At 46.6% G+C, this 69683-nt stretch overlaps 4 protein-coding genes across 13 annotated transcripts in view; all 4 read left to right on the top strand.

The window, feature by feature from the left end:
• Positions 1-5729, top strand: part of LOC110340570 (protein TCL1B2-like) — a 6176-nt gene extending 447 nt beyond the window's left edge. Inside the window, exons 2-4 of the mRNA XM_040743350.1 lie at positions 2791-2961; positions 4617-4662; positions 5160-5729. Coding sequence (XP_040599284.1) covers positions 2791-2961; positions 4617-4662; positions 5160-5203 — 261 coding nt within the window. The 3' untranslated portion in view covers positions 5204-5729. The remainder of the gene's footprint in view (positions 1-2790; positions 2962-4616; positions 4663-5159) is intronic.
• Positions 5730-10071: 4342 nt separating this feature from the next.
• On the top strand, positions 10072-16839 carry LOC121139450 (protein TCL1B2-like). 2 transcript variants are annotated; one of them, XM_040743348.1, is made up of 4 exons: positions 10072-10432; positions 13956-14126; positions 15693-15793; positions 16267-16839. In XM_040743348.1, the coding sequence occupies exons 1-4, from the start codon at positions 10298-10300 to the stop codon at positions 16268-16270; spliced, it is 411 nt and encodes a 136-aa protein (XP_040599282.1). In that variant the 5' UTR covers positions 10072-10297; the 3' UTR covers positions 16271-16839. The 2 variants fall into 2 exon arrangements, with proteins under 2 accessions (XP_040599282.1, XP_040599283.1); XM_040743349.1 differs by having other exon boundaries at positions 10101-10432; positions 15748-15793.
• Positions 16840-20400: 3561 nt separating this feature from the next.
• LOC121139254 (protein TCL1B2-like) lies at positions 20401-26998 on the top strand. Of its 8 annotated transcripts, none has more exons than XR_005876157.1 (5): positions 20401-20728; positions 24405-24437; positions 24510-24575; positions 26143-26243; positions 26718-26823. XR_005876157.1 is itself a non-coding variant. In XM_040742551.1 (5 exons), the coding sequence occupies exons 1-5, from the start codon at positions 20594-20596 to the stop codon at positions 26741-26743; spliced, it is 306 nt and encodes a 101-aa protein (XP_040598485.1). In that variant the 5' UTR covers positions 20466-20593; the 3' UTR covers positions 26744-26823. The 8 variants fall into 8 exon arrangements, 4 of the variants coding, with proteins under 4 accessions (XP_040598485.1, XP_040598483.1, XP_040598484.1 ...); XM_040742551.1 differs by having other exon boundaries at positions 20466-20728; positions 26198-26243; XR_005876156.1 differs by having other exon boundaries at positions 20407-20728; positions 24405-24575; positions 26169-26243.
• Positions 26999-40114: 13116 nt separating this feature from the next.
• LOC110339656 (protein TCL1B2-like) lies at positions 40115-51914 on the top strand. Of its 2 annotated transcripts, XM_040742548.1 has the most exons (4): positions 40117-40349; positions 49004-49174; positions 50814-50859; positions 51427-51914. In XM_040742548.1, exons 1-4 carry the CDS (start codon positions 40218-40220, stop codon positions 51462-51464), a joined length of 387 nt encoding a protein of 128 aa, XP_040598482.1. In that variant the 5' UTR covers positions 40117-40217; the 3' UTR covers positions 51465-51914. The 2 variants fall into 2 exon arrangements, with proteins under 2 accessions (XP_040598481.1, XP_040598482.1); XM_040742547.1 differs by lacking the exon at positions 50814-50859 and having other exon boundaries at positions 40115-40349.
• The last annotated feature ends 17769 nt before the right edge of the window (positions 51915-69683 follow it).

Below are 69683 nucleotides of genomic sequence, written 5' to 3'. Positions count from 1 at the left end.
CAAGTACCAGGGATGTCAGTTGAGGGCAAAGTCCTGATGTAGGTGTGACAGATACTTTGTGTCCTCTGCCTGAAGGGTGTTTGGTCTTACACCTGGGACAAATGACTGAGGTGACAGTTAACATATCAACATGGCCTCTGGTCACCATGTTCTCCCAGCATGCCTAATTGCCTACCTGTTTCGGGGAATGGCAGACTTGCTTGCCCTCTATCCTGAACTGTGCAGCCCAAGGCCTGAGCCCCAACAACCAACTTTCCCATCGCAGCCCACCTACTCTGGTCCTTTCCTATATAGCTCAGCCATTTTGTCAATGCCATTACATGACCCAGGCCACCCCACTTGGTCCTCATCCCATCTCCCCCTCTCCTGTCCTCACTTGGCCAGGCTCACAGTCATCTTCACTCCAAAGTCACCCAGATGTCTCCATCTCTGCCTGTGCTCTCCCTTTTATCTACAATAAACCTTCTCCTCCTCCATACCTAGGAGCAGTCATGTCCTTCCTTTTTCATCCTTTTTCCCCCTCCATCTGGGGCCAACTGTGATATGTTATTGAACCTCAGTTTGTCCCAGTTTGGAAACTAACAAGGGGATAATTCATCTGTAGTACCTCCAAAAAAAGTCTTCACATATATATCTATTTTTCCATAAACCTACACCAAATACATTATGGAAATTTTTAAACCAAACATTTTCAGTTAAAACAATAAAACCCAGAAAAGTATTCTGTTAGTGAAGATGTAAATGAGAAAGTTTGTGCAGTCAATAAATTCATTAGAGTCACACTGTCTCCCATCATCCTGCTTCTGGGCAGCCTTGAGTTAAAGTAGCTGTTAGATCCACGTGTGCCTAGAGTGGCAGATGAGGCATCTGGACAATTGAGTTAAAAAGGGGTGAGGAGAATCTGGTGGGTCCTGTAAAAGAATCAACCTGAGGTCCCAGGCAAAGCTGTTGCTAAGGGACACATCCTCTAGAGTGCCCCATGGAGTAGCACTTAACTCACTTGTAGTCCAGGAGGGAGTGAGGCTTGTGCTCCTCCTGCCACAGCCTCTTGAGTCCTTTGGGATTCCAGGTTGTAGTGACAGGCCCAGCAGTGTTCTCTCTCTCTTTTCTCCTCATTTCCTTCTGCCTTTATCCTCTTTTTTCTAATTCCCTCTCTCTCTTCATTAGTATACCAAGAAATAGTCTGCATTGTTACATTTACACACACACTCACACACACACAAACACACACACACACACCTACAGGACAGGAGCTGAACTCTAATTTCAAGACCACATTGGCACAAATAGCCAATTCTAGGCTCACCAGGTCTACACAGAGATTCCTTATCAAACAAGTTACAAATACAAAAGCAAATAAATCTTAAAAACAAATAAAAACCCGTGAGCCAGAGTTATGATCCTGGCAGCCACATGGCTCTGATACCCATAACTTCAGTGCTGTTGGAGACAGAACCTTCTCAGTGAGATCTCAAAAAGGATCAGGAGGTTTTTTTCAATCAGTGGCCTCAGCGGTAAGCTGTTCATTTTTCAGGCTCTGAGGACTTGGGAACACTCCCTGGGCCACCTTGGTGCAAAGCATCCAGAGACAATGGAGTTTCAAGTAGAAAGTCATTTACTACAAATGCAGGTGACACGACAATGTGGGTCCCTGTCCCTTCTTTGCTATCCTCCTTCCTTCCAAGCCTAAAGTCAAAATACCCACAAGGGATAGACTCTCAAAAATTGTAAGGATAACAACCAGGACAGTGACCTTCCACAGTGTGACAGGTCAAGAGAAATGCAGGAATTCACAGGAAGACAGGAGGACACAGTAGGGAGTCTGTGACATGCTCTCTGCTCTGTGGTCTAACTGGCATTTGGTTATAGTTTATACTGGCTGATTCCTTTGTTGTTTTTTTTTTTCCCTTGGTTTTTCAAGACAGGGTTTCTCTGTGTTACAGTCCTGGCTGTCCTGGAACTCACTATGTAGACAAGTGTGATCTCAAACTCAGATCAGCCTGCCTCTGTCTCCTGAGTGACAGGATTAAAGGCAGGCAACATCATGACTGGTTATGGCCACCTTTTCACTTTGTGACTTTCTGTGCTGGCTAAGGTTTCTGTTTGCAGTTATTGAACGCACTTGAAGCTCACTGTCAATACTTCATTGCATTTATTTGGTAAAGCCATCACCCAGGGCCCTGGTGTATGTGTGCCAGCATGTGTTGTGTTGATGAATGTTCAGGTGACTAGCTCTGTCATTCTCTACATTATGTCCTGAGACAGCATCTTCCACCAAATGTAGAGCTAGTCTGCCAGTCAGGAAACCCCAGTGGTCCTCCCATCTCAGCTTTCTGCAGCCCTGGCACATGTATGACCGTGACTTTTACATGGGAGTTGGAGATTCACACTTAGGTCCTCATGTCTGTGCAGCTAGTACACATAACCTATGGGGCCATCTCTGCAGATGTCTCAGCTTTCAAAGGAGAATTTTTACACCTTTGGAAATTGTTGAGACAGAGTCTCATGTCCAAATCGAGCATCTGTGAAAGGCGCTGTGTGTCTGGAGACTGTGGCTACTGTGTGGGAGAAGCTGGGGATGAGCAGGGATGGGCAGAGGGAGGACAGGGTCAGACCAGGCAGAAGAGCAGCAGACACCCCAGGTCCTGGGAAGACAGAGGTGTTGGAGACAGGGCTGTGACAAGGATCTTTGGAACCTTTACAACAACAACACCAAAAAAACTTGCCCAGCAGCCAGGCATGATTACTGGTATGTGTCCCTAATGTTCCTCTCCCCTCTACTCCATTCAGCCTGATGACCGTTTAAGTGTCAGGTTGTTGCAGGTGGGCGAATGCTGCCTGGGGCACCCTCCTCCTATGTTCTCATGTTTGGACTGTCTCCCCATGACATGGAAGAATCTTTCTCTGGAATTATACAGCGGGTCAGACGCAAGGTTGTGGATAATAGTGGAACATGACTGGGTAAGTGTGTGCTGCCTCCCAGTGAAAGCTGCAGCAGGTGGGTGTCAGATGCAAATGCTTTTCATCCTCTCTGACCTCCAGGAAGGTTTTTTCCTCCCCTTCATCCATACTTTGTGTCTTTCACATCACGCATCTCCTTCCCCCTCATTTTCCTGTCCCTTGCAATGTATCTCCTGTCATTCAAACCCCTTCCTCTAAATAAAATAAAATTTAGGATAAAAAAGAAGAGGCAGGATAAGGAAGTATTGGCCTCATTGGGAAACTGTAGAGTGACACAGGGAGTCATACAGTAACACTTTTATCCATATATGTTTACTTGCAAGTGTTCATTGCAGAGACTCATTGTCTGGTTTGAGGCATTTGCTTTCTGCTACACTCTCCATGCTGGGCTCTCACTGGAATTCCTCTTGGTTATCCAGCCGGTGCCCTGTGTAGTGGAAATCCTGCAGCTTTGTGTCTGCAGTTTCTCTACCTTCAAGTGCTCTCGCAGATCACAGATGTGGTAGATGTTGGGGAGGACCAACAGGAAACCCTTGTTCTGGGCCTGAGTAGGGGCAGGGTTGCTCAGCATGCCAGGTCTCCCTTGTCCTCTCCCATAGGCTGAGCTCTCCAGCATTGCCCTGGCTAGGTCACCCCTTGCAGAGATGAGCAAGAGACGGAGCATATTGCACTGGTTTTCTTTCCTCAGGGTCAGATCTCCCAAGCCTGCACTCAGGGCCGTTCTTCTGTGCTGCCCAGGTGTGGCAGAGGGGACACTCTCCTGAGAGCTGCAGCTGATGAGGGGCAGGAACAGCTCTCCCAGGGAGATCCCTACCCCTCCATCTACAAATCTTCCTTCAAGGGATCTAACAGGGTCATATTTAGTGGACGATTTGGGGAGTGTTGTTGTGTGACAAAACCTTTCCTTGGGAGACGAAACATAAACATATTCTAACCCCAGGTAGGGAACCAAAAATAGACCAAAATACAGATATTACTAAGTTCATCTATGTGAAGCAATGAGTTTCATTTGAGTCACTTACAGGAATATAGGTGAGGGTGAGGGATCACTTACAGGAATATGGGTGAGGGTGAGGCATCACTTACAGGAACAGAAATGACTCAAAGACAGCTGCATCACCAAAGGACACCCAGCACTGATGACAGAAGGCTCACAAACCTGGGACCCTGGAGCACACTGCACAGCCTGCTGGCAGCTCAGCAGGTTGGAGAGTGTCCTTTCCAGGTGCCTCAGATGGGCTAAACCCCTTCCAGGAAGCTGTCTGGTTTCTGATTGGCTGGATCGCTCCTTTTGTGTGAGAAATTTGCTGCTTGGTTCTGCTTCCTGTGGCAGGGAGGGGCCTAGTGAATCTGGTCAGTTTCAGGGAGTTCTTGAAGATATTTTTGTTGTTGACCTCTCTATTTCAGGAGGCTACTAATACAACAGAGTGGAGACAGCATGGTGAGGGAGGGGGGTCTCCGTGCACACCTGTGGGTATCTGTGCACAGTGGGGCAGCTGTGGAAGTAATGCTCACCCCTCGCTATAGAATTCACATCCCCTGATCCCCTTGTGCCCCCTTCCCCTCTGTGCTGCCTCAAGTGTGAATGGTCATTGTCTTAGAGTTGGGTAGATGTGTGTCACCAAGGATCCTGATGGCTGTTCCCTCTTCTGCAGCTTGGAGACAGAGAGCAACTGGAACTAGAGATGGGGAACAAAATTGGTAAGACTGGCACCTGAAAGTTCTCTCTCTGTATAAGAAGAAGGTGCTGGGGTCTCTCCCTGGGATTTCCTTGTGTGGTCACCTGTCACCCTTCTCCTTTGGATATATGTGCTGTGAGCTTACCCAACAATAAGCACAGAGTCACCCTCAGTTCTGGAAACAATTCCATGTGTCCAGTGCTCCAGGTCACAGCTAAGAAAACAGACTTTGGGTATTGGAATGCAGGTCCTGAGACAACAGAGCCCTGGGACTGCAATGATGGGACTAGAACCTAGTGACCTTGTCTCTCCAGTTTAATCATGGAGTGCTGCATGGTGTTTGCCCAAGAGAACCTACACTGGGCATCTTCCCCACCTTGGAAGCAGCTCTACCTGTCTGAGGAGAGAGTGGTCCAGGGGCAGGGCTGGAGCTGGACTGGCTGGAGCACAGCCTTTGGGTCCAGCACCCAGTTCTGCAGGGATTCACTAAGCAGTGTCTCCTTGCTTGGTCCTCTCTAGGTCGAGGCATCCATTCATTTCCCAGGCGCATGCACACTCGCTGAAGATTTTATGATTCTGCTTCTCTGCGTATTCCCCAAGTTTCCAGTTTCCAGTTTCTACTGCGTGGCCCAGCCCTGAACTTCACATGATCTGCTTCTGTGAGCCTGGCTGTCTGTGTCCTGAGCCTTCTCACTTCCTGGGTACAGCTGTGACTTTCTTGTCTCCTTTTGCCTCTGAAGCTGAACTTACAGATTGTCCTTCTAAGGACCTTTCATCATTTTGAACTGCTCCCCTGGACTCCCAGTACAGCATGCCCCTCGGGTGACTCTGATCTGGAGGCACCTGTGGAGCAGGTATGGATGGGGACTCCATGCCCTGTGGATCTCTGAGCTAACAATGCTGGCTGGAAGTTGACCTGGAGCTGGGCAGAGGACTCTGTGCTCCGTGCTTGAAGGCACAATGGGATGTGCACAGGGAGCATCTGGTCACTTCTCCCACGTGCTCAGGACTTGGCTTCCAGAAGTGATGCTGACCCTAATCCCTAGCCATACTTGTTTTTAACTAATTAAACTTACTGCTTTTACTTAAGCTCTTTGCTTGCCTGGTCTGCCTTTATCTGGGTTCGAAAGCATAAACTGGAAGTTGACCCCCAAGCATTACAGGAGCACTGTGTGACCTCTTCAGGACATTTCCTCACTGGGGAATGGTTCCTGGTCCATTTCAGCAGCAGGATACCTGGGGAAGGTCTAACAGGGAGGCTGTGTGGGAGCTGGGTGAAGCTGTGCTGGGCATAGGATAAGATGCTGTGGCTTAACCTGGAGGGAGGGAGAGTGGTCAGTGACTGACAGAGTCAACACAGGAGCCACACTAATTCACTACAGGCCAGAGGGAGAAAGTGTCCTTGCACATGAAGACACCAGATGTCAAGGGAGCAGCACAGAGGGGACAGAGGCCAGGTACTGGGAACATGTCCTTCCTTCAGCTGATCCACAGGAAAGAAAGGCACTCCCTCTGACACAATTCACAGGAAGAAAGTGTCAGCAGATGGAAGCTGTAACTTTACAGTGTGAATCTAGAAAAACCATTATAGGACTGTTGTCCTTAGCTTAGTTGGTCACAAACTGACTTACCATACACAGTGCTCTAAGTGGATCACTCAGTATTACATGATCAGGGTTCAAAATAGATGTGTCAGCACATGCTGGAATCCTAGCACTTGAGATGTGGAGGTCAGAGAATCAGAAGTTTCAAGTGATCCTTGCATATGTCGTGAGTTCAAAGCCAGCCTGGGATACATGAGACCTTGAGGTTGGGGCATGTGTGTCTGTGTGTGTGTGTCCTTCAAGACATTGTTTCTCTGTATAGGCCTGACTGTTCTGTTCTGGAGAGCACTCTGACTTTGAATTTTCATAGACCTGCCTGCCCCTGCTTTCTGAGTGCTGAGATTCAAATTAGGAGCCCCATCTCCAGCTGAGAGCTTGTTTTTTAAGACAATATTTGTAGAAAATATAGACAAATATGTTTATGATAATGTGCAGGAAAACAATTCTAGGCATATGTTAAAGAGAATGGCATCTGCTACAATAAATAAGACCTTGCAAAGGCAGTGGTGGGACAGAAGAATTGGATTAGTTCACTCTGTAACCAAATGCCTGGGGGAAACGATTTACCAAAGAGTAAGAACTTTTTTGGCTGGGGTGGAGTCCTGTGAGAAGCACTAGAGTTCATAGCCTGGTGGGCAAGGGAGTGGAGAAAAAACACACACCTCTTTTCTTTTTCCCACACCTTTATTCAGACTGTATGTCCCAGCACATGGGATGGCAGACCTAATGGTGCTCACCCCAAATCCTTGTATCCTCCTAAACACCCCAGAAGTGTGCCTATTCTCCCAAGTGAGATGAATCCACTCAAAGAGGAAAACATTGAGATGGTTGGAGAGAAGAAACCAAGGCCCACTTGATTTGTAGCAGGAACAATAACTGAGGCTTACATTGGTGTTCAAGCTTCAAGGTGAATTTGAGGAAATCAAAGCAGCTGGGCACTAGCTCTCATACTACCTTACAATGAAAGATGATCCTGGCTCCACCAAGCCTCAGACTGCTGCCTCTCCTCAGCCTGACTGGAGAATCCTGAGACTTCAATGTCTATCTGCCTCAATGTGGCTGGAGAAGGAATCCTGATACCTATTACTGAAGACCCTGCTCCTATCTTTCATACCCTTGAGTGCTGGGGTTAAAAGTGTGCGATCCCAGGTACTGAGATCATCTTGGTGAGAGCTGTTTCTCTTTAGGACTGGGTCACTCTTGTGTAAATCTGGGTGACCTTGGACTCACACAGATCCTTCTTCCCCTTAACCCTGGGTTCTAGGATTAAAGGTGGATAGCATCACCTCCTAGCTCTATGGCTGCCAGGATTAAAGGTGTGTATCACCACTGCCTGATCTCCATAACTTGAGGCTGGCTTTGCTTTCTGAATCCTCAGGCAAGCTTTAATAAATCATAAATAATATATCTGTACCATTGTTCCTGATGATTAGGCTTGAGAGACAGTTTGAGCAAAAATATGGTTTGGTAATTGTACAAAAACCTCTACTACAGAGGCCATGCGCTTTATTGTGAGGAAAAGAACCTCAAATACTATTGGACTTACCCGGGAACCTAGCAAGGTAAATGTTCATAATAATTGAAGGTGTTAACACCCAAGCTTTCATTGTATAGAATCAAAAAGAAAGCCAATGGAAAATCACTTTAAAAGCTCGGTGAAGCAGATTTTAAGACACTAGTCAGGGCTCACAAACAAGCCTTAAATGGGAAGACAGGCTGTGTTGCGCACTACTCCCATGAACTCTGCAGTTCTTTTTCATACCTCAGCTCCTTCTTTCATCCAGCAGACTGGATTATAACAAAGAAGCTGGCCCACAGATTTAGTGTACTAGCTTCAGATACTGGTGTATCTTTATGGAAATATATGGATTTATTTTCAAAAATGATGTAGAAGTACAACAAAAGTAAACAAATCAAAAAACATGCACCACTCAGGCAGCTCAGGAGAGGGGGACCAAGGGATGAGGGGTCTTTAGAAGGGCAACCTGGGTGGTCAGCACAGAGGCACAACCTCTGAGTGCCATTCTCATTCAGACCACATCCATCGTGCTAGAAGCACTCATAGCAGCACAGCATTTAAAAATGCACCGTTTAAAGGGCTCAATGAGAAGAACCTAAAAACAGTGAGAACAAAATCACAGAATATTATCAGAGACAGCCTGAAACTCAGAGAGACATGCGGAGTGTCGGTTCCAACATGAGGGGGGGTGGTTATACTTTTTATGTAGACCCAGAGATTCTGATTATGCAAATCAGAATCCCATCAGGCTTTCAGACTGGGATAAGGTGGTTAATGTGAGAACTCTAATTTTACTTGGAAATGTCAAGGGTAGAGGCTAACTTGAATAGTCAGCATACTTCAGAGAAACAGAACCAATGGGACATGTGTGCCTGCAGGAGGATTTGAGATTGGAGTTGGCACACATGATGATAGAGCAAGTCCAAACCTGCAGTGGTCCAGCCAGACTCAAGATGGCGGATGGTGAGTGTCCACTGTGAAGGCTGTGCCACTGAAGGTTCTCTCTGGCTCAGGGACTGTCCCCAATTGCATTACACGGATGTCACAAAAAGACTGACCAAACACTCTTGAGGAAGGCAAGGGTCTATTGGCTTACAGGGCACACTCCATTGCTGAGAGAAGCCAGGGTGGAGCTCTAGGCAGGAACCTGGAGGCTGGAACTGAAACAGAGGCCCTGGAGGGGTGATGCCTACTGGCTACACCTTCATGACTTGTTCACTATTGTATTGAAGCTAGATAACCTGCCCATGGCTTGCCCCATGTACAGTGGACTGAGTCTCCCCTTGCCATGAATCCCTAATTAAGAAAATGCACTACAGTCTTCTCTCAGCCCTGTCTCCTAGAGTCAGTTTCTTAATTGACCCAACCTCTTTCAGATGACTCTAGGCTTTGTCAAGTTGTCATAAAACAAGCCAGAAATGCCTGCATGGGGCTAGGGGTCTCCATGCAACTAGGGGTCTCAGGTGGTAGAATGCTGGGCTAGCCTGTGCTAAGCTCTGGGTTGGATCTCCAGCTCCACAGAGATCAGGGCATGGTGATGTAATCCCAGCACTAGAGTAGCTGAGGCAGGACCAGGAATTCAGGGTCATCCTCAACTACACATTGGGTCTGAGGACAACCTGGGCTCCATGAGACCCTTCTGAGAGAAAAAGAAAGGAAGGAAGAATGAGAGGGAAGGGAGGAGGGCGGGAAATGCTGACAGACACAGGTGTTCCCCATGATCTGGGTGGGATGAAAAGATTCTGGCCTGAGGCTCTCAAAAAGGGAAAGGACACACAGAGCCGGTCTTCAGGGCACAGGTGCTGTCCTCACAGGGCTGCTTTGTGACTGCCGTGCTGTGGCCTCAGAAAAGTGAGGAGATGGGCTGAGGAGATGGCCCTTAGGGTAGTCACATTCCAGGTCAAGGGCAAGGTTAGTCTGAAACCACGCAGCCCTTGCAAGAGTTAGTCTCATTTTACATGACCTTGATCACAAACATGTTAGAGGCAAAGGCTTGAAATCCAGAAGAAACTTAGCCTAGGTGTGTCTTCCTCAGATAACCCAAAGCCTCAGCTCTAAATGTGTGGTTCTCCATCACCTTGTTAACATGTATCTCCCAAAGCATTTACTTGAAAATTCACAACAGTAGCAAAATTACAGTTATGAAGTAGCTACAAAAATAAATTTACAGTTAGGGATGCACTACAACGTGAGGAACTGTATTAAAAGTTCCCAGCATTAGGTAGACTGAGAGCCAGTGTCCTAGATTCAGGGGGTTCAGCTAGTTTTCTGATGGAAACGAGTTGTAGAGGTGGTGATTAAACAATTCCTGGGAGTCTGGACATGGTCCACATGAACCCTGTAGAGGGCTAGCCTGAGGGCACCTGGGGAAGGTGGCAGCTGTTTCTAGGGATTTTTGCTCCTGGCCCAGCTGAAGAAGAACTGGGTTTCTCATGCCTTATTGTCCTAGCCCCTGCTGCAACCGTGGTTATTTCTCAGCCTGTCTTTGCGGGACTGCTTTTTAAGGAAACCCACAGCTCATTGGGCTCCTGACTATGGCAGCTACTCCCCTGGGGCTACCCCCAGTCATCCTTATTCTGGTAACTCCTGGTTACTATAGGGATGAGATGCAGAGACTCTGGAAGGTTGTAAGCCTGCGATTTATTCCTGACCATCCAAGTCATGAATGGGTGAGTTTCAGGGCTCCAGGCCCACTGTACCTGATCTTGTGGGTAGTGTTGGTGTACTAGGATGTGGTGTTCTGGGAGATATCATCCTGAAAACTGCCATGGACTGTGGCTTTAGACCACAATTGAATGTAGGAGTCTATACTACTCTGTGATGCTGCTGGTAAAGCATTTCTAGGTATCAAAACTGCTCCCCAAGGCCGCTGGGATGTCATGTGAGACAAAGCCCTAGGGTAGGTGTGGCAGATAATGAGTTCTCTGCCTGCTGGGTCCCTGAGGGCTGTTTGGTCTTACACCTGGGACAAATGACTGAGGTGCCAGTTAACATTTCAAAGTGGCCTCTGGACATCAGGTTCTCCCAGCATCCCTCATTCCCATCCTGTTTCAGGGAATGGCAGACTTGCTTGCCCTCTACCCTGAACTGTGCAGCCCAAGGCCTGAGCCCCAACAACCAACTTTCCCATCACAGCCCACCTACTCTGGTCCTTTCCTATGTAACTCAGCCATATTGGCCATGGCAGTTTCTTGGCCCAGGCCACCCCACTTGGTTGTCATCTCCTCTCCCCTCTCCTCATGTGGCCAGGCTCACAGTCATGTTCACTCCAAACTCACCCAGATGTCTCCATCTCTGCCTGTGCTCTCCCTTTTATCTACAATAAACCTTCTCCTCCTCCATATCTAGGAGCAGTCATGTCCTTCCTTTTTCATCCTTTTTCCCCTTCATCTGGGGCCAACTCTGATATGTTATCGGATCTCAGTTTGTCCTGAAGGGGAGAATTCATCTGTAGTACCACCAGACACAGTCTTCACATATATATGTATTTTTCCAGAAACCTACAACAGGTAAAATATGGAAAGGTTTTAGACCAAACATTTTCAATTAAAAAATGAAACTGAGAAAAGAATTCTCTTTCAGGATGTAAATGAGACAGTTTCCATGAGAAAGTTTTTGCAGTCACTGAATTCATTAGAGTCACACGTCTCCCAGCATCCTGCTTCTGGGCAGCCTTGGGTTAAAGTAGCTGTTGGATCCACGTGTGCCTAGAGGGGAAGATGAGGCATCTGGACAATTGAGTTAAAAAGGGGATGGGGAGAACCTGATGGCTCCTGTAAAAGAATCAACCTGAGGTCCCAGGCAAAGCTGTTGCTAAGCGACACATCCTCTAGAGCGCCCCATGGAGTAGCACTTGAACTCGCTTGTAGTCCAGGAGGGAGTGAGGCTTGTGCTCCTCCTGCCCAGCCTCTTGGGTCGTTTGGAATTCCAGGTGGCATCAACTGGCCCAGTATTGTTCTTCTCTATCTTTATTCCTCATTTCCTTCTTACTTTATGCCCCCCATTCTATGCTTCTCTATCTCTGTGTCTCTCTTGGTTAGTACAGCAAGAAAGTGTCTGCAATGTCACATTTAAACACCCCACCACACAGACATACAGGGCAAAAGCAGGGGCATCTCTTAAGTTCAAGGCCACCATGGCCCATATAGCCAGTTCCAGGATAGCCATGTTTACAAAGAGATCCTGTGTCAAATAAGTTACAAATACAAAGCAAATAAATGAATCTTAAAATCAAACAAAAACCTGTGAGCCTGAGTTAGGATGCCAGCAGCCACATGAAAAGCCCCATGTGTCTCTGCTGCCCATAACTTCAGTGCTGTGGGGGCGGAGTCAGAGTCCCTACTTCAAAGACATGAGGGAGAAAGTGATGGAGCAGACACCTGAGTCTCCTTTGTCCTTTTCAGACTGTCACATATATGTAACACACACATTCTCTCTCTCTGTCTCTCTCTCTGTCTCTCTCTATCTCTTTCTCTCTCTCTGTCTCTCTATCTCTATCTCTCTCTCTCAAATCACACATACTGTACTCTCACACACTCTCATTAACACTGTCACACACACACATTCTCTCACACACTGACATGCTCTCAGAATGCTCGTACTCATGGGGAACTCTCACACGCATTTTATAACTCACTCTGTCACACTGTATGTGTGTGTGTGTGTGAGAGAGAGAGAGTATATGTGTGTGTTAATATGTGAGAGTAGGTGTGGATGAGAGTGAGTTTGGGTGAGAATAAGTGTGACTGTGTTTGTGAGTGTGTGAGAGATAGCGTGTGAGAGTGTCACTGTGATTCTGTTTGTGTGTGCGCATGAGTTCATACATGGAGTTGCATCAGGGATATTACATTCTTAGTGTGAACTCAGCAAGAATCAGGAGGTTTTTTTTTCAATCAGAGGCCTCAGAGGGAAGCTGTTCATTTTGCAGGCTCTGAGGACTGGGGAACACTCCCTGGGCCACCTTGATACACGGCATCCGGTGACAATGGGAGTTTCAAATAAAACTTCATTTACTACAAGAGCAGGTGGCTTGTCAATGTCAGTGTGGGTCCCTGTCCCATTTTTCTATCCCCCTTCACTGCTGACCTAAAGTCTGAATACCCACAGGAGACTTACTCTCAAACCTTTTAAGGACCACAACCAGGACAGTGACCTGCCAGTGTGACAGGTGAAAAAATTCAGGCATTCACAGGAAGACAGTAAGACAGTAGTAGGGAGACTGTGACATGCTCTCTGCTCTGTGGTAACAACTGGCATTTGGTTATAGTTTATAGTGGCTGGTTCCTTTTTTTCCTTTTTGTTTGTTTCTTTTTCCAGAGAGGGTTTCTCTGTGTAACACTCCTGGCTGTCTTGACACTCACTATGGAGGCTAGTATGATCTCGAACTCAGATCAGCCTGCCTCTATATCCTGACTGATGGGATTAAAGGCATGCACCACCATGCCTGGATATAGCAACTTTTCCACTTTGTAGTTTTCTATGCAGTCTAAGGTTTCCATTTAGCATTTATTAAAAGCCCAGGAAGCTCATTATCAACACTACATTGCACTTCATCTGGTAAAGCCATTGCCCCGGGACCTGGTGTGACTGTACTCCTGCACCAATTGTGTCTTTGAATGTTCAGGTGACAGGTTCTGTTACTCTCTACCTTATGTCCTGAGACTGCATCTTTCACCAAATCTGGAGCTAGACTGCAGTCGGGAAACCCCAGTGGTCCTCCCATCTCAGCTTCCCACAGCCCTGGCACATGTGTAACTGTGTCTTTTACATGGGAGTTTTAGATCCACACTAAGGTTCTCATGTGTGTGCAGCTAGTACACTTAACCTGTGAGGCTGTCTCCCCAGAATCTGTCTCCGTTTTCACAGGAGAATTTTTAAAAGTCTGGAAATTGTCCAGATAGAGCCCCAGGGCCCAACTGACCATCTGTGAAAAGTGCTGTGTGTCTGGAGACTGTGGCTACTGTGTGGGAGAAGCTGGGGATGAGCAGGGATGGGCAGAGGGAGGTCAGGGTCAGACCAGGCAGAAGAGCAGCAGACACCCCAGGTCCTGGGAAGACAGAGGTGTTGGAGAACAGGCAGTGGTAAGGTTTGGAACCTCTCAACTTGACTTTTGTGGCAAAACATCTAGGCCAGCACCCAGGCATGTCTAATGGTATGTGTCTGTAATGTACCTCTCCCTTCTCCTGCCTTCAGCCTCAAGCCTGTATACGTGTCAGTTTGTGGCAGTTGGGCGAATGCTGCTTGAAGTCCTCATCCCCTTTCTCATCAAGTTTAACATGTCTCCCCATGAGATGGTATAAACATCCTCTGGAAATGTACTATGGGACAGACCATATGTACTGGATAATGGTGGTACATTGCCAGGTAAGTGTGTGCTGCCTCCCAGTGAAAGCTGCAGCAGGCAGGCGTCAGATGCAAATGCTTCCCACCCCAGGAAAGTATTTTCCTCCCCTCCATTCACACTTTGTGTGTGTCACATCATTCATCTCTATTTCCTTCATTTACCTGTCCCTTCCCATCCATCCCCTGACATCGCAACCACTTCCTCAAAAGTAAAATTAAATTTAAGAGAAAAAAGTATACAAAGTGGGAAAAAACATAAGCCTCATCACGGAAGCTGTAGAGTGACACAGGGAGTCATGCAGTAAACACTCTTATCCATATATGTTTGCTTGCAAGTGTTCATTGAAGAGACTCATTGGTCTGGGTCTAGGCATTTGCATTTGGTTTCGGCTACACTATCCATGCCCTGGACCCACACTGGACTCCTGTTGATTATTCTGCTGCTGCCCTGTGTAGTGGAAATCCTGCGGCATTGTGTCTGAAGGTTCACTCCCTTCATGTCCTCTGGCAATCACAGATGGTGGTGATGGTGGGGAGGACCAACAAGAAACCCTGGTTCTGGGCCTGGGTCTGGGCAGGGTTGCTCAGCCTGCCAGCTCTGCCTTGTCCTCACCCATAGGGTGAGCTCTCTAGCATTGCACTGGCAAACTCACCCCTTGCAGAGATGAGCAAGGGGCAGGGACAGTTGTCCTAGTTTCATTTCCTCAGGGTCAGACCTCTCAAGGCTGCACCTGGGGCCAGCGCTACTGTATTGTCCAGAGGTGGCAGAGGGGACACTCCCCTGAGAGGTGCAGCTGATGAGGGGCAGAAACAGCTCTCCCCAGGGAGATTCTCACCTCTCCTTCATTCACTCTTCCTTCAAGGGCTCTAACAGGATCACTTTTATTGCAGAATTCTGGGAGTGTTGTTGTGTGACAAATCCTTTCCTTGGGAGGCAAAACAAAATCATCTCCTCACCCCAGGCAGAGAACCCACAACAGACCAAAATGCAGATAACAGCCAGCTCATCTGTGTGAAGCAATGAGTTTCATTTGAGTCACTTACAGGAATATGGTGAGGGTGAGGGATCACTTACAGGAGCAGAAATGACTCAAAGACAGCTGCATCACCAAAGGACACCCAGCACTGATGACAGAAGGCTCACAGAAGCTGGGACCCTGGAGCACACTGTACAGCCTGCTGGCAGCTCAGCAGGTTGGAGAGTGTCCTTTCCAGGTGCCTCAGATGGGCTAAACTCCTCCCAGGCAGAGTTGCTGGTTTCTGCTTGGCTGGGTGACTTCTCTTGTGTGAGAGTCATACTGCTTGGCTCTGCTTCCTCTGGCAGGGAGGGGCCTGGTGAATCTGTTCGGTTTCAGGGAGTTCTTGAAGATATTTTTGTTGTTGACCTCTCTACATGAGGAGGCTACCAATACAACAGAGGGGGGAAAGGATGAGAGAGAGAGAATGTATCTTGGCTGACAAGTGGGACGTCTGCACAGTGGGGCAGGTGTGGAAATAATGCCCCCCTGTGGCTCTGGATTCCTCACCCCAGATCCCCTTCTGCCCTTTATCCTCTGTGCTGTCTCAAGTCTGAATGTCATTGTCTAGGAACTGACTAGATGTGTGTCACCCAGGACTCTGATGGCTCTTCTTGCTCCTGCAGATTTGTGGCATAGAGCAACTGGACTTAAAGCTTGGGATCCCAATGGGTAAGGCAGACATCAGAAGGCTTTCTCTCCATGTAGGAAGAGGGTGCTGGTGTCTTTCCCTTGGTTTCCTTGTGTGGCCACCTGTCACCCTTCTTCCCTGGATACAAGTGTTGTGAGCTGACCTGACAGCATGCACATGGTCACCCACAGTTGTGGAATCATTTCGTGTGTCCAGGGCTCCAGGAAACAGCTAAGCATATTGGGTCCTGAGACCACAGAGCCCTGTAATAGCAGTGATGGCACTAGAACCTAGTGACCATGTCTCTCCTGTTTAATCACACTGGAGTGCTGGGTGGTATTGGCCCAAGAGGAACTACACTGGGCATCTCCCCCAGCTTGGTATTAGCTCTACCTGTCTGAGGAGAGAGTGGTCCAGTGGATGGGTTGGAGCTGGACTGGCTGGAGGACTGGGTTTGGGTTCAGCATCCAGTTCTGCAGGATTCTCTAAGCAGTCTCTCCTTGGTCCACTCTAGGTGATGATAGCTTTTTTGGGCCCTGACTCTTGCAGCCTCAGTGAAGATTTTATGCATCTATTTCTCTGCTTGCTCCACACATTTCCAGTTTCCAGTCCCTCCTGCTTGACTCAGCTCTGGACTTCACATGATTGGCTTCTATGAACTTGTAATGTCTGTGTCCTGAGCCTTCTCCGTTCCTGGGTACAGGTTGGCTTTCTTGCCTGCTTTGTGCCTCTGATACTGACCTCAGAGATGACCCTTCTAAAGAGACCTCATCCATGTGAACGCCTTTCCTGGCCTCCCAGTGCAGCATGCCCCTCCGGTCACTCTGATCTGGAGGCAACTGTGGAGCAGGTATGGATGGGGACTCCATTCCCTGTGGATCTCTGAGCTACCAATGCTGGCTGGAAGTTGACCTGGTGCTGGGCAGAGGACTCTGTGCTCTGTGCTTAAAGGCACAATGGATGTGCACAGGGAACATCTGGTCACTTTTCCCACGTGCTCAGGACTTGTCTCCCAGTAGAGATGCTGAACCTAACCCCCATTCCAAACTTGTTTTTAACTAATTAAACTTTACTTCTTTTACAATAATTCTGTGCTGGCCTGGTCTGTCCTTATCTGGGTTCTAAAGCATAAAGTGGGTGTTGACCTCCAAAATTACAGGAGCACTGTGTGACATCTTCAGGACATTTCCTCACTGGGAGGATGGTTCCTGGTCCATTTCAGCAGCAGGGTACCTGGGGAAGGTCTAACAGGGAGGCTGTGTGGGAGCTGGGTGAAGCTGTGCTGGGCATAGGATAAGAAGCTGTGGCTTAACCTGGAGGGAGGGAGAGTGGTCAGTGACTGACAGAGTCAACACAGGAGCCACACTAATTCACTACAGGCCAGAGGGAGAAAGTGTCCTTGCACATGAAGACACCAGATGTCAAGGGAGCAGCACAGAAGGGATAGAGGCTGGGTACTGTGAACATGTCCTTCCTTCAGCTGATCCACAGGAAAGAAAGGCACTCCCTCTGACACAATTCACAATAGAAACTGTCAGCAGATGGAAGCTGTAACTTTACAGTGTGAATCTAGAAAAACCATTATATGACTGGGGCCTTAGCTCAGTTGGACAGAAGCTGACTTACCATACACAGTGCTTGAAGTTGAACCCTCACTATTGCATGATCAGGTTTCAAACCAGCTGTGTGAGCACATGCTTCAATCCTAGTTCTTGAGATGTAGTGATCAGAGAATCACAAGTTAAAGGTGATCTTTGTATATGTCGTGAGTTCAAAGCCAGCCTGGGATACATGAGACCTTGATCTTGGTGTGTGTGTGTGTGTGTGTGTGTGTGTGTGTGTGTGTGTGTGTGTGTGTGTGTGTATCAAGACAGGCTTTGTCTGTGTAGGCTTGGCTGTTCTGTTCTATACAGCAGTTTGACCTTGAACTCACAAAAATCTGCCTGGCCCTGCTTCCTGAGTGCTGAGATACAAGATAGGAGCCCCAAGCCCAACAGAGAACTTTTTTTCTTTTAAAGAAAATATTTGTTGAAAATATAGACAAGTGTGTTCATGATCATTAGAAGGAAAAGCCCCACACGAGACAAAAGCAGCAGGCTGTGAGACCAGCAGTGGGACCCTCACTGATTGTGGGTGCTGCAGGTGTGGAAGGAATGACAATAGGGGAAGATGAAAGTCCGGTGAGATCCAGCACCCCCATTTTAGTTTCCTGGTCCTACATGAATGAATGATTTTCCCTTCCTGCAGGCTCCCCATGCCTGGATGTCCTGTTCAAGAGAAAGCGTTACCCAGCATTGGTAACTGGTGGGGAGTGGTGCATTCCCGCCTGGACTTGGAGAAAATAGGGTTGACACTGTTTATTGTAAAGGGAGAAATCTAGGAATATATGACAGGAGAATGGCGTCCTCTGCAATAATTAAGACCTAGCAAAGGCAGAGCTGAGACAGAAGAATTGCATGTCTGCATTAGTTCTGTCTGTGACCAAAGAGCCTGGTTGAAATGGCTTAGAAATAAGTAAGAAGTTGTTTTGTCTTGTGTGGAGCATGTGAGAAGCACTTCAGTTCACAGCCTGGTGGGCCCGGGAGTGGAGAAAGAATGCATGCCTGTTTTCTCTCTTCCCACCTTTTATTCAGAGTGGATCTCAAGCCCATGTGATGGCATCCCTACATTCATGTTGTGTGCCACTAGTAACCTCATATCCTCATAACCACGGGAAATGTGCTCTTTCTCCCAAGTGGGGTGAATCCTGCCTAAGAGGAAATCTTCTGAGGATTAGAGAGAGGCAACCAAGGCCACTCCATTTGTAATGTGAAGACTAATAAGTCTTAGACTGATATTGGTGTTCATGCTTCAAGGTGAAGATCAGACAAGCAAAGCAGCTGGACACCAGCTCTCACTCTATCTCAGAATGAAAGATGATCCTGGCTCCAGCAAACCTCAGACAGCTGCCTCTTCTCACCCTAACTGGAGAATCCTGAGACTTCAGTATCATTCTATCCTCAATGTGGCTGGAGAATGAAAGCCTGATACTGACTACTGAAGACCCTACTCCTATCTTTTATACCCCTCTAGTGCTGGGGATTAAGGTGTGTGATCCCAGGTAGTGAGATCATCTTGGTGTGAGCTCTTCTCTTTGGACTGAATCAATCTTGTGCTGATCAGGCTGGCCTTGGACTCACACAGATCCTTCTACCTCTTAACCCTGAGTCCTAGGATGAAAGGTAGATAGTATCAGCTTCTAGCTCTAAAGCTGGTGGGATTCAAGGTGTGTATCACCACTGCCTAATCTCCATTGCTTGAGGCTGTCTGCTTTCTGAATCCCCAGGTAAACGTTAATAAATCATATATAATATATCAGCACATCATTGCTGATGGTTAGTCTTGAGAGATATTTTGAGCAAAATTAGGTTTGGTTATTATATAAAAACTCTACTACAGAGTGAAGGCCATGTGCTTTATTGTGAGGAAAAGAACCTCAAATACCATTGGACTTACACGTGAACTCAGGACCTGTTGGAAAGGTCATTGAAGGGCGTTGCTTACTGGCTATATCTTCATGCTACAGAACCCAGATCACCAGCATAGGCTGGCCACACCTACAATAGCTGAAGTCTCCCCTCTTCATCAATCAGTAATTAAGAAAATCCAGTGCAATCTTGCCTAAACCAAATTAAGGGAGTCACTTTCTTATGACTCTAGGCTCTGCCAAGTTGGCAAAGAACAAGCAGGAAATGCTTGCCATGGAGCTAAGGGTCTCCAGGCATCTATTGGTCTCAGGTGGAGGAATGCTGGGCTAGCCCATAGTAAGCACTGCTTTGGACCTCTAACCCCACAGAGAACTGAGCATGGTGATGTAATCCCAGCACTAGAGTTGCTGAGGCAGGGGGACCACAAATTCAGGGTCATCCTCAACTACAATTGGGTCTGAGGACAACCTGGGCTACATGAGACCCTTCTGAGAGAAAAAGAAAGGAAGGAAGAATGAGAGGGAGAGGAGGAGGGGTGGAAATGCTGACAGGTACAGGTGTGTCATCCCGGTGGGGTGAAAAGAATCTGGCCTGAGGTTCTCAAAAAGGAAAAGGACACACAGAGCCGGTCTTCAGGACACAGGTGCTGCCCTCACAGGGCTGCTTTGTGACTGCCCTGCTGTGAGGAGATGGGCTGAGGAGATGGCCCCTTGGGCAGTCCCACTCCAGGTCAAGACAAGGTTAGCCAGAAACCCCAACTGCTCTTTCCAGAGTCTGTCACATTTTACATGATCTTCTTCACAAACATTTGAGGGACTTTGGCTTGATACCCGGAAGAACTTAGCCCAGGTGTGTCTTCCTCAGATAATCCCAAAGCTTCAGTTCTAAATCTGTGGGTTTCAACCCTCTTGCTAACATCTATCTGTCAAAGCATTTACAGGACAACTCACAGCAGTAGCAAAATTACAGTTAGGAATTAGCTACAAAAACAATTTTATGGTTGGGGATGCACCACAACATGAGGAACTGTATTAGAAGTTCCCAGCATTAGGTAGGTTGAGAGCCAGTGTCCTATATCAAGGGGGTTCAGTTAGTTTCCTGATGGAAACGTGTTGGTGAGATGATGAGGACAACAATACCTGGGGGTCTGGGCAGGGTCCACAGAGAACGCTGTAGAGGGCTAGCCTGAGGACGCAGGGCACCTGGTGAAGCCGGCAGCTGTTTCTAGGGATTTGTGCTCCTGGCCCAGCTGTAGAAGAACTGGGTTTCTCATACATTATTATCCCAGCCCCTGCTGCAACCCATGGTTAGTTCTCCCCCTTTCCCTGCAGGACTGTGTTTTTAGGAAACTAACAGATCTTTGGACTCCTCACTATGGCACCTGCTATCCTGGGTCTACCCCCAGTCATCCTTAGTCTGGTAACTCCTGGTTACTATAGGGATGAGATGCAGAGACTCTGGATGGTTGTAAGCCTGCGATTTACTCCTGACCATCCAACTCATAATATGGTGAGTTTTGGGGCTCCGGGCAGGCTGTATTCTGATCTTGTGGGTAGCCTTGGTGTGATAGGATGTAGTCTTCTGATAGATATAATCCTGAAAACTGCCATGGACTGTGGCTTTAAACCGCAATCGAACCCGGGAGTCTATAATCTCTGTGATGCTGCAGCTAAAGCATTTTTAGGTATCAAAACTTCTTGCCCCAGGCTGCTGGGAAGTCACTTGAGACAAAGCCCTAGTGTAGGTGTGGCAGATAATATGAGTTCTCTCCCTGCTGTGTCCCTGAGGGCTGTTTGGTCTTACACCTGGGACAAATGACTGAGGTGCCAGTTAACATATCAAAGTGGCCTCTGGACATCAGGTTCTCCCAGCTTCCCTCATTCCCATCCTGTTTCAGGGAATGGCAGACTTGCTTGCCCTCTACCCTGAACTGTGCAGTCCAAGGCCTGAGCCCCAACAACCAACTTTCCCATCACAGCCCACCTACTTTAGTCCTTTCCTATGTAACTCAGCCATTTTGTCTATGCCATTACCTGGCCCAGGCCACCCTGCTTGGTCCTCATCCCATCTCCCCCTCTCCTCTCCTCACTTGGCCAGGCTCACAGTCATCTTCACTCCAAACTCACCCAGATGTCTCCATCTCTGGCTGTGCTCTCCCTTTTATCTACAATAAACCTTCTCCTCCTCCATACCTAGGAGCAGTCATGTCCTTCCTTTTTCATCCTTTTTCCCCATCATCTGGGACCAACTTTGATATATTATTGAACCTCAGTTTGTCCCTGTTTGGAAATCTAACAAGGGGATAATCCTTTGATAGCACCATAAAAATAAAACTTTCAAGTATATATGTGTTTCTCCAAAACTACACCAAATCAAATATAGAAAGTTTTAGCACCAAATATTTTCAGTTAAAAAAAAACTCAGAAAAGAATTCTGTTAGTGAGGAGGTAAACAAAACAGCTTCCATGAGAAAGTTTGTGCAGTCGATAAATTCATTAGAGCCACATGTCTCCCAGGATCCTGCTTCTGGGCAGCCTTGGGTTAAAGTAGCTGTTGGATCCACGTGTGCCTAGAGGGGCAGATGCAGCTTCCAGAACAGCTTCTTGGGCAATTGAGGTAAAGGTGGGGAGGAGAATCTGATGGCTCCTGTAAAAGAATCAACCTGAGGTCCCAGGCAAAGCTGTTGCTAAGGGACACATCCTCTAGAGTGCCCCATGGAGTAGCACTTGAACTGGCTTGTAGTCCAGAAGGGAGTGAGGCTTGTGCTCCTCCTGCCAAAGCCTCTTGAGTCCTTTGGGATTCCAGGTTGTAATGACAGGCCAAGCAGTGTTCTTTTCTCTCTTTATTCCTCATTTCCTTCTTTCTTTTTTTTAAGATTTATTTATTTATTATGTATACAGTGTTCTGCCTGTGTATCAGGACACCAGATTTCATTATAGATGATTGTGAGCCACCATGTGGTTGCTAGGAATTAAATTCAGGAACTCTGGAAGAGCAGTCAGTGCTCTTAACCTCTGAGCCATCTCTCCAGCCCACATTTCCTTCTTTCTTTATCTCTCATTCTATTTTTTATCTTTGTGTCTCTCTCTTGGTTAGTATACCAAGAATTAGTCTGCAATGTTACATTTAACCCCCCCATACACACACATACAGGGCAGAAGCAGGCAGATCTTCTAAGTTCAAGGCCACTATGACCCATATAGCCAGTTCCAGGATACCGAGGTATATAAAGAGATCCTGTCTCAAGTAACTTAAAAATACAAAGCAAATAAATGAATCTTAATATCAAACCAAAACCTGTGAGCCTGAGTTAGGATGCCAGCAGCCACATGAAAAGCCCCATGTGTCTCTGTTGCCCATAACTTCAGTGCTGTGGGGGCGGAGTCAGAGTCCCTACTTCAAAGACATGAGGGAGAAAGTGATGGAGCAGACACCTGAGTCTCCTTTGTCCTTTTCAGACTGTCACATACATGCAACTTGCATCACTCTCACTCTGTCTCTCTCTCTATTTCTGTCTCTCTCTCTCAAATCACACATACTCCACTCTCACACACTCTCACAAACACTGTCACACACACACACATTCTCACACACACTGACTCTCAGAATGCTCTTACTCAAGGATAACTCTCTCACACAATTTATAACTCACACTGTGTGTGCGTGTGAGTGTATATGTGTGTGTTAATATGTGAGAGTATGTGGGATGAGAGTGAGTTTGGGTGAGAATAAGTGTGACTGTGTTTGTGAGTGTGTGGGAGATAGCATGTGAGAGTGTCACTGTGATTCTGTGTGTTTGTGTGTGCACATGAGTTCATACATAGAGTTGCATCAGGGATATTACATTCTTAGTGTGAACTCAGCAAGGATCAGGAGGTTTATTCAATCAGAGGCCTCAGAGGGAAGCTGTTCATTTTGCAGGCTCTGAGGACTGGGGAATACTCCCTGGGCTACCTTGATTAAAAACATCCAGAGACAATGGGAGTTTCAAATAAAACTCCCTTTACTACAAAAACAGGTGGCTTGTCGATATGAGTCCCTGTCCCTTGTTTCTATCCCCTCCACTGCCAACCTAAAGTCTGAAGACCCACAGGGGGACTTACTCTAAAACCTTTTAAGGACCACAACCAGGACAGTGACCTGCCACAGTGTGACAGGTGAATAGAAATGCAGGAATTCACAGGAAGACAGGAGGACACAGTAGGGAGTCTGTGACATGCTTTCTGCTCTGTGGTAACAACTGGCATTTGGTTATAGTTTATAGTGGCTGATTCCTTTTTTTTCATTTTTGTTTGTTTCTTTTTCCAGAGAGGGATTCTCTGTGTAACACTCATGGCTGTCTTGGAACTCACTATGTAGACTAGTCTGATCTCGAACTCAGATCAGCCTGCCTCTATATCCTGACTGATGGGATTAAAGGCATGTACCACCATGCCTGGCTATAGTAACTTTTCCACTTTGTAGCTTTCTATGCAGTCTAAGGTTTCCATTTAGCATTTATTAAAAGCCCAGGAAGCTCATTATCAACACTACATTGCCCTTCATCTGGTAAAGCCATTGCCCCGGGACCTGGTGTGACTGTACTCCTGCACCCACTGTGTCTTTGAATGTTCCGGTGACTGGCTCTGTCACTCTCTAACTTAAGCCCGAGACTGCATCTTTCACCAAATCTTGAGCTAGACTGCAGTCAGGAACCCCCAGTGGTCCTCCCGTCTCAGCTTCCCACAGCCCTGGCACATGTGTGACTGTGGCTTTTACATGGGAGTTTTAGATCCACTCTAAGGTTCTCATGTGTGTGCAGCTAGTACACTTAACCTGTGAGGCTGTCTCCCCAGAATCTGTCTCCGTTTTCACAGGAGAATTTTTAAAAGTCTGGAAATTGTCCAGATAGAGCCCCAGGGCCCAACTGACCATCTGTAAAAGGTGCTGTGTGTCTGGAGACTGTGGCTGCTGTGTGGGAGAAGCTGGGGATGAGCAGGGATGGGCAGAGGGAGGTCAGGGTCAGACCAGGCAGAAGAGCAGCAGACATCCCAGGCCCTGGGGAAGACAGAGGTATTGGAGAACAGGCAGTGGTAAGGTTTGGAACCTCTCATCTTGACTTTTGCAGCCAAAACATCTAGGCCAGCACCCAGGCATGTCTAATGGTATGTGTCTCTAATGTACCTCTCCCTTCTCCTGCCTTCAGCCTCGAGCCTGTATAAGTGTCAGTTTGTGGCAGGTGAGCGAATGCTGCTTGAAGTCCTCATCCCCTTTTTCATCAAGTTTAACATGTCTCCCCTTGAAATGGCAGAGACTTCCTCTGGAATTGTACTGTGGGACAGACCAAATGTACTGGATAATGGCGGCACATGTCCAGGTAAGTGTGTGCTGCCTCCCAGTGAAAGCTGCAGCAGGCAGGTGTCAGATGCAAATGCTTCCCACCCCAGGAAAGTATTTTCCTTCCCTTCATTCACACTTTGTGTGTGTCACATCATTCATCTCTATTTCCTTCATTTACCTGTCCCTTCCCATCCATCCCCTGACATCGCAACCACTTCCTCAAAAGTAAAATTAAATTTAAGAGATAAAAGTACAAAATGTGAGAAAAACATAAGCCTCATCACGGAAGCTGTAGAGTGATACAGGGAGTCATGCAGTAAACACTCTTATCCATATATGTTTGCTTGCAAGTGTTCATTGCAGAGACTCATTGGTCTGCGTCAAGGCATTTGGTTTCGGCTACACTATCCATGCGCTGGACCCACACTGGCATTCTGTTGATTATTCTGCTGCTGCCCTGTGTAGTGGAAATCCTGCGGCATTGAGTCTGCAGTTGCTATTCCTTCAAGTCCTCTGGCAGATCACAGATGGTCGTGATGGTGGAGAGGACCAACAAGAATTCCTGGATCTGGGCCTGGGTAGTGGCAAGGTTGCTCAGCCTGCCACCTCTGCCTTGTCCTCACCCATAGGGTGAGCTCTCCAGCATTGCCCTGGGAAACTCACCCCTTGCAGACATGAGCAAGGGGTGGGGACAGTTGTCCTAGTTTCATTTCCTCAGGGTCAGATCTCCCAAGGCTGCACCTAGAGTCAGCTCTACTGTGTTGTCCAGGGGTGGCAGAGGGGACACTCCCCTGAGAGCTGCAACTGACGAGTGACAGGAAGAGCTCTCCTAGGGAGATTCTCACCTCTCCTTCATTCACTCTTCCTTCAAGGGCTCTAACAGGATCACTTTTATTGGAGAATTTTGTGAGTGTTGTTGTGTGACAAAACCTTTCCTGGGGGAGGTGAAACATACTCATCTCCTCACCCCAGGGAGAGAACTCACTACAGACCAAATACAGATAGCACCAAGTTCATCTGGGTGCAGCAATGTGTTTTATTGGGGTCACTTATAGAAATATGGGTGAGGGTGAGAGATCATAGGAACAGATTACAGGAGCAGAAATGACACAAAGACAGCTGCATCACCAAAGGACACCCAGCACTGATGACAGAAGGCTCACAAAAGCTGGGACCCTGGAGCACACTGTACAGCCTGCTGGCAGCTCAGCAGGTTGGAGAGTGTCCTTTCCAGGTGCTGCAGTTGGGCTAAACCCCTTCCAGGAAGAGTTGCTGGTATCTGCTTTGCTGGGTGGCTTTTCTTGTGAGTGTCTTTGCTGCTTGGCTCTGCTTCCTCTGCCAGGGAGGAGACTCATGAATCTGGTTAGTTTCGGGGAGTTCTTGAACATATTTTTGTTGTTGCCCTCTCTGATTCAGGAGCCTGTCAATACAACAGATGGGGCAGAGGAGGAGAGAGAGAATGCATCTGTGCACACATGTGGGGACCTCTGCACAGTGGGGCAGGTGTGGAAATAATGCCTCCCTCTGGCTAGAGATTCCACACCCCAGATCCCCTTCTGCCCTTTATCCTCTGTGCTGTCTCAAGTCTGAATGTCATTGTCTAGGAACTGACTAGATGTGTGTCACCCAGGACTCTGATGGATCTTCTTGCTCCTGCAGATTGGTGACTTAGAGCAACTGGACTTAAAGCTTGGGATCCCAATGCGTAAGGCAGACATCAGAAGGCTTTCTCTCCATGTAGGAAGAGGGTGCTGGTGTCTTTCCCTTGGTTTCCTTGTGTGGCCACCTGTCACCCTTCTTCCCTGGATACAAGTGTTGTGAGCTGACCTGACAGCATGCACATGGTCACCCACAGTTGTGGAATCATTTCGTGTGTCCAGGGCTCCAGGAAACAGCTAAGCATATTGGGTCCTGAGACCACAGAGCCCTGGAATAGGAGTGATGGAACTAGAACCTAGTGACCATGTCTCTCCTGTTTAATCACACTGGAGTGCTGGGTGGTATTGGCCCAAGAGGAACTACACTGGGCATCTCCCCCTGCTTGGAGGCAGCACTACTTGTCTGAGGAGAGAGTGGTCCAGTGGATGGGTTGGAGCTTGACTGGCTGGAGCATAGCCTTTGGGTTCAGTATCAAATTCTGCAGGAGTTCTCTAAGCGGTCTCTCCTTGGTCCTCTCTAGGTGATGGTAGCTCTTCTGGGCCCTGACTCTTGCAGCCTCAGTGAAGATTTTATGCATCTATTTCTCTGCTTGCTCCACACATTTCCAGTTTCCAGTCCCTCCTGCTTGACTCAGCTCTGGACTTCACATGATTGGCTTCTATGAACTTGTAATGTCTGTGTTCTGAGCCTTCTCCGTTCCTGGGTACAGGTTGGCTTTCTTACCTGCTTTGTGCCTCTGATAGTGACCTCAGAGATGACCCTTCTAAAGAGACCTCATCCATGTGAACCCCTCTCCTGGGCTCCCAGTGCAGCATGCCCCTCAGGTGACTCTGATCTGGAGGTGCCTGTGGAGCAGATATGGATGAGGACTCCATGCCCTGTGGATCTCTGAGCTACCAATGCTGGCTGGAAGTTGACCTGGAGCTGGGCAGAGGACTCTGTGTTCCGTGCTTGAAGACATAATGGGATGTGCACAGGGAGCATCTGGTCACTTCTCCCACGTGCTCAGGACTTGGCTCCCAGCAATGATGCTGACCCTAACGCCTGCCCCAAACTTGTTTTTAACTAATTAAACTTACTACTTTTACTTAAGTTCTGTGCTGGCCTGGTCTGTCTATATCTAAATTCTAAAGCATTAAGTGGAAGTTGATGCCCAAACATTACAGGAGCACTGTGTGACCTCTTCAGGACATTTCCTCACTGGGAGGATGGTTCCTGGTGCATTTCAGCAGCAGGTTACCTGGGGAAGGTCTAATAGGGTGGCTGTATGGGAGCTGGGTGAAGCTGTGCTGGGCATAGAAAAAGAAGCTGTGGCTTAACCTGGAGGGAGGGAGAGTGGTCAGTGACTTACAGAGTCAACACAGGAGCCACACTGTTAAGGGAAGCTTTTTCTTTGCTAGCCGCTGTGGTTTATCCCCCGCCAGCCGCCTGGGCTCTGCCGAGATGTAGTTCCCCAAATAACACACAGGAGGCTATATTAATTATGAAGCTGTTGGCCTTGCTTGTCTCTTACTGGCTAGCTCTGACTTAAGTAATTACCCCATAATTGTTAATCTAAGTATGTCTCTTACCGGAGAGGTTTCCGGGCTTCCTACCCCAATGGCGTTACATCTCGAACTCTCTTGTGTTTCTCCTTCCCAGAATCCTCCTGGACTCCTAGCCCCACCTATCTAGATTCCTATTGGCCAGCAGTAATTTATTGACATATACACAGGACTTCCCCAACATCTCCTCTTTTCTGTTTAAACAAAAAGAAAGGTCTTAACTTTAACATAGTCAAATTGTGTATGACAGAACAGTTATCAAGTAAGAACACAGTTACAACATTTTGTCTATTAACATTTAGCAAGATCTAAAGAAAATATCATCCATCCCATCCTTGTGAGTCCAAAGTCCTATATGTAGCTTATCTTTTATCATCACTAAGGAAAACTATAATTATAACTATCTGTCTTCAACTCCATCAAAGACCACAGAAGGATAACATATAAACACTAGGATTGACAGAGGTATCTTACTGCCTGGACAGTCACCCGAAGTTCCTCTGTAACGTTGGGGCATCCATCTTCAGCCCATAGGCCACAATGTGTCTGGAACACTTCTCAGCAAAGCAGGAAATTTCAAACTGTCCATCTGCGCTGGCAGTCTGTCAGTCATTTTTCTTTGTCCTGTAGAAAGTCTCTTAGACTCTTTCATGAGGCAGGAACCCTATAAGACTGAGTTCACCAGCCACTTTTCTGTGGGTCCTGCATGTCCCGATTATACAACAACAGTTAAGCAGTACAGGCAAGAGCAGTTTCTTGGCCAAATGGCTAATCTTGCCATGTTGAAAGCAAACTCCATAATAAGTTTCTTCGATGCCCATCTTCCTCTCATACGTAATTGGTGCTGCCAGGAGCAGACATTTCGCATTGTCAAGAAAAACCCTAAGCCATTTTAAATGCCATTTTCTGAAGGTCTTTGAGAGGTTTGAAGACTGTTTATCTATCTCAAATATTTTTCTGTATATCTAGAAAACCTAACTAACCTAACTATAAGTTCTGACTATTAAAAGTAACTATCTATAATCTGTATTCAATTATGCATTACGTTTTAAAAGATCAGTATAAGCACAATACTTAATCAAGAAAAGAAATATACACATCACAAAATTGACCTTGAATTTGTATCAATAAATGAAAAACAATACCCATACCATAATTCCCTTTTTTACCATTAAAATTCACTACAGGCCAGAGGGAGAAAGTGTCCTTGCACATGAAGACACCAGATGTCAAGGGAGCAGCACAGAGGGGACAGAGGCCGGGTACTGTGAACATGTCCTTCCTTCAGCTGATCCACAGGAAAGAAAGGCACTGTCTCTCACACAATTCACAGGAAGAAACTGTCAGCAGATGGAAGCTGTAACTTTACAGAGTGAATCTAGAGACACCCTTATAGGGCAGTGGCTTTAGCTCTGTTGGTCACAAGCTGACTTACAGGTATAATGCTCTAAGTCGATCCCTCAGTTTTTCCTGATCAGGGTTCAAACCAGCTGTGTGATCACATGCTTGAATGCTAGTACTGGAAATGTAGAGGTCAGAGAATCACTAGTTCAAGGTGATCTTTGTGTATGTCATGAGGTCAAAGCCAGCCTGTGATACATGAGACGTTGAGTTTGGGATGTGTGTGTGTGTGTGTGTGTGTGTGTGTGTGTGTGTGTGTGTGTGTGTGTTTCAAGACAGGCTTTGTCTGTGTAGCCTTCGCTGTTCTCTTCTGTCGAGCAGTTTGTCCTTGAACTCACATAAATCTCCTGCCCCTGCTTCCTGAGCACTGCAATACAAGAGAGGATCCCCACAGCCTAGACAAGACCTTGTTTTTCTTTTATAGAATGTATTTGTAGAAATTATAGACAATTGTGTTCATGATCATTAGAAGGAAAAGCCCCAAACCAGACAAAAGCAGCAGGCTGAGACCAGCATTGGGACTCAAGTTCACAATGACTCTGGGGATTCTCTGAGGACAGAAAACAGAGCAGCAACTCACTCCAGTGGAGAGTGGAGCACAGTGAGGACGAAGGCGGGTGTGAGAGCTGTGCATGCTCACCCTGGTTCTGGGCAGGGACCCGTGGGGCATTTAGACAATATATGGAGATGTATGGTGGCTTCTCCTGCAAGTTGAGGGCCTCTCTGCCTCTACGTGGAGCAGGCTTTCTCTCATGGGCATCAAGGGCATTTGGGTCAGATCCTGCATTGTCTTGGGATGTCCTGAGTGAGTACACAGGGTGAATAGCAGCATCTGTCCCCTGGACCTAAGGTGTCTCCAGACACTGCCTCATATCTTGGGTTTGGGAGTTGAGATAATTTCCAGCCTCGAGGTCATTATAGGGACGGTGCTCAGAGTCCTAATGGTACCATGCAGGGGTGACCAAGCTCTGTATTCCAGTACTGCCCTGTCCTATGAGATGCTGAGTTGATATGGGATACTGGTCCCCTGGGGAGCCAAATTGTCTACTTGACTAGGTTTAGGATCACTTGGATTGCTATTGAGGCATGCCAAGGTGTGTCTTGAAGTGTTTTAAAATAGAACTGAAGAGAAGACCCTCACTGATTGTGGGTGGCCCCTCTCCATTAGCTGCAGGTGTGGAAGGAATGAAATAGGGGAAGATGAAAGTCAGGTGAGATCCAGCACCCCATTTTAGTTTCCTGGTCCTCCATGGATGAATGATTTTTCCTACCTGCAGGCTCCCCATGCCTGGACATCCTGTTAAAGTGAAAGCATTACCCAGCATTGGGGGCTGTTCCAGTGATACCCCCTCAGAAACAAACCAGAACACAGAGACTGGTGGGGAGTGGTGCATTCCTGCCTGGACTTGGAGAAAATAGGGTTGACACTGTTTATTGTAAAGGGAGAAATCTAGGAATATATGACAGGAGAATGGCGTCCTCTGCAATAATTAAGACCTAGCAAAGGCAGAGCTGAGACAGAAGAATTGCATGTCTGCATTAGTTCTGCCTGTGACCAAAGAGCCTGGTTGAAATGATTTAGAAATTAGTAAGAAGTTGTTTTGTCTTGTGTTGGGCATGTGAGAAGCACTTCAGTTCACAGCCTGGTGGGCCCGGGAGTGGAGAAAGAATGCATGCCTGTTTTCTCTCTTCCCACCTTTTATTCAGAATGGATCTCAAGCCCATGTGATGGCATTCCTACATTCATGTTGTGTGCCACTAGTTACCTCATATCCTCATAACCACGGGAAATGTGCTTTTTCTCCCAAGTGGGGTGAATCCTGCCTAAGAGGAAATCTTCTGAGGATTAGAGAGAGGCAACCAAGGCCACTCCATTTGTAACGTGAAGACTAATAAGTCTTAGACTTACATTGGTGTTCATGCTTCAAGGTGAAGATCAGACAAGCAAAGCAGCTGGACACTAGCTCTCACTCTATCTCAGAATGAAAGATGATCCTGGCTCCAGCAAACCTCAGACAGCTGCCTCTCCTCAACCTGACTGGAGCATTCTGAGACTTCAGTATCATTCTATCCTCAATGTGGCTGGAGAATGAAAGCCTGACACTGCCTTCTGAAGACCCTACTCCTATCTTTTATACCCCTCTAGTGCTGGGGATTAAGGTGTGTGATCCCAGGTTCTGAGATCATCTTGGTGTGAGCTCTTCTCTTTGGACGGAATCAATGTGGTACAGATCTGGTTGGCCTTGGACTCACTCAGATCCTTCTACCTCTTAATCCTGAATCCTAGGATTAAAGGTAGGTAGCATCAGTTTCTAGTTCTATGCCTGCTGGGATTAAAGGTGTGTATCACCACTGATTCATCTCCATAGCTTGAGGCTATCTGCCTCCCGAATCCTCAGGCAAGCTTTAATAAGTCATATACAATATATCACCACATTGTTGCTGATGGTTAGTCCTGAAAGATATTTTGAGCAAAATTAGGTTCGGTTATTATATAAAAAACTCTACTATAGAGTGAAGGCCATATGCTTTATTGTGAGGAAAAGAACCTCAAATACCATTGGACTTAAACGGGAACCCAGCAAGGTAAATGTTCATAATAACCGAAGGTGTTAACAGACAAGTTTTCTTTGTATGGAATCAAAAAGAAAGCCAATGGAAAATCACTTAAAATGCTCTGTGCAGCAGATTTTAAAACACTAGTAAGGGCTCACAAACAAGCCTTCCAGGTAAGGTCAGGCTATGCTGCACAATAGTCCTGTGAACTCTGCAGGTCACTGTTGATACCTCAGTGTCTTCATAATCAAATAGAAACAGATTATAAGAAAGATGCTAACCCAATGATTTAGTGTAATAGCCTCAGACACTTGTTCAAAACTGTAAGGTAACATATGGAATTATATATACCATTGTATAATGTATAAATACAACAAAACAAAATCAGTTCTACATACATGATCTGACCCAGAGGAAGGGTGATAGAATTCTGGGTGGGAAGAGCTGGGGGTCAGAAGGGAATTCTCACACATGATGGAGCTATTCACTGCAGGAAGTGCTTCTAACAGAGGCTGCTACAGGTCTGGGTAACAAGGCACAGGAGAGGCTGGAAACACAGGGAGGAGACTCACAAATGAAGGGTAGGAGAACACTGAGTCCAACATGCACCACATGGGCATAAAGATTAGTCTATGCTAAAGACCCTGACAGGCAATGAGTATAAGTACCTTCCATACATTCTTTCTTACTGAACCCCACAGGGAAGATGCTGGCCGTACACCAGAAGTAAGGTAACACTGCTATCACCAGGAATGCGAGATCCAGACTCACTATTACCACTGAATCAAATATATGACAAGAAGCACGAAAGACAAGCTTATTCAGACTCATGGTTTGAGGGAGTAAAATACATCATGGTGTAAGGCATGGTTATGCATGGCTGTATCGTGACAGGAATGTGAGGCATCTTTTCAATTCTTGTTGGATCAGGAAACAAACAGAGAGAGATCATAGCTGAAGTGGCAGGGCACTGACACCTCAAGGCATTCTGACATCTAGCAAACACCTTGTGTCCTGGGCTTTGCCTCCTAATGGTTGCACAGCCTTGTAAAACTGCACTACAGTATGAGTCTGCTCACGTGAGCCAGTGAAAGACATTTCACCCCGAAGACAGACAAAAGGCGGAGGGAAATCTATGCAAGTCTCCATCTCATGAGTCTCCTCTGTCGTCAATTGTCACAGACACCTAGGTGGTCACATTTCTACCATTTCCCATGGTCAGTCCCACTGTATGTACTGACCTGTGTTTATTTTGTTCTCCATTTCCTCATGGTGGGTTCTGCCTCACTGGAGACTTATATCAAATGCCTGTGTATACTTTTGTCTGTGTCAACTGAATTGTCCTGGAGGGCCTAAGACTTAAGAAGATAGAGGTGATATTTTGTTCCCCTCATAGAATTGAGGTGACTTCAAAGTGTCAGTAAAGGATACATTAAGCAATATGTACTTTGTAGCATCTGGCTAGGATTTATTCCTAGCATTCCAGAGACAGAAAGAGGTGTTTGTCTCTGAAGTTTGTTGCCAGTGCCTGTTCTCCACAATGAGTTCCAGGCCAGCTAGAGCTATCTTCATATTGAGATCCTGCTTTGAGAAAACCAAAAGTAAACAATTGGCTAAGCATAAATTTACAAGACTTGTCTATGTGGTTATATTAGTATATTTTATATGAATTTAATCCAGATGGCTTAATGAGTTAAATAAATGAAATGACAATGCATTGTGAGAACTGGAACCCCAAATTACAAAGAAACCTTCCCAAGAGCATTAAACATAGACCACACACAGCATGAATGTGGAAGCTGTGACTGAGTTTACTGAAAAATGAAAATTTTCTGCTTGGCAAGAAGAAAAAAAAACAACAAAAGTAAAATTTAAAAGTACTGGAAACAAGGAAGCCTGAATAAAGGGCAAAGGTAAATGGGGATAGACCTTCCATGGATTTCTCCCCCAAGTATAGTGTGCATATCTCTAGACAGATCCCTTCAATCCCTGAGCCCCGAACACCTCTCTGCAAACACAGTTTTCATGCCCCTTCTGAATTACTTTCCAGATAACAAGACAAATGGAAGAACCAGATTTTCCTTATTTTCTATTCTATACAAAGATATAGTAAGAAGAGAAAATGACAATAATGCTTTCATTTTGAATTCTTCACTGTCAGGCCCCTAAGTCACAGTCGCTGTAGTTCTCCATGGTTTTGTTTTATGCTTAATTTTTATAAAGTCTCAGATGGTCCCTTGGGCTCCTTTCTTAGATGCCTCAAGCCCTTTGTTAAAAACCAGCAGACTCAACTGGGAGTCTCCTGTGCCCAGCCCTGGAGGCCTGAGTCTGCCAGAATTTATCCATCTCCTTGCTACCCGGATGTCTGAGAAGCACCCACCTCAGTAGCACATAGCAACAAGTGATAATCTGTCTTGAACCCCCCACCTCCAAATATTCACTTATGCAACAGGGCTGGCTTTACAGATATCACCATTCCTGGGAGGTGTCTGTTTGTGACATCTAGCACTCTACTGACCCCAAGGGTTGGTTTGTCTAATGAGATTGGGTAGCAGCATATCCCTTCATCTCTTAAGAGTCCATGTGGATCCTTCTAGAAGCTTCTTCCTTAGTGTACATAGAACAGCGGTTCTCAACCTGTGGGTTGAGTCCCATACAGGAGGAATTGATCTAACCTTTACTGCCTCATATTTTAGATATTCTGCACAGCAGATTTTTATAATTGATTCATAATGGTACTAAATATACAGGTATGAAATAGCAATGGAAATGGTTTTATGGTTGGGGAGTCACCACAACATGAGGAGTGCAGTATTAGGAAGGTTGAGGACCCCTGATACAGAAGGAGCATGCTCTGTCAAGGGTAATGGAGTAGCTGTCCTCCACAGACATGCGGTGCAGGACTGTACATCAGCAGACCACAGACAACCAACACAGGGAGCAAGCTTTGTTACAAGGGGGAAGCAGGAAGCTCAGAAAGTCAAGTATAAGATCAAGGTCATACAGTAAACGCCTGGACTAAGCATGGCACTCAGGCGTTTGTATGGACAGCAAACCTATATGCTCTTAAGTACTTGGTTAATAGGGCCTCTGTCTTCTGAAAGTCAATTCAGTGCAAATGTACACAGCCTGGGTGCTGTCCTGGCAATAGAAACCCACCCACCACTGGGATGCACCCCATCCATGTATGAAGTAGGCCCAGCCATGCTAAGAATTGGAAAGGAGTAGAGCTTGAGTATGTTCTGGGGAGGCTTGGGTATGTTCCGGGGAATACTGCTATAGAGGAAACCAGTGCTTTAACTGAAGGCTGAATGAAAGGATACAGGAAATTTAATAATGGTGGGAGCCAGGAGGCCCTCTCTTAGGCTGGACCCTGAAGCCCTGGATTTTCTAACTTACTTAAAATTGGAAAATACCAAGAGTGTTCTAGAGACACACTCTCTGTCTGTTACGGCCTAGGGAAGCAGGAATGGCCGGGGTAAGTACACTTAACCCAGGATGTTCCTCCAGCCACACAGAATGCATCCAGCTCTGTCTTCCTTCATCTCCTCTCACCAGAGCAAGCAGGAAGTGAAAGCTCCTGTCTGGTGATGCAGAGGTCATCATTCTCAAGGGCAGGGTGTGCCCAGTGATGATGGAGAAAGTGCGGATTCTGGATTTGCTTGTAGACCATCTTATCCTGGAGCAGGAGGTCTTATTTTGGGAGCAGTGTCTGTGAGTAGATCTTGTCTGGATCCTGGTTCTGACCATGAGGAAATGTGAAGGGGGAAGCCAGGCTGATGCTGGGACAAGAGAGTGTACCAACTACTCCAAACTGTGCTTCTTAGGATAGACAGCACCTACTAGGCTGATATTCTAACCAGGGGCCAGCAGAGAAAGTATAAAGGGGGCAGAGGGAAGGAAAAGGAGGGCTTACTGTGTGCAGTAACATCTCGGAATTGGTGCCTGTTGGGCCCCAGACCCCACAGATCTCTGTGCATTCTTGTCAGCTGATACTCACAGGTGCATCCTGTTCTCTAGTCCTGGCTTACAGCCCAGGCCTTGCCCCAGTGACATCAATATCTAGAAAGAGGAAGGCATAGACTCTGATGCCTGGGATTTCCCCACTGTGCTGTATGTCTGTGTATAAGGCGGCCCCCTTCTTGCAATACTCACACACACGCGCGCACACACACACACACACACACACACACACACACACACACACACACACACACACTTTCTTAGCACAAACGGCCAGATGGATTGTCTTTTATTTAAATCTCCAGGCTTTTGCCCTATACATTAGACTTGCTTATGGCCTGGGTGCCATAGGTGCCCTCCGAGCAGGCAGGCAAGGGCTGCAGGACTTGGCCACAGGGAGACTCTTTTGGCAATGTTTTGTCACTGGGGTGTTTTATCTTGCGCAGTTCAAGGAGAAACTACTAATGCTAACCACCCCTGTGCTTGAAGAAACTTCCCTTCTGAAATGGACCCAATTCCAATGAAGCCGCTGCTGTATCCTTGCCCACCCTGCGCTTGATGTAGCTGATGCAAAGGTGTAAGACGAGAGCGAGGATGAGCCTGGAATAACCGAGGACGCAGAGGCGTCTGTCCACAAACGCAGGGCATAATGGTCATTTGTCACCTGAGTTCTCTGGAAAGAGGACCAGGAACAAACATTTGTATGTATCTTATCTTAGTTTCCTCTGGCTGTGATGAAACACCATGACAAAAGCAACTTTTAACAGAAAGCATTTGATTTGGGACTGATGGTCCTGAGGGTTAGTCCGTGACCAGCATGGTGGGAGCATGGCAGATGGGCAGGCAGAGAGCTGGACCAGCAGCAGAGAGTGTACCTCTTATAATCCCCAGGCATGAGGCAGATTGAGCCAACTGATTATGGATGGACATTTGAAACTCCAATCCTGCCCTGAGGAACACACCTCCTACATCAAGTCTACACCTCTTAAGACAACCCAAACAGTTTTACCAACGGAGGAACAAATATTCAAATATACAAGCCTATTGAGGCCATCCCCATTCAGATATATCCATCTTGTCAGCAAGCACACATAACACAGAATTTTAAAATATAACATTTAAAGGGCCTGACTCTAAAAACCTAAAAATAGGCAGTACCAAACCTCAGAATAATATTACAGACAGGGTAAAACTCAGGGAGACATGTTGGTTCCAACATGGGGGTTCTTAATTCTTTTCACACAGACTCAGAGATTTTGATTGTGCAAATCTGAATCCCATCAGGCTTTGGGCCTGGGATAAGGTGGTTAATGTGACAACTCTAATTTTACTTGGAAATGCTCAGGGTAGAGGCTAACTTGAATAGTCAGCATACTCCAGAGAAACAGAACTAATGGGACACGTGTGCCTGCAGGAGGATTTGAGATTGGAGTTGGCACACATGATGATAGAGCAAGTCCAAACCTGCAGTGGGCCAGCCAGACTCAAGATGGCGGATGGTGAGTGTCCACTGTGAAGGCTGTGCCACTGAAGGTTCTCTCTGGCTCAGGGACTGTCCCCAATTTCTTTACACTAATGTCACAAAAAGACTGACCAAACACTCTTGGGGAAGGCAAGGGTCTATTGGCTTACAGGACACACTCCATTGCTGAGAGAAACCAGGGTGGAGCTCTAGGCAGGAACCTGGAAGCAGGAAATGAAGCAGAGGCTAGGAGGTAGCTGCTTCCTGTCTACTCCTCTTGTCTTGCTCAGCCTGCTCTGGTATACACTCAGGAACACCAGGACATGGGTGTCATAAATCATAAGTCAGCTGGATTCTGTTACACCAATCCTGGCTTGTGTCAAGTTGACAAAAAAAAAAAAAAAAGCAGTTCAGGGAAATTGGTGGGTATTGGTGTCCACTATCATGTTGGGCCCAGGAATCTAATTTGAGTCTTCAGGAAGAGTGACAAACACCTTTGCTGACTGAGTCGTCTCCCCAGCCTAAGGATGGTCTTTTTGTTCTGGTGAGATCCTTCAACTGATGGGATGAGGCTCAACACAATAAGGAAGCCAATCTTCTTTACCCCAAGTTCACTGAAGTAAACATGAGCTCTAATTGAGAGGTGAATCTGGCCACCACAACAGATGATCTAGAAGAACAGTAAAGCTTTGGGGTGACAGGTGACACTGTGAGCTGTGAAAACCCATTTTATTTCTATTGTTTTTTCAGACAGAAGGTTCAGCTCAAATGTAGGCACAATAATTGCCTGAAACAGAAATAGAGTCCAGAGACAGACATGGGTATGCCCCTACCTCTGCTTGAATTAGCATTTCCTTCCCTTGAGAAAGAGCACCAGGTCACTGTCTGAGCCTTTGTCCCAGGAGTTGAGGACACCCATCGTTGTGTGGTCTCTTAATGTGTTGAGTTCCCTATCTGCATCCTAAATCATGGTTCTTCAGTTCCAAGTCCAACCATGCCCTGATGTGGTGGGTTCTCTACCTCAAGTCTAGCCCAGTACCCTGGAATGTCAGAGAGAGGTGTGCTAACAGCACAGCATCCTTCCTTCTATCCCCCAAGGCCAGCATAGTGCCCCTGCCTGTGGTCTGGAATCACTCCACTCCAACTGATGCACCTGTACTCAGTTCCTGGGGCTTGGGAAGGGCTCCCTCTGCAAGGAGAGGTCAGCATTGCTTGGCAGAGCTCATGGATGGGGAAGAGAAATTAAATGGAGACAATGCTGCATCTTAACATCTCTCCATGCCAGGTAGCAGAGAGGGGCCGGTTGGCCAGGATACATTACCTCCTGTCAGCCATGGTGGGGACAATGACTAGATAGAGGACAAAAGGACCACCTTCCATGAACATCATTCCTTCCAGAGACACATTCTCAGCCTCTACCTGTGATCCAGTAATTCTAGGGGCTCAGCTAAGATTGGCAGCAAAGCGTCAGAGCCAAGAATAGGTGAGTCACAGGATCCCACTGCCAACCACCTCACTCAGGCCACACCATCCATGCCTCAGTTTCTTCCTCTGTGAAATGGGGTCTGCAGTCTCTAGTCTAAAGATGCAGTACCTAGTGTCTTAGGGTCACTATTGCTGCAAAGAAACACCTTGACCACATGGATGTTGGGGGAGGTTTCCTTGTCTTACACTTCCACACTGTAGTTGATCTCTGAAGAAAATTATAAATGGAACTCAAGCAAGACCAGAACCTGAAGGCAGGGCCTGGAGCAGAGGTTATTGAAGGATGCTGATTACTGGCCACATCTTCATGGTACAGAACCCAGAGCACCAGCACAGGCTGGCCACACCTACACCAGCTGAACTCTCCCCTCTCCATCAATCAGTAATTAAGAAAATACACTACAACCTTGCCTAAACCAAACTAAGGGAGTCACTTTCCTACTTTTGCCTCTCTACATTCAGATGACCCTAAGTTCTTTCAAGTTGGCATAAAACAAGCAGGAAATGCCTGCCGTGGGGCTAGGTGTCTCCATGCAGCTAGGGGTCTCAGGTGGTAGAATGCTGGGCTAACCCATGCTAGGTTCTGGGTTGGCTCTCCAGCCCCACAGAGAACTGGGCATGGAGATGTAATCCCAGCACTAGAGTAGCTGAGGCAGGGGGACCAGGAATTCAGGGTCATCCTCAACTACAATTTGGTCTGAGGACAATCTGGGCTACATGAGACCCTTCTGAGAGAAAAAGAAAGGAAGGACGGATTGGGGGGGGAGAGGGAAATGCTGACAGACACAGGTGTTCCCCATGATCTGGGTGGGGTGAAAAGAATTTGGTCTGAGGCTCTCAAAAAGAAAAGGACACACAGAGCCGGTCTTCAGAGCACAGGTGCTGCCCTCACAGGGCTGCTTTGTGACTGCCCTGCTGTGGCCTCAGAAAAGTGAGGAGATGGGCTGAGGAGATGGCCCCTTGAGTGATCACACTCCAGGTCAAGGGCAAGGTTAGCTTGAAACCAAGCTTGGCAGAGTCAGTCAGGTTTTACATGATCTTGATCATAAACATCTGAGAGGCGAAGGCTTGAAATCCAGCCCAAGTGTGTCTTCCTCAGATACCCCCAAAGCCTCAGCTCTAAAGACATGTTTCTCCATTGCCTTTCCAACATGCATCCCCCAAATCATTTGCATGACAATTCACAACAGTAGCAAAATTACAGTTATGAAGTAGCTACAAAAACAATTTTATGGTTGGGGATACACCACACCATGAGGAACTGTATTAAAAGTTCCCAGCATTAGGTAGGCTGAGAGCCAGTATCCTAGATCCAGGGGGTTCAGCAAGTTTCCTGGTGGAAATGTGTTGGAGAGTTGGTGAAGACAACACTCCCTGGGGGTCTGGGCAGGGTCCACAGAGAGCCCTGTAGAGGGCTAGCCTGAGGATCCAGGGCACCTGGTGAAGCCCAGCAGCTGTTTCTAGGGATTTGTGCTCCTGGCCCAGCTGTAGAAGAACTGGGTTTCTCATGCCTTATCATCCCAGCCCCTGCTGCAACCCGTGGTTAGTTCTCCCCTTGACCCTGCAGGACTCATTTTAAGGAAACCACCAGCTCCTTGGGCTCCTCACTATGGCTGCTGCTCCCCTGGTTCACCCTTCCACACTTATCTCGGAATTACCTGGTTACTACAGGGATGAGAACCAGAGACTCTGGATGGTAGTAGGCCTGGGAATTACTCCCGATCATCCAAGTCATATCATGGTGAGTTTTGAGCTCCAGGGAGTCTGTATCTTGACCTTGTTGGTAGTCTTGGTGTGCTAGGTTATGTGTGTTGGGGTAGATAATCACCCTGAATACTTCTCTAGGCTGTGGCTTTAGGCTACAATGGATCCTGGGACTCTATACTAGTCTGATTCTACAGGTAAAAGGTTTCTAGGTATCAAGAATGCTCCCCAAGGCCCCTGAGATGTTACTTAAGGGCAAAGCTCTAGTGTAGGTTTGGCAGATGATACGTGTTCTCTGCCTGCTGTCTGCCTGAGACACCTGGGACAAATGACTGAGGTGCCAGTTAACATCAAAGTGGCCTCTGGACATCAAGTTCTCCCAGCATCCCTCATTCCCATCCTGTTTCAGGGAATGGCAGACTTGCTTGCCCTCTACCCTGAACTGTGCAGCCCAAGGCCTGAGCCCCAACAACCAACTTTCCCATCGCAGCCCACCTACTCTGGTCCTTTCCTATGTAACTCAGCCATTTTGTCTATGCCAGTTTCTTGGCCCAGGCCACCCCACTTGGTTGTCATCTCCTCTCTCCTCTCCTCACGTGGCCAGGCTCACAGTCATGTTCACTCCAAACCCAGCCAGATGTCTCCATCTCTGCCTGTGCTCTCCCTTTTATCTACAATAAACCTTCTCCTCCTCCATACCTAGGAGCAGTCATGTCCTTCCTTTTTCATCCCTTTTCCCCCTTTATCTGGGGCCAACTGTGATATGTTATCGGATCTCAGTTTGTCCCTGTTTGGAAAACTAGCAAGGGGATAATTCATCGATAGCACCATAAAAATAAAATCTTCAAGTCGATATGTTTTTCTTCAAACTATACCAAATCAAATATGGAAAGTTTTAGCACCAAATATTTTCAGTTAAAAAAAAACTCAGAAAAGAATTCTGTCAGTAAGGAGGTAAACAAAACAGCTTCCATGAGAAAGTTTGTGCAGTAAATAAATTCAAATAGACTCACATGTCTCCCAGCGTCCTGCTTCTGGGCAGCCTTGGGTTAAAGTAGCTGTTGGATCCACGTGTGCCTAGAGGGGCAGATGCAGCTTGCAGAACAGCTTCTTGGGCAACTGAGTTAAAGGGGGCGAGGAGAATCTGATGGCTCCTGTAAAAGAATCAACCTGAGTCTCCCAGACAACGCTGTTGCTAAGGGATACATACACTAGAATGTTCCATGGAGTGACAATTGAACTTGCTTGTAGTCCAGGAGGGAGTGAGGCTTGTGCTCCTCCTGCCACAGCCTCTTGAGTCCTTTGGGATTCCAGGTTGTAATGACAGGCCCAGCATTGTCCATTGTCTTCCTTTATTCCCTCCTCTCTCCGCCCCCCCCATCTCTCTCTCTCTCTCCTCTCTCTCTCTCTCTCCCCTCTCTCTCTTGGTAAGTATGCCAAGAAATAGTCTATGTTCTTTTGTTGTTTTTTTCCCTCCCCTCCTCCCGTGCCCTTCCCCCAACCCCCCATGTTCTTTTTTTTGTTTCGTTTTGTTTTTTAAACTTTTATTCTTCTCTCATACATTATATCCTGTCCTCAGTTTCTCCTTCCTCAACTCCTCCCAGTCCCTCCCTCCTCTTCATCTCTCATCCATCCACTCTTTTTCCTTTTCTCTTCAAAAGAAAAGACCAGGAAAAACATGTTACAATAAGATAGGCAAAGGCACCCTTCCCAGAGAGATCACTGTGTCCCATCCTTGAGCTCTCCATGTTATTTAGCTCTCTACGTCTGTGGTTGTAGCATGACTATTCTTTTCTTCACAGCTAATGTCCACCTACAACTGAGTGCATACATAGATAGTGCAAATATACCATATGTGTCTTTTTGGATCTGGGTCACCTCACTCGGGATGATTTTTTCTAGTTCCATTCATTTGCCTGCAGATTTCATGATGTCATTGTTTTATACAGCTGAGTAATACTCTTGTGCAAATGTAAATATATCACATTTCCTTTGTCTGTTCTCCATTTGAGGGGCATCTAGGTTTTGCCAGATTACAGCTATTACAAATAAAGCTGTGGTGAATCCAGTTGAGTAAGACTTCTTGGGTTACGGTGGAGCATCCTTTGAGTATAAAGGAGTGCTACAGCTGGGACTTGAGGTACATTGATTGCCAATTTTCTGAGAAACTACCATATTGAATTCCAAAGTAGGTTGTAAGTTTGCACTCCCACCATCAATGGAGGAGTGTTCCCCTTGATTCACATCCTCACCACCATGAGCTGTCACTTGTGTTTTTGATCTTAGTCATTCTGCCAGGCCTAAGATGGAATCTCAGAATAATTTTGATTTGCATTTCCCTGATGGCTAAGGATGTTGAGCATTTCTTTAAGTGTTTGTCAGCCATCAGAGATTCCCCTGAGAATTCTGTTTAGATATGTGTCCCATTTTTTAATTGGATTTATTTGTTTTGTTGTCTAGTTTCCTGAATTGTTTTTTTGACATTTAAATTCTTAGCTTTTTTTTTATTACTTTAATTTTAAATAGCTTGCTTCACATGTCAATTCCAGTTCCCTCTCCCTCCTCTCCTCCCACCATCCCCCCCAACCTCCCACCCTATCCCCACTTCCTTCCACATAGGGGATATCCAGAGTCTGTCATTTCACTCAGGGCAGGGTCCAGGCACTCCCCTAAGAGTCCAGGCTGAGAGATCATCCCTCTTTGTGTTATGGACACACGAAGTCCGTTTGTATGCCAGGGATAAACACTGATTTACTGCCCAGGGCCCCATAGGTTGCCCAGGCCTCCTCACTGACTCTCACATTCAGGGGGTCTGGATCAGTCCTATGCTGGCCTCCCAGCTGTGGGTCTAGGGTCCAAGAGCTTTCCCCTGTTCAGATCAGCTGTCTCTGTTGGTTTCGCCAGCCCATTCTTTGCCAATTTGCTCATTGCTCCTCTCTCTCTGTCACTGGGTTCCATGGGTTCAATTCAGTGTTTAGTTGTGGGTGTTCGCTTCTGCTTCCATCAGTCACTGCATGAAGGTTCTAGGATAGCATATAGTGTAGATGTCAAGTTCATTATCAGGAATGGGCATTTAAGGTGGTCTCTCCACTATTGCTTAGCTTGCCAGTTGGTGTCATCCCTTTAGATCACTAGAGGTCTCACTGTACCAGATCTGTCTTCTAACCTATGACTCCCTCTATTATGGCATTTCTCAGCCTGTTCTCCCCCTATCCTACCCCCCACTCAACCTTCCTGTTCCCCCATGACCCACTCTCTCTTCCTCTTCTCCCCCTCTCTTCTTCCTAGTTCCCACTCCCCCCTAACCCCTCACTGTGTTCCCAATCTGTTCAGAAGATCTTGCCTCATTCCTCTTCTCTGGGATACCATGCATATCTCTCTTAGGTTCTTTCCTGTTCCCCAGACTCGCTGTCAATGGAAGTGCAGACTGTCACTATCCTGATCCATGTCTAAAATCCATATATGAGTGAGTACATACCATGTTTCCCTTTTTGTGACGGGGTTACTTCACTCAGGATGTTTTCTTCTAGTGCCATCCATTTACCTTCGAATTTCAAGATTCCATTGTTTTTTTCTGCTGAGTAGTACTCCATTGTGTAAATGTACCACATTTTCTCTATCCACTCTTCAGTTGAGGGGCATCTAGGTTGCTTCCAGGTTTTGGCTATTACAAATAATGCTGCTATGAACATAGTGGAGCAGATGTCCTTGTTGTATGAATTTGCATCTTTTGGATATATGCCTAAGAATGGAATTGCTGGATCTTGTGGTAGATTGATTCCAATTTTCCTGAGGAATCTCCATACTGATTTCCAAAGTGTCTGTACAAGTTGGCACTCCCACCAGCAGTGAAGGAGTGTTCCCCTCTCTCCACATCCTCTCCAGCATAAATTGTCTTCAGTGTTTTTGATTTTAGCCATTCTGACAGGAGTAAGATGGTATCTCAGAGTTGTTTTGATTTGCATTTCCCTGATGGCTAAGGATGTTGAGCACTTTCTCAAGTGTCTCTCAGCCATTTTAGACTCCCCTATTGAGAATTCTCTATTTAGTTCTGTACCCTACTTCTTAGTTGGATCCTTTGGTGTTTTGGAGACTTGCTTCTTGAGTTCTTTTTAAATTTTGGAGATCAACCCTCTGTCATATGTGGAGTTTCCTTTATTGTATAGGGTTGTTTTGGCTATCCTGGGTTTTTTGTTTTTCCATATAAAGTTGATTATTGTTCTTTCAAGGTCTGTGAAGAACTGTGCCAGAATTTTGATAGGGATTGCATTGAATCTGTAGACTGCTTTTGGCAAGATTGTCATTTTTATTATGCTGATCCTACCAGTCCAAGAGCATGGGAGATCTTTCCATTTTCTGGTATCCTCTTTTATTTATTTCTTTAGAGACTCAACGTTCTTGATATACAGGCCTTTCACTTCTTTGGTTAACATTATCCCCAGATATTTGATGCTGTTTATGGCTAATGTAAAGCCTACTTGATCATGGTGGATGATTTTCTGATGTGTTCTTGAATCTGATTTGCTAGTATTTTATTGAGTATTTTTGCATCGATGTTCATGAGGGAAATTGGTCTATAGTTCTCTTTCTTAGTTGTGTCTTTGTGTGGCTTGGGTACCAAGGTAATTGTAACCTAGTGAAAAGAGTTTGGCAGTGAGCCTCCCACTTGTATTGTATGGGATACTTTGAGGAGTATTGGAATTAGCTCCTCTTTGAATTTCTGGTAGAATTCTGCACTGAAGCCATCTTGGCCTGGGCTTTTTTTGGTTGGGAGACTTTTGATGACTACTTCTATTTCATTAAGGGTTATAGGTCTGTTTAGATTGTTTATCTGTTCTTGATTTAGTTTTGGCAAGTGATATCTATCCAGGAAATTGTCCATTTCCTTTAACTTTTCGAATTTTGTGGAGTACAGATTTTCAAAGTATGCCCTGATGATTCTCTGGATTTCCTCAAAGAACCAACTATTTGTTTCATTGATTCTTCTCAATGTTTTCCTGGTTTCTACTTGATTGATTTGTCAGCCCTCAGTTTGATTATTTCCTTGCGTCTGCTCCTCCTGGGTGAGTTTGCTTCTTTTTGTTCTAGAGCATTCAGCTGTGCTATTAATTCTCTAGCATGACTGTTCTCCATTTTCTTCATGTGGGCACTTAGTGCTATGAACTTTCCTCTCAGCACTGCCTTCAGAGTGTCCCATAAGTTTGGGTATGTTGTGTCTTCATTCTCATTGAATTCCAGGAAGTCTTTAATTTCTTTTTTATTTCTTCCTTTACCCAGGGATGGTGCAATTGTGCATTGTTCAATTTCCATGAGCTTGTAGGGTTTCTGAGATTTGTGTTATTGTTGAATTCTAATTTTAATGCATGGTGGTCTGATAAGATACAGGGGGTTATTCCAATTTTTTTGTATCTGTGGAGGTTTGCTATGTTTCCTATTATGTGGTCAATTTATGTGGTCAATTTTAGAGAAGGTTCCATGTGGTACCGAGAAGAAGGTATATCCCTTTGTGTTTGGGTGGAATGTTCTATAGATGTCTGTTAAACCCAGTTGGGTCATAACTTCTATTAGTTCTTTTGTTTCTTTAAGTTTCTGTCTGAATGTCCTGTCTAGTGGTGAGAGTGGAGTGTTCAAGTCTCCTTGAACTAGTGTGTGAGCTTTTATATGCGATTTGAGCTTTAGTAATGTTTCTTTCACAAATGTGGGTGCCTTTGTATTTGGGGTATAGATATTGAAAATTGAGACTTCATCTTGATGAACTTTTCCTTTGAATATGAAATGTCCTTCTTCATCTCTTTTGATTTTAATTTGAAGTCTAGTTTGTATATATTAGGATTGCTACACATGCTTGTTTCTTGGGTCCGTTTGATTGGAAAATCTTTTCCCATCCCTTGACTCTGAGGTAACATCTGTCTTTGACATTGAGATGTATTTCTTGTATGCAGCAGAAGGATGGGTTCTGTCTTCGTATCCATTCTGCTAGTCTGTGTCTTTTTATAGGCAAGTTGAGACGGTTGACATTGAGGGATATTAATGACTGTTGATTGATGATTCTTGTTTGTGCTTGATTTATTGGTAGTGGAGTTATTGTATGTAGGTTCTCCTCCCTTTTACTTTTGGTGTTTGGTAAAGTGGGATTATCTATTGCCTGTGTCTTTGTGAGTGTAGTTATCTTCGTTGGGTCTAGGTTTTCCTTCCAGCACTTTCTGTAGAGGTGGATTCATGGATACGTATTGTTTAAATCTGGCTTTGTCATGGAATATTTTGTTTTTTCCATCTATGGTGATTGAAAGCTTTACTGGATATAGTTTTCTTGGCTGGCATCCTTGTTCCCTTAGCGTTTGTAGGACATCTGTCCAGGATCTTCTGGCTTTCATAGTTTCCATTGAGAAGTCAGGTGTAATTCGGATAGGTCTGCCTTTATATGTTACTTGGCCTTTTTCTTTAGCTGCTCTTAATATTTTCTCTTTATTCTGTAGGTTTGATGTTTTGATTATTATGTGGCGAGGTGACTTCTTTTTCTGGTCCAGCCTATTTGGTGTTCTGTAAGACTCTTGTATTTTCATAGGCATATCCTTCTTTAGGTTAGGGAAGTTTTCTTCTATGATTTTGTTGAATATGTTTTCTGTGCCTTTGAGCTGTATTTCTTCGCCTTCTTCTATACCTATTATTCAGGTGGGGTCTTTCTGTCTCCACTGGCCTCCTTCTTTCCTGAAGCTGAAGCTGGGGATCCTGGAGGGTGGGGTCTGAAGCTGGGGATGCCAGAGGGTTTGGTCTGGAAGGACTGATGCCTTTCCTGTGTGGGCGGGTCCTCTGGCTGAAGCTGGGGATGCTGGAGGTTGGGGATTGGAAGGACTGGTGTCTTTCCTGTGTGGGCGGGTCCTCTGGATGCCAGGAGCCGACCCCAAGAAGATTGAGGGGATGGATGATGGGTGGGGGGATGGGGAGTGGCCCCAGGGAGACCCAAGCTCACCTGAAGCTGGGGTCACGCTTAGTCTATGTTCTTATATTTACACACACACACACACACACACACCACACTCACTCTCAAATCACACATACTCCACTCTCACAGACACTGACTCTCACACACTTTCACTCTACCACTTGTACACACATAATCATGCTATCACACACTCACATACTCTCACAACTCTCATGCTCACAACTCTTACTCACAACTCACTCTCTCACACTGTAGTAGTGTGTGTGTGAGAGTGTGAGAATGTGTGTGTCTATGTGTGGGTGAGAAGGAGTGTGAGTGTAAATTAGTGTTACTGTGCGTGATTATGTGTCTCTGTGTGTGATGTGTATGAGCATGTGTGGGAGATTGTGTGTGTCAGTTTTTGTGTTAGAGTGTTAGTGTGACTATGTGTGTGTGTGTGTAATGTCTGATTTCCCTCACGCAGTTGCAGGCTGGGACAGGACCTTCTCAGTGTAATCTTGGCAAAGATCAGGAGGTTTTATCAATTAGAAACCTCACAGAGAAGCTTTTCATTTTGTAGGCTCTGAGGACTTGGGAACATTCCCTGGTCTACCTTGGTGCAAAGCATCCAGAGACAATGTGAGTTTTAAATATATTATCATTTACAAAAAACCAGGTGGCATATCAATATAAAGTCAGAATACCCACAGGGGGACAGGCTCTCACAAAAAACATTAGGGCAAAAATCAGTAAAGTGACCTGCCACAGTGTGACAGGTGAAAATTAATCTAGGCATTCACAGGAAGACAGGAGGACACAGGTAGGAAGTCTGTGACATGCTTTCTGCTGTGTGGTCACAAATGACATTTGGTTATAGTTTATACTGGCTGATTCCTTTGTTTGTTTGTTTTGTTGTTTGGTGTTTCGAGACAGGGTTTCTCTGTGTAACACTCCTGGCTCTCCTGGAACTCACTATGTAGACAAGGCTGATCTCGAACTCAGATTAGACTGCCTCTGTCTCCTGAGTGCTGGGATTAAAGGCAGGCAACATCATGATTGGCTATGGAAACTTTTTAACCTTATGACTTTCTGTGCTGGCTAAGGTTTCTGTTTCACATTTATTAGAGGCACATGAAGCTCACCATCAACACCACATTGCATTTCTTTTGTTAAAACCATTGCCCCGTGCCCTGTGTGTGTGTGCATACATGTGTTATGCTTGATGAATGTTCAGGTGACTGGCTCTGTCACTCTCTACCTTATGTCCTGAGACAGCATCTTCCATCAAATCTGGAGCTAGACTGCAGTCAGGAAACCCCAGTGGTCCTCCCATCTCAGCTTTCCACAGCCCTGGCACATGTATGACTGTGACTTTTTTACATGGAAGTTGGAAAGTCAAACTTAGGTCCTCATGTCTGTGAAGCTATGGAGCCGTCTCTCCAGAATCTGTCTCGGTTTTGGAAATGACTGAGAGAGAGCCCTAGGGGCCAATCCAGCATCCGTGAAAGGTGCTGTGTGTCTGGAGACTGTGGCTACTGTGTGGGAGAAGCTGGGGATGAGCAGGGATGGGCAGAGGGAGGTCAGGGTCAGACCAGGCAGAAGAGCAGCAGACATCCCAGGCCCTGGGGAAGACAGAGGTGTTGGAACAAGGATGTGTTTATGTCTGTTGGAACCTCTCATCTTGACCTTTGCAAAAAAGTCAAGGCCAGCACACAGGTATGACTAAAGGTATCTGTCCCTAATGTACCTCTCCCCTCTACTCCCTTCAGCCTCGAGACTCTATCGTTGTCAAGTTGGGGCATGTGGGCGAATGCTGCAAGGAACTCCTGACCCGCTTCTTCCCAAGTTTTACATGTCTCCCCAGTGGGTGGCAGACACATTCTATGTTTTTATACATTGGGGCAGACTTAAGCATCTGGAAATTAGTGGACCATTACCACGTAAGTGTTTGATACCTCCCATTGGAAGCTTCAGCAGATGAGGGGTCAAATGCAAATGTTTTTCATACTCTCCTACTCCTGGGAAGGTTTTTTCTTATCCATCATTTATAATTTGTGTCTTTCACATTATATATCCCCATCCCCTTCATTTCCCTGTCCCCTCCTATCTATCCAATGCATTGCAACCTCTCCTCCCCCAAAAATACAATTTAAGAGGAAAAAAGAAGAAATGGGGGATGAGGAAAAATAAACCTCATCATGGAAACTCTTGTATGACACAGGGAGTCATGTAATAAACACTCTTATCCATATATGTTTACTTGAAAAACTTTATTGCAGAGATTCATTGATCTGGTTCAAGGTCTTTGGTTTCTGCTACACTGTTCATGCTGGGCTCTCACTGGAACTCCTCTTGGTTATCTGCTGGTACCTGTAGTGGAAACTGTGCGCCTTTGGGTCTGCAGGTTCACTCCCTTCACATGCAATGGCAGATCACAGATGGTGGTGATGGTGGGGAGGACCAACAAGAAACCCTGGATCTGGGCCTGGGTCTGGGCAGGGTTGCTCAGCCTGCCAGCTCTGCCTTGTCCTCCCTCATAGGCTGAGCTCTCCAGCATTGCCCTGGAAAACTCACCCCTTGCAGAGATGAGCAAGGGGCAGGGACAGTTATCCTGGCTTAATTTTTAAGGGTCAGATCTCCCAAGGCTGCACCTAGGGCCAGCTCTATAGTGTTGTCCAGGTGTGGCAGAGGGGACACTCTCCTGAGAGCTGTAGCTGATGAGGGGAAGGACCAGCTCTCCCCAGGGAGATTCTCACCTCTCCTTCATTCACTCTTCCTACAGGGGCTGTAACAGGGTCTTTTTTCCATGTGCAATTTGGGGAGTTTTGTTATGTGACAAAGTTGTTTCTGAGAATATGAAATATACTCATCTCCTCATCCTAGATATGGAACCTATAACAGACCAAAGTGCAGATATCACCAACTTCATCTGGGTAAAGCAATGAGTTTCATTTGAGTCACAAAGTGCAGATATCACCAACTTCATCTGGGTGAAGCAATGAGTTTCATTTGAGTCACTTATAGGAATATAGGTGAGGGTGAGGGATCACTTACAGGAACAGAAATGACTCAAAGACAGCTGCATCACCAAAGGACACCCAGCATGGCTGACAGAAGGCTCACAAAGCTGGGACCCTGGAGCACACTGCACAGCCTGCTGGCAGCTCAGCAGGTGGGAGAGTGTCCTTTCCAGGTGCCTCAGTTGGTTTGAACCCCTTCCAGGTAGCTTTGCTGGTTTGTGATTGATTGGGTTGCTTCTCTTGTGTGAGAGTCATTGCAGCTTGGCTAGTTTCAGGGAGTTCTTGAAGATATTGTTGTTGACCTCTCTACTTCAGGAGGCTATAAACACAATAGAGGAGGAATAGGATGGAAAGGGAGAATGTATCCGTACACACATGTGGGTACCTGGGCACAACTGGGCAATGTGGAAGTAACACTTCCTTCTGGCTATAGAATCTTCACCCCAGGTCCCCTTCTGCTCCTTTCTCCTCTGTGCTGCCTCAAGTCTGAATGGTCATTGTCTTAGAGTTTCCTAGATTGTGTCATCCAGGATCCTGATGGCTGTTCTCTCTCCTGCAGATTGGAGACAGAGCAAACCTCATCCTACTGAAGGAGCCCAAACTTGGTGAGATGGCACCAGAAGTCTTTCTCTCAGTATAGGAAGAGAGTGCTGGTGGCTCTCCCTGAGCTTCCCTTGTGTGGTCACCCTTCACCTTTGGGTATAAGTGCAGTGAACTAATCACACAGTAAGCACAGAGTCACCCTCAGTCCTGGAAACAATTGCATGTGTTCAGTGCTCCATGTCACAGCTAAGCAAACAGACTCTGGGTATCAGAATGCAGGTCTTGAGACCACAGAGCTCTGTAATAGCAGTGATGGGAGTAGAACCTAGTGACCTTGTCTCTCCAGTTTAATCACACTGGAGTGCTGTGTGGTATTGGCCTAAGAGAACCTACACTGGGCATCTCCCCCAGCTTGGAGGCAGCACTAACTGGTTGAGGAGAGATTGGTCAGAGGCAGGAATGAAGCTGGACTGGATGGAGCACAGACTTTGGGTCCAGCACCCAGTTCTGCAGGGATTCACTAAGCAGTCTCTCCTTGGTCTTCTCTAGGTATTGGTAGCCCTTTAGGTCCCTGAGCCTTGAAGCCTCAGTGAAGAATTTATACATCTACTTCTCTGCTTGTTCCCCAGGTCTCCAGTCTAGCGGTGCCTCGGCATGGCAGCCCTGACCGTCAGATAATCTGCTTTCATGAGCCTGGCTGTCTATGTCCTAAGCCTTCTCACTTCCTGGGTACAGCTGTGACTTTCTTGTCTCCTTTTGCCTCTGATGCTGACCTCACAGACCATTCTTCTAAAGACCTCTCATCCATGTGAACCCCTCCCCTGGCCTCCCAGTGCAGCATGCCCCTCGGGTGACTCTGATCTGGAGGTGCCTGTGGAGCAGGTATGGATGGGGACTCCATGCCCTATGGATCTCTGAGCTACCAATGCTGGCTGGAAGTTGACCTGGTGCTGGGCAGAGGACTCTGTGCTCCGTGCTTGAAGGCACAATGGGATGTGCACAGGGGCATCTGGTCACTTCTCCCACATGCTCAGGACTTGGCTCCCAGAAGTGATGCTGAACCTAATCCCACCCCAAACTTGTTTTTAACTAATTAAACTTCACTGCTTTTACTTAAGTTCTGTGCTGGCCTGGTTTGTCTATATCTAGAACTTTAGAACTAAATCATAAAGTGGAAGTTGACCCCCAAACATTACAGGAGCACTGTGTGACATCTTCCGGACATTTTGTCACTGTGAGTTTGGTTGCTGGTCCATTTCAACATCAAAGGCACAAGCCTTTGTGCACCATTCTCATTCAGACCACATCCATCTTGTCAGCAAGCACACATAACACAGAATTTTAAAATGTAACTTTTAAAGGGCCTGACACTAAAACCGTAAAATTAGACAACAGAAAACCACAGAATGATATCAAAGACAGCCTAAAACTCAGACATGTGGATTGTTGGTTCCAACATGGGGGACCTCTTAATTCTTTTCACACAGACTCAGAGATTCTGATTATGCAAATCTGAATCCCATCAGGCTTTGGGACTGGGGTAGAATGGCTACTGTGACAACTCTGTATTTATTTGGAAATGCTCAGGGTAGAGGCTAACTTGAATAGTCAGCACACTCCAGAGAAACAGAGCCAATGGGACATGTGTGCCTGCAGGAGGATTTGAGATTGGACTTGGCACACGATGATAGAGCAAGTCCAAACCTGCAGTGGGCCAGCCAGACTCAAGATGGTGGATGGTGAGTGTCCACTGTGAAGGCTGTGCCACTGAAGGTTCTCTCTGGCTCAGGGACTGTCCCCAATTGCTATACACGGATGTCACAAAAAGACTAAAACAATCTTGGGGAAGGGAACGGTCTATTGGCTTACAGGGCACACTCCATTGTTGGCAGACATCAGGGTGGAGCTCTAGGCGGAAACTCCAGGAAGGAACTGAAACAGATATCCTGGTGGGGTGCTGCTTACTGGTTACGTCTTCGTGATTGGTCAGTTTATGTTCTTATGGAAACCAGGTAACCTGCCCATGGCTGGCCCCACCTACCGGGGACTGAGTCTCTCCTCCCCATCAATCCCTAATTAAGAAAGTGCACCACAGTCTTCCCTCAGCCCAGTCTTAGATTCCGTTTCTTAGTTGAGCCTCCCTCCTTCAGATGACTCTAAGCTCTGTCCAGTTGACATAAAGCAAGCAGGAAATGCCTGCAAGGGGCTTGGGGTCTCCATGCAGCTGGGGGTGGGTCTCGGATGGTAGAATTCTGGGCTAGCCTGTGCAAAGTTCTGTGTTGGGTCTCTAGCCCCACAGAGAACTGGGCATGGTGATGTAATCCCAACACTAGAGGAGTTGAGGCAGAGGACCAGGAATTCAGGGTCATCCACAACTACAATTGGGTCTGAGGACAACCTGGGCTACATGAAACCCTTCTGAGAGAAAAAGGAAGGATGAGAGGGAGGGGAGGGGGGAAATGCTGACAGGCACAGGTGTTCCCCATGATCTGGGTGGGATGAAAAGAATCTGGCCTGAGGTTCTCAAAATGGAAAAGGACACACAGAGCCGGTCTTCAGGACACAGGTGCTGTCCTCACAGGGCTGCTTTGTGACTGCCCTGCTGTGAGGAGATGGGCTGAAGAGATGGCCCCTTGGAGTCACACTGCAGGCCAAGGGCAAGGCTATCCAGAAGCCCCAGCTGCCCTTGCTAGAGTCAGTCACATTTTGCATGATCTTGATCACAAACATCTGAGGGGCGTGGGCTTGATATCCAGAAGAAACTTAGCCCAGGTGTGTCTTCCTCACATAACCACTGACACCTAGGTTCAAAATCTGTAGGTCTCTATCCTTCTGCCAACATGCTTCTCCCAAAGTATTTACATGACAATTCACAACAGTACAGAAAAATTACAGTTATGAAGTAGCTACAGTATAATTTTATGGTTGTGGATACACCACAACATGAGCAACTTGTATTAAAGGGTCACAACATTCAGAAGGTTGAAGATCGCTGTCTTACGTCCGAAGGGTTCAGCTAGTTTCCTGATGGAAACGTGTTGTAGAGGTGGTGAGAACAACAATCCCTGGGGGTCTGGGCAGGGTCCACAGAGAACGCTGTAGAGGGCTAACCTGAGGACGCAGGGCACCTGGTGAAGCTGGCACTGTTTCTAGGGACTTGGGCTCCTGGCCCAGCTGTAGAAGAACTGGGTTTCTCACACCTTATTGTCCTGGCCCCTGCTGCAACCCGTGGTTGGTTCTCCACCTTGTCCCTGCAGGACTGCTTGTTAAGGAATCCACCACCTCCTTTTGTTCCTCACTATGGCTGTTACTCCCCTGGGGCAACCCCCAGTCAGGCTTATTGGGGAAAAGCATGGTTACTACAGGGATGAGATCCATAGACTCTGGATGGTTGTAGCCCTGTGCTTTTCCCCCAACCATCCAACTCATAACAAGGTGAGTTTTGTCGCTCAAAGGATACTGTATCCTGACCTTGTGGGTAGTCTATGTGTACTAGGGAGTGTGAGTTGTGATAATCAACATGAAAATTACTTTAGGGTGTGGCTTTAGACCACAGTGTAACCCAGGAGGGTAAACTGTTCTGTGATGCTGCAGGGAAAGTGTTTCTGGGTATTAAAATTGTTCTCTAAGTACCAGGGATGTCACTTGAGGGCAAAGCCCTTGTGTAGGTGTGGCAGATACTATGTGTCCTCTGCTTGATACCTGCCTGAGGGGACTTGGGGTTCACCCCTGGAAAAAATGGTTGATGTCCCCACTAACTCATCAAAGTTGCCTCTGACCATCATGTTCTCCCAGCATTCCTCATGCCCCTACCATTGCCCTCTACCCTGAACTGTGCAGCCCAAGACCTGAGCCACAGTCCCAACTTTCACTCAACCCCACATCCTCTGGCCCTTCCCATTTTGGCCTTGCTAGTTGTTTAGCCCAGGCCACCCCGCTTGGTTGTCATCTCCTCTCCCCTCTCTCCTCTCCTCACATGGCCAGGCTCACAGTCATGTTCCCTCTGGACTCACCGAGATTTCTCTGTCCCTGGCTGTGCTCTCCCTTTTATCTACAATAAACTCTTGCCTCCTCCATATGTAGGAGCAGTCATGTCCTTCCCTTTTCATTCCTTTTGTTCCCCTTCATCTGGGGCCAACTTTGATATGTTATTGGGCCTCAGTTTGTCCCAGGTAGGAAACCAAACAAGGGGATAATTCATCTATAGTAGCATGACAATAAAATCTTCAACTAGATAAGTGATTTTCTTTAAACCTACACCAAATAAAGTTTGGAAAGGTTTTAGATCAAACATTTTCCGGTAAAAAATAAAACCCAGAAAGAATTCTGTTGGGATGTAAATGAGACAGCTTCCATGAGAAAGTTTGTGCAGTCAATAAATTCATTAGAGTCACATGGCTCCCAGCATCCTGCTTCTGGGCAGCCTTGGGTTAAAGTAGCTGTTGGATACAGGTGTGGCTAGAGGGGCAGATGCAGCTTCCAGAACAGCTTCTTGGACAACTGAGTTAAAAGGGGATGAGGAGAATCTGGTGGCTCCTGTAAAAGAATCAACCTGAGGTCCCAGGCAAAGCTGTTGCTAAGGGACACATCCTCTAGAGCGCCCCATGGAGTAGCACTTGAACTCACTTGTAGTCCAGGAGGGAGTGAGGCTTGTGCTCCTCCTGCCACAGCCTCTTGAGTCCTTTGGGATTCCAGGTGGCAACAACAGGCCCAGCAGTGTTCTCATCTCCCTTCCTTCTTACTTTATTCTCTCCTTCTATTTCTCTCTCACACAGTGTCTCTCTCTTGGTTAGTATACCAAGAAATAGATTGAATTGTTACACACACACACACACACACACACACACACACACACACACACACACACACATGGTAGAGGTAGACAGATCTCTTAAATTCTTAAATTCAAGGCCACATTGGCCAATACAGTCAGTTTCAGGCTAGTCAGGTCTACACTGAGATCCTGCCTCAAATAAATTACAAATACAACTGCAAATAAATGAATCCTAAACACAAATAAAAACCTGTGAGCCCGAGTTAGGATCCCAGCAGCCACATGAAAAGCCCCATGTGTCTCTGCTGCCCATAACTTCAGTGCTGTGGGGGCGGAGTCAGAGTCCCTACTTCAAAGACATGAGGGAGAAAGTGATGGAGCAGACACCTGAGTCTCCTTTGTCCTTTTCAGACTGTCACATACATGCATCACAGGCACATCACACTCACTCTCTCCATCACGGATATAGTGTTACACACACTCACTCTCACACACTCCCATAATCTCAGAACTCTCACACTCACAACTCTCTCACACATTCTCACAACTCAATCTCTAATACTGTATGTGTGTTTTGTAAATGTGAGTGTGTGAGAGAGTTGATGTGTGTGTTAGTGTGAGTGACTACCTCTGGGTGAGAGTGAGTTTGTGTGAAATAAGTGTGACTGTGTCTGTGAGAGTATTGTGAGAGCGTGTGTGTGTGTGTGTGTGTGTGTGTGTGTGTGAGTGTGTGTGTGTGTGTGTGTGTGTGTGTGTAGCAATATACAGTTGCAGGCTGGGACAGGACATTCTCAGTGTGATCTCAGCAAGGATCAAGAGGTTTTTTTCAATCAGAGGCCTCACAGAGAAGCTTTTCATGCAGGCTCTGAGGACTTGGGAACACCAGATGGTCCACTTTGGTGCAAAGCATCCAGAGACAATGGAGTTGCAAATTAAACTTGATTTACTACAAAAGCAGTGGGCATGACAATGTGGGTCCCTGTCCCTTCTTTGTTATCCCCCTTCACTGCCGACCTAAAGTCAGAAGACCCACAGGGGACAGACTCTCAAAAATTGTTAGGACCACAACCAGGACAGTGACCTTCCACAGTGTGACAGGTCAAGAGAAATGCAGGAATTCACAGGAAGACAGGAGGACACAGTAGGGAGTCTGTGACATGCCCTCTGCTCTGTGGTCACAACTGGCGTTTGGTTATAGTTTATAGTGGCTGATTACTTTTTTTCCTTTTTGTTTGTTTCTTTTTCCAGAGAGGGTTTCTCTGTGTAACACTCCTGGCTGTCTTGAAACTCACTATGTAGGCTTGTCTGATCTCGAACTCAGATCAGCCTTACTGATGGGATTAAAGGCATGCACCACCATGCCTAGCTATAGCAACTTCTTCACTTTGTAGCATTCTGTGCTGGCTAAGGTTTTGCATTATTAAGGGCACATGAAGCTCAGCGTCAACACTACATTGCATTTCTTTTGGTAAAGCCATAGCCCCGGGCCCTGGTGTATGTGTGTACGTGTGTTGTGCTTGTTGAATGTTCAGGTGACTGGCTCTGTCACTCTCTACCTTATGCTCCGAGACAGCATCTTTCATCAAATCTGGAGCTAGACTGCAGTCAGGAAAGCCCAGTGATCTTCCCATCTGGGGTTTCCACACCCTGGCACATGTGTGACTTAACCAATGGAGTCATCTCCCATAATCTGTCTCAGTTTTCAAAGGAGAGTTATTAAAACTCTGGAAATGGCTGAGACAGATCCTCAGAGCACAATACAACATCTGTGAAAGGTGCTGTGTGTCTGGAGACTGTGGCTACTGTGTGGGAGAAGCTGGGGATGAGCAGGGATGGGCAGAGGGAGGTCAGTGTCAGACCAGGCAGAAGAGCAGCAGACACCCCAGGCCCTGGGGAAGACAGAGGTGGTAGAGACAAGACTGTGGCAAGGGCTGTTGGAACCTCTCATCCTGACCTTTGCAAAAAAAAGCTAGGCCAGCACCCCAGCATGACTACTGGTATCTGTTCCTAATGTACCTCTCCCCTCTACTCCCTTCAGCCTGGAGGCCATATAGCTATCAGGTTGTGGCAGGTGGGCGATTGCTGCCAGGAGAACCTGTCCCCTTTTCTCACGTTTGACATGTCTCCCTATGATATGGCAGACACAGACTCTGGCATTATACAGTGGGACAGACTCAAGCTTCTGGATAATAGAGGAGCATTTCCAGGTAAGTGTGTGGTGTCTCCCAGTGGAAGCTGCAGCAGGTGGGTGTCAGATGCAAATGCTTCTCATCCTCTCCCACCCCCAGGAAGTATTTTCCTGTCCTTCATTTATTCTTTGTCCCTCATATCATACATCGCCATCTGCTTCACTTCCCTGTCCCTCCAATCCAGCTGGTGCCCTGTGTAGTAGAAATCCTGCAGCTTTGGGTCAGCAGGTTTGCTCCTTTCAAGTGCTCTGGCAGATCACAGATGGGATGGATGTTGGGGAGGACCAACAAGAAACCCTAGATCTGGGCCTGGGTAGTGGCAGGGTTGGATAGCCTGCAGGCTCTCCCTTGTCCTCGCCCATAGGGTGAGCTCTCCAGCATTGCACTGGCTAGCTCACCCCTTACACAGATGAGCAAGGGGCAGGGACTGTTATTCTGCTTTTTTGTCCTCAAGGTCAGATCTCCCAAGGCTGCACCTAGATCCAGCGCTACTGTGTTGTCCAGGGGTGGCAGAGGGGACACTCTCCTGAGAGCTGTAGCTGATGAGGGCCAGAACAGCTCTCCCCAGGAAGATTCTCACCTCTCCTTCACTCTTCCTACAAGGACTCTGAGAGGGTCATTTTTATTGGAGAATTTTGGGAGTGTTGTTGTGTGACAAAACCTTTCCTGGGGAGGTGAAACATACCCATCTCCTCACCCCAGGCAGAGAACCCAAAACAGACAAAAGTAAAGATACCACCAAGTTCATCTTGGTGAAGCAATGAGATTTATTGGGGTTACTTATAGGAATATGGTGAGGGTGAGGGATCACTTACAGGAGCAGAAATGACTCAAAGACAGCTGCATCACCAAAGGACACCCCGCATGGCTGACAGAAGGCTCTCAAAAGCTGGGACCCTGGAGCACACTGCACAGCCTGCTGGCAGCTCAGCAGGTTGGAGAGTGTCCTTTCCAGGTGCCTCAGTTGGTTTGAACCCCTTCCAGGAAGCTTGTCTGGTTTCTGATTGGCTGGATCTCTCCTTTTGTGTGAGAGTCTTTGCTGCTTGGTTCTGCTTCCTCTGACAGGGAGGGGCCTAGTGAATCTGGTCAATTTCAGGGAGTGCTTGAAGATATTTTTGTTATTAGCCTTTCTAATTCAGTAAATACAACAGAGGGGGGACAGGATGAGAGGGAGAATGCATCCTTGCACACATGTGGGTATCTGTGCCCAGTGAGGCAGCTGTGGAAGTAATGCTTCTCTCTGGCTCAAGAATCCTCACCCCAGATCCCCTTCTGCCCCCTTCCCCTCTGTGCTGTCTCAAGTCTGAATGGTCATTGTCTTAGAGATGGCTAGATGTGTGTCACCCAGAATCCTGATGGCTGTTCCCGATCATGCTGCTTTTCGGCACAGAGGAACTAGTCCTAGAGATGGGGAACCATATCGGTAAGACGGGAAACATATAAGTAAGACGGGCACCAGAATGTTTTTTCTCTGCATATGAAAAGAGTGCTTGTGTCTTTCCCTGGGTTTCCTTGTGTGACCACCTGTCACCCTTCTCCTTTGGATATAAATGCTGTGAGCTGACCCCACAGTAAGCACAGAGTCACCCTCAACCTTGAAAATAATTCTATGTGTCTGGTGCTCTATGTCACAGCTAAGCAAACAGAATCTGGGTATTGGAATGCAGGTCCTGAGACAACAGAGCCCTGGAATAGCAGTGATGGGACTAGAACCTAGTGACCTTGTCTCTCCAGTTTAATCACACTGGAGTGCTGTGTGGTATTGGTCCAAGTGGACCTACACTGGGCATCTCTCCTAGGTTGGCAGCAGCTCTACCTGTCTGAGGAGAGAGTGGTCCAGGGGCAGGGCTGGAGCTGGACTGGCTGGAGCACAGCCTTTGGGTCCAGCACCCAGTTCTGCAGGGATTCACTAAGCAGTCTCTCCTTGGTCTCTCTAGGTCGAGGCATGCATTCAGTTCCCAGGCGCATGCACACTCACTGAAGATTTTATTCAACCACTTCCCTGCTTATTCCACAAGTTTCCAGTTTAGAAGTCTCTCCTGCATGGCCCAGCCCTGAACGTCACATGATCTGCTCCTGTGGGCCTGGCTGTCTGGGTCCTGGGCCTTCTCCCTTCCTGGGTACAGGTTGGCTTTCTTGTCTTCTTTTGCCTCTGATGCTGACCTTGCAGATTGTCGTTCTAAAGACATGCCCCTCAGGTGACTCTGATCTAGAGGAGAGTGGTCAGTGACTGACAGAGTCAACACAGGAGCCACACTAATTCACTACAGGCCACAGGGACAAAGTGTCCTTGCACATGAAGACCCCAAAATGCAAGGGAACAGCACAGAGGGGACAGAAGCCAGGTACTGCGAACATGTCCTTCCTTCAGCTGATCCACAGGAAGAAAGGCACTCCCAATGACACAATTCACAGCAGATGGAAGCTGTAACTTTACAGAGTCAGTCTAGAAAGACCCTTATAGGACTGTGGCTTTAGCTCAGTTAGTCACAAGCTGACTTAGCATACACAATGGTGGAAGTCCATCCCTCAGTATTGCATGACCAGGGTTCAAACCACCTGTGTGAGCACATGCTGGAATCCTAGCACTTGAGATGTGGTGGTCAGAAAATCATATGTTTAAGGTGATCCTTGTGTATATCGTGAGTTCAAAGCCAGCCTGGGATACTCGAGACTTTGAGTTTGGGAGTTTGGTGTGTGTGTCTGTGTGTGTGTGTGTGTACGCGCGCGCGTGCATATATGCGTGCATGTGTGTGTGTTTCAAGAGAGTGTTTCTCTGTGTAGCCTTGACTGTTCTGTTCTGTAGTGCATTTTGACCTTGAACTCACATAGATTTACCTGCCCATGCTTCCTGAGTGCTGATATTCAAAATAAGAGCCCACTGTCCAGCTGAGAGCTTGTTTTTTTAAAAGACAGTATTAGAAAATATGGACAAATACGTTTATGATCTTGGGATACAAAAGCCCCAAAGCAGGCTGTAAGACCAGCAGTGGCATGCAAGTTCACAAATGACTCTGGGGATTCTCTCAGGACATTAAACTGAGAGAGCAGCAGCTTACACCCGTGGAGAAAGAAACACAGAGAGAAGGAAGGCAGGTATCAAACCTAGATATGTTTGTCCTTGTTCTGAGCAGAAACATTGAGGGTTTTGCAGCAATTCTGTATTTAGGGAGATGTATGGTGGATTCACGAACAATCTGGGTTCCTCTCTGGGCCACGACTTGGAGCAGGCTTCCTGATGTGGACATCACATGTCTTTGGGTCAGATCCTGCATTGTCTTGGGATGCCTAAGTGAGCACACAGAGTGAACAGCAGCATCCATCCCTGACATCTGTCCCCTGGAGCTAAGATGTCTCCAGACACTGCCCCATATCCGGGGTTTGGGAATTGAGATTGCTTCCAGTCAAGAGGTCAGCATAGGGAAGGTGCTCAGAGTCCTAAGGGTACCATGCAGGAGTGTCCAAGCCCTGAATCCTGATACTGCCCTGTCCTGTCAGATGCTGAGTTCATCTGGGACAGGGTTTCTAGGAAACTCTCCTCTCCTGGGTATCCTTGTGGTCAACATGACTAGGTTCACAGTCTCTTAGATTGTTATTGAGGCATGCCGAGGTGTGTCTTGAGTGTGTTTTCAAAGCGACCTGAAGAGAAGACCCTCACTGACTCTGGGTGTCATCCTCCCCATGAGCTGCAGGTAGGGATGGAATAAAAATAGGGGGAGGAGAGATAGCTGATACCCAGCATCCCACATGTTTGCTTTCTGTTCATCCATGAATGAATAGATTTCCCTTGCTGCAGGCTCCTCCTTCTTGGATGTTCTGTTCATGTGATGGTGTTACCCCGCCATGGGGTGTTCTATGACTAAATAGCCCTTCAAGAAGAAACTGGAACACTGACGCTGCAGGGAGAGTAGTGCCTTCAAGACTGGGCTTGGAGAAAATAGGCTTGACACTGTCTACCATAGAGGGACAAACCTAGGCATACGTTAAAGAGAATGGCATCTAATACAATAAAAAAAGATCTAGCAAAGGAAGAGCTGGGACAGAAGAATTGGATGCGTGCATTAGTTCTCTCTGTGACCAAAATGCCTGGTGGAAATGACTTACATAAGAGTAAGAACTTGTTTTGGCTCGTGTGGTGATTGTGAGACACACTTCAGTTCATAGTCTGGTGATCCAGGGAGTGAAGAAAGCTTGAGGCTGCCTTTGCTTTCTGAATCCTCAGGCAAGATTTAATAAATGATAAATATTTATCCTTTATGTATCCTTCCTGATGGTTAGGCTTAAGAGAAATTTTCAGCAAAAATATGGCTTGGTAATTGTGCAAAAACTCTACTATAGAGTGAAGGTCATGTGCTTTATTGTGAGGAAAATAACCTGGAGTGTCATTGAACTTACAAGGGAACCCAGCAAGGTAAATGTTCATAATACTTCAACGTGTTAACACCCAAACATTCCTTGTATAGAATCCAAAAGAAAGCCAATGGAAAGTCATTTAAAATGCTCTGTGAAGCAGATTTCAAAACACTAATAAAGGCTCACATAAAAGTCTTAAATGGAAAGACAGTCTGGGCTGCACACTACCCCCATGAAGAGTGCAGGTCACTGTTATACCTCAGCTTCTTCACATCTCAAATTTACATGGATTGTAACAAAGATCCTTGCCCACATATTTAGTGTACTTGACTGAGATACTAGTTCAAAAGTTTAAGGTAATACATGGATTTATATTCCAAAGTAATGTATAAACAAAACAAACCAAAACAAAACCAGTTCTACCTACATGATCTGACCCAGAAATCAATGTGAGAATTGTGTGTGAGAAAGGGTGAGACAATTCTGGGTGGGAAGAGCTTGAGGGCAGAGGAGAATTCTGGGACATGATGCAGTTATTCACCGCAGTCAGTGCCTCAGCCAGAGGCTGCTACACGTCTGGCAGCAAGGCACAGGAGAGGCTGGAAACACAGGGATGGGACTCACAAATGAAGGGTAGGAGAACACTGAGTTCAAATGCACCACATGTGCATGAAGATTAGTCTATGCTAAAGACCCTGATAGACAATGAGTACAGGCACCTTCCATATCTTCTTTCTTACTGAACCCTACAGGGATGAAGCCGGCCCTATACCAATGTTAAGGTAACACTGCTAACACCAGAGATGTGAGATCCAGTCTCACAATTAACTCATCACGGAGCCAAATATATGCCAAGAAACAGGAAAGACATTATTTTGACTCATGGTTTGAGGGACTAACTTCCATCATGGTGAAAAGGCATGGTGGTGCATGGCTGTGTTGTGGCAGGAATGTGAGGTTGCTGTTCACTTCTTGGTGGATCAGGATGCAAACAGAGAGTGATCAGAGCAGAAGCAGCTGGGCTCTGACACTTCAAGGTTTTCTGATATCTAGGAAACCCTTTATGTCCTGGGCTTTGCCTCCTAATATTTACACAGCCTTGTAAAACTGCACTGCAGGCTGAGTGTGCTCACGTGATCCCATGAAGGACATTTCACCATTAATGTAGACCACAGGCTGAGAGGAATCTGTGCAAGTCTCCATCTTATGAGTCTCCTCTGTCAACAATTGTCCCTGCACAGACACATTTCTACCATTTCCAGTTCTCAGTTCCACTTTAAGTAGTCACCTGTGTTTATTTTGCTCTCCATTTCTTTATGGTGACTCCTTCTTCACTGGAGACTTACATTAAATACATGTGTATGCTTTTGCCTTATTAATGTATTCTGTGTCAACTGAATTCTCCTGGAGGGCCCAAAGACTTAAGAAGATAGAGGTGACATTTTCTTTGTCTCATACAAAGTGGCATTTCAAAGTGTCAGTAAAGGATACATTACGCAATATATAATTTGTAGCAACTAGCTAGTTTTTAATCCTACCATTCCAGAGACGGAAAGAGGTTTTGCTCTCTGAAATTTGAGGTCAGTGCCTATTCTACATCATGAGTTCCAGGCCGGCCAAGGCTTCCTGCATATTTCGATCCCCCTTTAACAAAAAACAGCAGTAAACAATTGGCTAGCCAGAAATTTACAAAACTTGTCTATGTGGTTATATTGTTATATTTTCATGTGAGTTTAATCCCAGATGGACTAATGAGTTAAATAAAGGAAATGACAATGCATTGTGAAAACTGGAACCCGAAATTACAGAGAAACCTTCCCAAGAACATTAAACATAGACCACACACAGCATGTGGAAGCTGTGACTGAGTATATTGAAAAATGAAAATTTCCTGCATAGCACGAAGGAAAAAAACCCTACAAAAATAAAATTAAAAACTCCTGGAAAGCAGGTAGCTGGAATAAAAGGTCCAATTGGAAATGGGGATAGACCTTCTGTGGTTTTCTCCCCTGAACACAGTGTGCAGATCTCTTGACAGATGCCATCCTCACCATCCCTTTGAGCCCTGAGCCCCAGACACCCCTCTGCAAACACAGTCTTCATGCCCCTTCTGAATTACTTACCAGATACCAGGACAAATGGAAGAACCCAGTTTGACTTATTTTCTTTTCTAGACAGAAAGATAATGAGAACAGAAAAACGACAATAATATTTGCATTTTCAATTCTACACTGTAGCCCCCGAAGTCACAGTCCCTGTACTTCTCCGTAGTTTTTTTTTATGCTTAATTTTTATAAAGTCTCAGAAGGTCCCTTGGGCTCCTTTCTTAGCTGCCTCAAGCCCTTTGTTAAAAACCAGCAGACTCAACTGGGAGTCTCCTGTGCCCACCCCTGGAGGCCTGAGTCTGCAAGAATTTATCCATCTCCTTGCTGCCCCAATGACTGCGAAGCACCCACCTCAGTAGCACATAGCAACAAGGGATGTTGTATCCACAGCAGCTCACATCCCTTCATCCAGGGCACTGGTCCATGCCTCAGCTGCCTCACAGTCTGCTGGTTCTCTGGAAGTCATGATCCATACTCTGAAGTAGTTTCCTAGGACTGTCCTACTATGGACCACAGACATGTGACAGCAGAGCAGGGACTGGAGATGGAAGCATCGACTCCACAGGAAAGCAGCCCCTTGGAAAAGAAGTGCGGAAGCCCCTCCCACGGGCTTCCTCTTGGGACACAAACTTCCCCCTAGAATCACCCTGGGTACACAAACCTGGGAGAATCGGGTGCTGTGGAAATGTCCTAAAAGGGCCATGCCACTCAAGAACCAGGGCTTTGGGGAGCTCTCTAGGCCCACCCCCACCCCCAAGAGTGCCTTCCATTTCTCGATGAACTGTCTTTATTTCTAATTGTGTGCCCTCGGGCCATGTCTGTCCTGAAACAGGAACCTGGGTAATCTGCCTGGTGCCCCAGAGACTCAGTGACACAACAGACTGAGGGCCAAAAATGACTAGCTTAATTTTCATTTTCCAACAATCCTATTGCAGCCAGAAAGATGACAGCAGGGTGTGGGCAGGGCCAGTATCCCCTGAGGACTGTCTCCTTAGTTATACATGCTGTTTTCTCTGTGACTTCCCCATGGCCATCTCACTGAGTCTTTGTCCCAGTTCCCTCTTCCACCAGGACACCAACCATAGGCCTGGTCAAATGACCTCATTTGTCCTAATGACTTCCTCAAAGACCCTCTGTGCAAATGCATTTGCTTTCTAAGGGACTTAGAGCCATGTATGGATGGAGACACAATTCAGGCCACTGTCCTTGACACTACTTTGAGTCTTTACTCTCATAAACATCTCGTGGCTCTCCTTCCTCCTCCATTTGGTGAAAATCCTAGCCTGGGAGCAACAGACACACTGGCTCCTATTAAGTGTCTCTCCTGAGGTGGCTGATCACATGTGTCCACTTGATCGTATCTGTCATCAAATAAGAGGCATGTCTCCAGGAGGACAAGAGTGATGGGGTATTTACCAGCAGGATTACTAACTGGGGAAGACTGTGCCTGCAATGGTTGGCACTGTCTGGCAGTGACTCAGCTCTAAAGAAGTCTAAGGGGAACTACAGGTATGTTGGCACACCTTTCATGTCAGCACTTGGGAGACACAGGCAGATGGATATCTGTCAGTTTGAGGCCAGCCTGGTCTACAGAGGGGGTTCCAGGACAACTGCGACTACATAGTGAGCCTCTGTCTTGAACTCCCCACTCCAAATAATCACTTATGCAACAGGGCTGGCTTTACAGATATCACCATTCCTGGGAGATAGTATGAACTGACTGTGACATCTAGCACTCTACTGACCCCAAGGGTTGGTTTGTCTAATGAGATTGGGTAGCAGCATATCCCTTCATCTCTTAAGAGTCCATCTGGATTCTTCTAGAAGCTTCTTCCTGAGTGTACATAGAAGATCGGTTCTCAACCTGAGGGTTGAGTCCCATTCAGAAGGACTCAACCCTTCACTGCCTCACATGGTAGATATTCTGCACAGCAGAGTTTTATAAGTGATTCATAATGATACTAAATATGGAGTAGCAATGAAAATGATTTTATGGTTGGGGAGTCACCACCCCATGAGGAGTGCAGTATTAGGAAGGTTGAGGACCCCTGATACAGAAGGAGCATGCTCTGTCAAGGGTATTGGAGTAGCTGTCCTCCACAGACATGAGCTCTCCAATGTCGGTGTAGGACTGTACATCAGCAAACCACAGACAACCAACACAGGGTGAAAGACCCCCATAGTAGGGTGAACCTCACTCAAGTCTCTGGATAAGCCGACACCCCAATAATTCAAGAGAGACCATTCTTGCTGCAAGCACACGAGGTTTATTCGGGGAACCAGTGCACTGGGGCCGAGCTCATGACCCTCGCAGGGGCAGATGAGTTCGACCCCCAGTAGCTGAAGTCGGGGGGGGGGGGGGGGTTTAAAGGGAAAATCCGAATCGGGGAGTTAGGCAAACATCATAAAAGATGAGAAAACTAAATGATAGCTTATGTCTTAACAGGAAGGTTATCTCAAGCAAGCATTCTTTGGACATTGTACTTAAACATTGAGCAGGAATGTGGTGAGCTAGTTTCTGGATCAGGGAGGGTTATCTTTTAAGCTTATCTTGAGGTCTCCGGTTTCTCAGGAGAGGGCAGTAGGGCAAGTCACTCTGTGATGGGCTAGTCACTAGGGTCTAAAAATATTGCGTTGGGATCTCTCAAGGGAACAAGCTTTTGTTACAAGGGAGAAGCAGGAAGCTCAGAAAGTCAAGTATAAGATCAAGGTCATGGAGCAAATGCCTGAACTAAGCGTGGGACTCATGCATTTGTATGGACAGCAAAACTATACACTCTTAAGTACTTGGTTGATAGGGCCACTGCCTTCTGAAAGCCAGGCCAGTGCAACTATACACAGCCTGGGTACTGTCCGGGCAATAGAAACCCATTCACCACTGGAATGCTCCCCTTCCAAGTAATAGGCAGGCCTAGTCTACCTTAGCATTGAAATGAGCAGAGCTTGGGTATGTTCAAGGGGTACAGCTATAGAGAAAACCAGTGCTTTAACAGAAGGCTGAATGAAAGGATATAGGAAATTTAATAATGGTGGGGGGCAGGCGCCCCTCTCTTAGGCTGGACCCCGAAGTCCTGGGTTTTCTAACTGACTGGAAATTGGAAAATACCAACAGCGTTCTAAAGGCACACTCTCTGTCTGTTACAGCCTAGGGAAGCAGGAATGGCCGGGGTAAGTACACTTAACCCAGGATGTTCCTCCAGCCACACAGAATGCATCCAGCTCTCTCGCCCTTCATGGTCTCTCACCAGAGCAAGGAGAAAGTGAAAGGTCCTGTCTGGTGATAAGAGGTCATCATTCTCAAGGGCAGGGTGTGTCCAGTGATAATGGAGAAAGTGTGGTTTCTGGATTTGCTTGTAGACCATCTTATCCTAGAGCAGGAGGTCTTATCCTGGTGGCAGTGTCTGTGGGTAGATCTTGTCTGGATCCCGTTTCTGACCATGGGGAAATGTGAATGGGGAAGCCGGGCTGATGCTGGGAAAGAGACTGTAATAACTACTCCAAACTGTGCTTCTTAGGATAGACAGCACCTACTTGGCTGAAATCCAGACCAGGGGCCAGAAGAGGACTAAGTATGTTGGGGGCCGAGGGCAGGAAAAGGAGAGCTCACCATGGGCAGTGGGATCTTTGCGATTGGGAGCCTTGGGGAAGAGGTGTCTTACGGGCAGGCAGACAAGGGCTGCAGAGTCAGGCCACCGGGAGACTCTTTCATCAGTGTTTAAGCAATGGGTGTTTTCTCTTGAACAATTTAAGGGGAGAGCTCTAATTCTAATAATCCTTCTGCATGAAAAAGTTTCCTTCTGAAATAGACCCAGGTTTCAATGAAGCTGCTTGCTGGCTCTGTCCCACCCCTGTGCTTGAAGTAGCTGATGTAAAGGCATAAGATGAGAGAGAGGATGAGCCTGGAGTAATTGAAGACACAGAGGCGTCTGTCCACAAAGAACAGGGCATAATGGTCATGTTGTCACCCCAGTTCTCTGGAAACAGGACCAGGAACAAGTATTTCTATGTCTCTTACCTTAGTTGATTTTCTCTTGCTGTGATAAAATACCACAACCAAGGCACCTTGCAAAAAAAGCTTTTAATTTAGGACTGATGGTTCCTGAGTGTTAGTCCATGACCAGCATGGTGGGAGCGTGGCAGATGGGCAGGCGTAGAGCTAGAACAGTAGCTGCGAACTTACCTCTTACAATCCCCAGGCAATAGGCAGATTGAGCCAACTGATTATGGATGGACATTTGAAACTCCAATCCTGCCCTGAGGAACACACCTCCTACATCAAGTCTACACCTCTTAACCCAACCCAAACAGTTTTACCAACGGGGGAATAAATATTCAAATATACAAGCCTATTGAGGCCATCCCCATTCAGATACATCCATCTTGTCAGCAAGTACACATAACACAGAATTTTAAAATGTAACATTTAAAGGGCCTGACTCTAAAAACCTAAAAATAGGCAGTACCAAACCTCAGAATAATATTAGAGACAGGGTAAACCTCAGAGAGACATGTAGATTGTTGGTTCCAACATGGGGAAGCCCTTAATTCTTTTCATACACACTCAGAGTTTCTGATTGTTCAAATCAGAATTCCATCAGGCTTTGGGCCTGGGATAAGGTGGTTAATGTGACAACTCTAATTTTACTTGGAAATGTCCAGGATAGAGACTATTTGAATAGTCAGCATACTTCAGAGAAACAGAACCAATGGGACATGTGTGCCTGCAGGAGGATTTGAGATTGGAGTTGGCACACACGATGATAGAGCAAGTCCAAACCTGCAGTGGGCCAGCCAGACTCAAGATGGTGGATGGTGAGTGTCCACTGTGAAGGCTGTGCCACTGAAGGTTCTCTCTGGCTCAGGGACTATCCCCAATTGCTTTACACGGATGTCACAAAAAGTCTGACTAAAACAATCTTGAGGAAGGCAAGGGTCTATTGGCTTACAGGACACACTCCATTGCTGAGAGAAGCCAGGCTGGAGCTCTAGGCAGAAACCTGGAAGCAGGAAATGAAGCAGAGGCTAGGAGGTACGCTGGGTCCTGTCTTCTCTTGGCTTGTTCAGCCTGCTCTGGTATAGACCGAGGACCACCAGGACATGGGTGTCATAACGCACAGTCACCTGGATTCTGTCACACCAGTCCTGGCTTGTGTCAAGTTGACAAAAAACAAAGCAGTTCAGGGAAATTGGTCTTTAAATTTTTTATTTTTTTATAATAAGACATCACAGTATGTTTGTGCATGTGTGTGTGTGTGTGTGTGTGTGTGTGTGTGTGTGTGTGTGTGTGTGTGTGTGTGAACATCATGGTATACATTTGGGGGCCAGATGACAACTTTTGAGAGCTGGTCTTCACTATCATATAAGAACCAGGACTCTAACTTGAGTCTTCATGATGAGTGACAAACACCTTTGCTGGCTGAGCCAACACCCCATACTAAGGACAGCATTTTTGTTCTGGGGACATC

This window comes from Mesocricetus auratus, unplaced genomic scaffold, assembly GCF_017639785.1.
Source record: "Mesocricetus auratus isolate SY011 unplaced genomic scaffold, BCM_Maur_2.0 Super-Scaffold_15014, whole genome shotgun sequence".
NCBI lineage: Eukaryota > Metazoa > Chordata > Mammalia > Rodentia > Cricetidae > Mesocricetus > Mesocricetus auratus.
This window is presented reverse-complemented; position numbering and strand designations above follow the sequence as displayed.

Excerpts from the sequence above, each read along its gene's own strand:
- LOC121139254 (XM_040742550.1), top strand. The coding sequence starts at position 20,594 with ATGGCACCTGCTATCCTGGGTCTACCCCCAGTCATCCTTAGTCTGGTA. Across the intron at positions 20,729-24,404 it reads ACCATCCAACTCATAATATG|CCTCGAGCCTGTATAAGTGT; the intron begins GTGAGTTTTGGG and ends TCCTGCCTTCAG. Across the intron at positions 24,576-26,717 it reads TAATGGCGGCACATGTCCAG|GTGATGGTAGCTCTTCTGGG; the intron begins GTAAGTGTGTGC and ends GGTCCTCTCTAG.
- LOC121139450 (XM_040743348.1), top strand. The coding sequence starts at position 10,298 with ATGGCAGCTACTCCCCTGGGGCTACCCCCAGTCATCCTTATTCTGGTA. Across the intron at positions 10,433-13,955 it reads ACCATCCAAGTCATGAATGG|CCTCAAGCCTGTATACGTGT; the intron begins GTGAGTTTCAGG and ends TCCTGCCTTCAG. Across the intron at positions 14,127-15,692 it reads TAATGGTGGTACATTGCCAG|GAACTGACTAGATGTGTGTC; the intron begins GTAAGTGTGTGC and ends GTCATTGTCTAG.
- LOC110339656 (XM_040742547.1), top strand. The coding sequence starts at position 40,218 with ATGGCTGCTGCTCCCCTGGTTCACCCTTCCACACTTATCTCGGAATTA. Across the intron at positions 40,350-49,003 it reads ATCATCCAAGTCATATCATG|CCTCGAGACTCTATCGTTGT; the intron begins GTGAGTTTTGAG and ends TACTCCCTTCAG. Across the intron at positions 49,175-51,426 it reads AATTAGTGGACCATTACCAC|GTCTCCAGTCTAGCGGTGCC; the intron begins GTAAGTGTTTGA and ends CTTGTTCCCCAG.